Source organism: Gobius niger (genome assembly GCF_951799975.1).
Source record: "Gobius niger genome assembly, chromosome: 9".
NCBI lineage: Eukaryota > Metazoa > Chordata > Actinopteri > Gobiiformes > Gobiidae > Gobius > Gobius niger.
In genome coordinates, this window is record NC_136860.1 from 311,550 (window position 1) to 381,528 (window position 69,979).

Below are 69,979 nucleotides of genomic sequence, written 5' to 3' on the forward strand. Positions count from 1 at the left end.
ACTACAGTGTGAGAGCGAGCACCGCGACCAGCTACTGCAGTCAGTACTTTACTACTACTACATATACTACTACTACTACTACAGTGTGAGAGCGAGCACCGCGACCAGCTACTGTACTTTACCACTACTACAAAAACTACTACTACTATTACTACTAAAAAAACTACTACTATTACTACTACTACATCTTGAAAAATCAAACCATGTGAGAGTCAGATTCTGTCCTTTGTAACTGGGATGAATCCTTGTTTCCCGACAGTATTTACTCTGCAGAGTGTCTCTCCCTCAGAGATTGTCCCTGAGCCCCTCCCTACGGCCACTCCTTTGGGCAAAACGTGTGCTCAAGTAAATAAACAAAACTAAAGGTTTGAGTCTCTGTGTCTCAGGTTTGTGAACGCCCTCCTGGAGGAGCCAGAGGTGGAGGTGGAGGGGGCGGGACAAGGACCTGCAGGAAAGATCATCCACCAGCTGTTCATCAGTGCACAGAGGGTAAATATATACTTTATACTGCTGATACTAGTGTTTAAGTACTACTACTACACTAACGACAGCTGTTCATCAGTGCACAGAGGGTAAATATACTTTATACTACTGATACTAGTGTTTAAGTACTACTACTGCACTAACGACAGCTGTTCATCAGTGCACAGAGGGTAAATATACTTTATACTGCTGATACTAGTGTTTAAGTACTACTACTACACTAACGACAGCTGTTCATCAGTGCACAGAGGGTAAATATACTTTATACTGCTGATACTAGTGTTTAAGTACTACTACTACACTAACGACAGCTGTTCATCAGTGCACAGAGGGTAAATATACTTTATACTGCTGATACTAGTGTTTAAGTACTACTACTACACTAACGACAGCTGTTCATCAGTGCACAGAGGGTAAATATACTTTATACTGCTGATACTAGTGTTTAAGTACTACTACTGCACTAACGACAGCTGTTCATGAGTGCACAGAGGGTAAATATACTTTATACTGCTGATACTAGTGTTTAAGTACTACTACTACACTAACGACAGCTGTTCATCAGTGCACAGAGGGTAAATATACTTTATACTGCTGATACTAGTGTTTAAGTACTACTACTACACTAACGACAGCTGTTCATCAGTGCACAGAGGGTAAATATACTTTATACTGCTGATACTAGTGTTTAAGTACTACTACTACACTAACGACAGCTGTTCTCCAGTGCACAGAGGGTAAATATACTTTATACTGCTGATACTAGTGTTTAAGTACTACTACTACACTAACGACAGCTGTTCTCCAGTGCACAGAGGGTAAATATACTTTATACTGCTGATTCTAGTGTTTAAGTACTACTACTGCACTAACGACAGCTGTTCTCCAGTGCACAGAGGGTAAATATACTTTATACTGCTGATACTAGTGTTTAAGTACTACTACTGCACTAACGACAGCTGTTCATCAGTGCACAGAGGGTAAATATACTTTATACTGCTGATACTAGTGTTTAAGTACTACTACTACACTAACGACAGCTGTTCTCCAGTGCACAGAGGGTAAATATACTTTATACTGCTGATACTAGTGTTTAAGTACTACTACTACACTAACGACAGCTGTTCTCCAGTGCACAGAGGGTAAATATACTTTATACTGCTGATACTAGTGTTTAAGTACTACTACTACACTAACCACAGCTGTTCTCCAGTGCACAGAGGGTAAATATACTTTATACTGCTGATACTAGTGTTTAAGTACTACTACTACACTAACGACAGCTGTTCTCCAGTGCACAGAGGGTAAATATACTTTATACTGCTGATACTAGTGTTTAAGTACTACTACTGCACTAACGACAGCTGTTCATCAGTGCACAGAGGGTAAATATACTTTATACTGCTGATACTAGTGTTTAAGTACTACTACTACACTAACGACAGCTGTTCTCCAGTGCACAGAGGGTAAATATACTTTATACTGCTGATACTAGTGTTTAAGTACTACTACTACACTAACGACAGCTGTTCACCAGTGCACAGAGGGTAAATATACTTTATACTGCTGATACTAGTGTTTAAGTACTACTACTGCACTAACGACAGCTGTTCATCAGTGCACAGAGGGTAAATATACTTTATACTGCTGATACTAGTGTTTAAGTACTACTACTGCACTAACGACAGCTGTTCATCAGTGCACAGAGGGTAAATATACTTTATACTGCTGATACTAGTGTTTAAGTACTACTACTGCACTAACGACAGCTGTTCTCCAGTGCACAGAGGGTAAATATACTTTATACTGCTGATACTAGTGTTTAAGTACTACTACTACACTAACGACAGCTGTTCATCAGTGCACAGAGGGTAAATATACTTTATACTGCTGATACTAGTGTTTAAGTACTACTACTGCACTAACGACAGCTGTTCATCAGTGCACAGAGGGTAAATATACTTTATACTGCTGATACTAGTGTTTAAGTACTACTACTGCACTAACGACAGCTGTTCATCAGTGCACAGAGGGTAAATATACTTTATACTGCTGATACTAGTGTTTAAGTACTACTACTGCACTAACGACAGCTGTTCTCCAGTGCACAGAGGGTAAATATACTTTATACTGCTGATACTAGTGTTTAAGTACTACTACTACACTAACGACAGCTGTTCTCCAGTGCACAGAGGGTAAATATACTTTATACTGCTGATACTAGTGTTTAAGTACTACTACTACACTAACGACAGCTGTTCTCCAGTGCACAGAGGGTAAATATACTTTATACTGCTGATACTAGTGTTTAAGTACTACTACTACACTAACGACAGCTGTTCTCCAGTGCACAGAGGGTAAATATACTTTATACTGCTGATACTAGTGTTTAAGTACTACTACTACACTAACCACAGCTGTTCTCCAGTGCACAGAGGGTAAATATACTTTATACTGCTGATACTAGTGTTTAAGTACTACTACTGCACTAACGACAGCTGTTCACCAGTGCACAGAGGGTAAAATATACTTTATACTGCTGATACTAGTGTTTAAGTACTACTACTACACTAACGACAGCTGTTCTCCAGTGCACAGAGGGTAAATATACTTTATACTGCTGATACTAGTGTTTAAGTACTACTACTGCACTAACGACAGCTGTTCATCAGTGCACAGAGGGTAAATATACTTTATACTGCTGATACTAGTGTTTAAGTACTACTACTGCACTAACGACAGCTGTTCTCCAGTGCACAGAGGGTAAATATACTTTATACTGCTGATACTAGTGTTTAAGTACTACTACTACACTAACGACAGCTGTTCTCCAGTGCACAGAGGGTAAATATACTTTATACTGCTGATACTAGTGTTTAAGTACTACTACTACACTAACGACAGCTGTTCTCCAGTGCACAGAGGGTAAATATACTTTATACTGCTGATACTAGTGTTTAAGTACTACTACTACACTAACGACAGCTGTTCTCCAGTGCACAGAGGGTAAATATACTTTATACTGCTGATACTAGTGTTTAAGTACTACTACTACACTAACGACAGCTGTTCATCAGTGCACAGAGGGTAAATATACTTTATACTGCTGATACTAGTGTTTAAGTACTACTACTACACTAACGACAGCTGTTCTCCAGTGCACAGAGGGTAAATATACTTTATACTGCTGATACTAGTGTTTAAGTACTACTACTACACTAACGACAGCTGTTCATCAGTGCACAGAGGGTAAATATACTTTATACTGCTGATACTAGTGTTTAAGTACTACTACTACACTAACGACAGCTGTTCTCCAGTGTACAGAGGGTAAATATACTTTATACTGCTGATACTAGTGTTTAAGTACTACTACTACACTAACGACAGCTGTTCATCAGTGCACAGAGGGTAAATATACTTTATACTGCTGATACTAGTGTTTAAGTACTACTACTGCACTAACGACAGCTGTTCATCAGTGCACAGAGGGTAAATATATACTTTATACTGCTGATACTAGTGTTTAAGTACTACTACTACACTAACGACAGCTGTTCATCAGTGCACAGAGGGTAAATATACTTTATACTGCTGATACTAGTGTTTAAGTACTACTACTACACTAACGACAGCTGTTCTCCAGTGCACAGAGGGTAAATATACTTTATACTGCTGATACTAGTGTTTAAGTACTACTACTACACTAACGACAGCTGTTCTCCAGTGCACAGAGGGTAAAAATATACTTTATACTGCTGATACTAGTGTTTAAGTACTACTACTACACTAACGACAGCTGTTCATCAGTGCACAGAGGGTAAATATACTTTATACTGCTGATACTAGTGCTTAAGTACTACTACTACACTAACGACAGCTGTTCATGAGTGCACAGAGGGTAAATATACTTTATACTGCTGATACTAGTGCTTAAGTACTACTACTACACTAACGACAGCTGTTCATCAGTGCACAGAGGGTAAATATACTTTATACTGCTGATACTAGTGCTTAAGTACTACTACTACACTAACGACAGCTGTTCATGAGTGCACAGAGGGTAAATATACTTTATACTGCTGATACTAGTGTTTAAGTACTACTACTACACTAACGACAGCTGTTCATCAGTGCACAGAGGGTAAATATACTTTATACTGCTGATACTAGTGTTTAAGTACTACTACTACTACACTAACGACAGCTGTTCTCCAGTGCACAGAGGGTAAAAATACTTTATACTGCTGATACTAGTGTTTAAGTACTACTACTACACTAACGACAGCTGTTCTCCAGTGCACAGAGGGTAAATATACTTTATACTGCTGATACTAGTGTTTAAGTACTACTACTACACTAACGACAGCTGTTCTCCAGTGCACAGAGGGTAAATATACTTTATACTGCTGATACTAGTGTTTAAGTACTACTACTACACTAACGACAGCTGTTCATCAGTGCACAGAGGGTAAATATACTTTATACTGCTGATACTAGTGTTTAAGTACTACTACTGCACTAACGACAGCTGTTCACCAGTGCACAGAGGGTAAATATACTTTATACTGCTGATACTAGTGTTTAAGTACTACTACTGCACTAACGACAGCTGTTCACCAGTGCACAGAGGGTAAATATACTTTATACTGCTGATACTAGTGTTTAAGTACTACTACTACACTAACGACAGCTGTTCATCAGTGCACAGAGGGTAAATATACTTTATACTGCTGATACTAGTGTTTAAGTACTACTACTACACTAACGACAGCTGTTCATCAGTGCACAGAGGGTAAATATACTTTATACTGCTGATACTAGTGTTTAAGTACTACTACTACACTAACGACAGCTGTTCATCAGTGCACAGAGGGTAAATATACTTTATACTGCTGATACTAGTGTTTAAGTACTACTACTACACTAACGACAGCTGTTCATCAGTGCACAGAGGGTAAATATACTTTATACTGCTGATACTAGTGTTTAAGTACTACTACTACTACACTAACGACAGCTGTTCTCCAGTGCACAGAGGGTAAATATACTTTATACTGCTGATACTAGTGTTTAAGTACTACTACTGCACTAACGACAGCTGTTCATCAGTGCACAGAGGGTAAATATACTTTATACTGCTGATACTAGTGTTTAAGTACTACTACTACACTAACGACAGCTGTTCTCCAGTGCACAGAGGGTAAATATACTTTATACTGCTGATACTAGTGTTTAAGTACTACTACTACACTAACGACAGCTGTTCATCAGTGCACAGAGGGTAAATATACTTTATACTGCTGATACTAGTGTTTAAGTACTACTACTACACTAACGACAGCTGTTCATCAGTGCACAGAGGGTAAATATATACTTTATACTGCTGATACTAGTGTTTAAGTACTACTACTACACTAACGACAGCTGTTCATCAGTGCACTGAGGGTAAATATACTTTATACTGCTGATACTAGTGTTTAAGTACTACTACTACACTAACGACAGCTGTTCTCCAGTGCACAGAGGGTAAATATACTTTATACTGCTGATACTAGTGTTTAAGTACTACTACTGCACTAACGACAGCTGTTCACCAGTGCACAGAGGGTAAATATACTTTATACTGCTGATACTAGTGTTTAAGTACTACTACTGCACTAACGACAGCTGTTCATGAGTGCACAGAGGGTAAATATACTTTATACTGCTGATACTAGTGTTTAAGTACTACTACTACACTAACGACAGCTGTTCATCAGTGCACAGAGGGTAAATATACTTTATACTGCTGATACTAGTGTTTAAGTACTACTACTACACTAACGACAGCTGTTCATCAGTGCACAGAGGGTAAATATATACTTTATACTGCTGATACTAGTGTTTAAGTACTACTACTACACTAACGACAGCTGTTCATCAGTGCACAGAGGGTAAATATACTTTATACTGCTGATACTAGTGTTTAAGTACTACTACTACACTAACGACAGCTGTTCACCAGTGCACAGAGGGTAAATATACTTTATACTGCTGATACTAGTGTTTAAGTACTACTACTACACTAACGACAGCTGTTCTCCAGTGTACAGAGGGTAAATATACTTTATACTGCTGATACTAGTGTTTAAGTACTACTACTGCACTAACGACAGCTGTTCACCAGTGCACAGAGGGTAAATATACTTTATACTGCTGATACTAGTGTTTAAGTACTACTACTACACTAACGACAGCTGTTCATCAGTGCACAGAGGGTAAAAATATACTTTATACTGCTGATACTAGTGTTTAAGTACTACTACTGCACTAACGACAGCTGTTCTCCAGTGCACAGAGGGTAAATATACTTTATACTGCTGATACTAGTGTTTAAGTACTACTACTACACTAACCACAGCTGTTCATCAGTGCACAGAGGGTAAATATACTTTATACTGCTGATACTAGTGTTTAAGTACTACTACTGCACTAACGACAGCTGTTCATCAGTGCACAGAGGGTAAATATACTTTATACTGCTGATACTAGTGTTTAAGTACTACTACTGCACTAACGACAGCTGTTCTCCAGTGCACAGAGGGTAAATATACTTTATACTGCTGATACTAGTGTTTAAGTACTACTACTACACTAACGACAGCTGTTCATCAGTGCACAGAGGGTAAATATACTTTATACTGCTGATACTAGTGTTTAAGTACTACTACTACACTAACGACAGCTGTTCATCAGTGCACAGAGGGTAAATATACTTTATACTGCTGATACTAGTGTTTAAGTACTACTACTGCACTAACGACAGCTGTTCTCCAGTGCACAGAGGGTAAATATACTTTATACTGCTGATACTAGTGTTTAAGTACTACTACTACACTAACGACAGCTGTTCATCAGTGCACAGAGGGTAAATATACTTTATACTGCTGATACTAGTGTTTAAGTACTACTACTGCACTAACGACAGCTGTTCATCAGTGCACAGAGGGTAAATATATACTTTATACTGCTGATACTAGTGTTTAAGTACTACTACTACACTAACGACAGCTGTTCTCCAGTGCACAGAGGGTAAATATACTTTATACTGCTGATACTAGTGTTTAAGTACTACTACTACACTAACGACAGCTGTTCATCAGTGCACAGAGGGTAAATATACTTTATACTGCTGATACTAGTGTTTAAGTACTACTACTACACTAACGACAGCTGTTCTCCAGTGCACAGAGGGTAAATATACTTTATACTGCTGATACTAGTGTTTAAGTACTACTACTACACTAACGACAGCTGTTCATCAGTGCACAGAGGGTAAATATACTTTATACTGCTGATACTAGTGTTTAAGTACTACTACTACACTCACGACAGCTGTTCTCCAGTGCACAGAGGGTAAATATACTTTATACTGCTGATACTAGTGTTTAAGTACTACTACTACACTAACGACAGCTGTTCATCAGTGCACAGAGGGTAAATATACTTTATACTGCTGATACTAGTGTTTAAGTACTACTACTACACTAACCACAGCTGTTCATCAGTGCACAGAGGGTAAATATACTTTATACTGCTGATACTAGTGTTTAAGTACTACTACTACACTAACGACAGCTGTTCTCCAGTGCACAGAGGGTAAATATACTTTATACTGCTGATTCTAGTGTTTAAGTACTACTACTACACTAATGACAGCTGTTCTCCAGTGCACAGAGGGTAAATATACTTTATACTGCTGATACTAGTGTTTAAGTACTACTACTACACTAACGACAGCTGTTCTCCAGTGCACAGAGGGTAAATATACTTTATACTGCTGATACTAGTGTTTAAGTACTACTACTGCACTAACGACAGCTGTTCTCCAGTGCACAGAGGGTAAATATACTTTATACTGCTGATACTAGTGTTTAAGTACTACTACTGCACTAACCACAGCTGTTCATCAGTGCACAGAGGGTAAATATACTTTATACTGCTGATACTAGTGTTTAAGTACTACTACTACACTCACGACAGCTGTTCTCCAGTGCACAGAGGGTAAATATACTTTATACTGCTGATACTAGTGTTTAAGTACTACTACTACACTAACGACAGCTGTTCTCCAGTGCACAGAGGGTAAATATACTTTATACTGCTGATACTAGTGTTTAAGTACTACTACTACACTAACGACAGCTGTTCATCAGTGCACAGAGGGTAAATATACTTTATACTGCTGATACTAGTGTTTAAGTACTACTACTACACTAACGACAGCTGTTCTCCAGTGCACAGAGGGTAAATATACTTTATACTGCTGATACTAGTGTTTAAGTACTACTACTACACTAACGACAGCTGTTCTCCAGTGCACAGAGGGTAAATATACTTTATACTGCTGATACTAGTGTTTAAGTACTACTACTGCACTAACGACAGCTGTTCTCCAGTGCACAGAGGGTAAATATACTTTATACTGCTGATACTAGTGTTTAAGTACTACTACTGCACTAACGACAGCTGTTCTCCAGTGCACAGAGGGTAAATATACTTTATACTGCTGATACTAGTGTTTAAGTACTACTACTGCACTAACGACAGCTGTTCATCAGTGCACAGAGGGTAAATATACTTTATACTGCTGATACTAGTGTTTAAGTACTACTACTGCACTAACGACAGCTGTTCTCCAGTGCACAGACGGTAAATATACTTTATACTGCTGATACTAGTGTTTAAGTACTACTACTGCACTAACGACAGCTGTTCATCAGTGCACAGAGGGTAAATATACTTTATACTGCTGATACTAGTGTTTAAGTACTACTACTACACTAACGACAGCTGTTCTCCAGTGCACAGAGGGTAAATATACTTTATACTGCTGATACTAGTGTTTAAGTACTACTACTACACTAACGACAGCTGTTCTCCAGTGCACAGAGGGTAAATATACTTTATACTGCTGATACTAGTGTTTAAGTACTACTACTACACTAACGACAGCTGTTCATCAGTGCACAGAGGGTAAATATACTTTATACTGCTGATACTAGTGTTTAAGTACTACTACTACACTAACGACAGCTGTTCTCCAGTGCACAGAGGGTAAATATACTTTATACTGCTGATACTAGTGTTTAAGTACTACTACTGCACTAATGACAGCTGTTCATCAGTGCACAGAGGGTAAATATACTTTATACTGCTGATACTAGTGTTTAAGTACTACTACTACGCTCACGACAGCTGTTCTCCAGTGCACAGAGGGTAAATATACTTTATACTGCTGATACTAGTGTTTAAGTACTACTACTACACTAACGACAGCTGTTCATCAGTGCACAGAGGGTAAATATACTTTATACTGCTGATACTAGTGTTTAAGTACTACTACTACACTAACCACAGCTGTTCATCAGTGCACAGAGGGTAAATATACTTTATACTGCTGATACTAGTGTTTAAGTACTACTACTGCACTAACGACAGCTGTTCATCAGTGCACAGAGGGTAAATATACTTTATACTGCTGATACTAGTGTTTAAGTACTACTACTACACTAACGACAGCTGTTCTCCAGTGCACAGAGGGTAAATATACTTTATACTGCTGATACTAGTGTTTAAGTACTACTACTACACTAACGACAGCTGTTCATCAGTGCACAGAGGGTAAATATATACTTTATACTGCTGATACTAGTGTTTAAGTACTACTACTACACTAACGACAGCTGTTCATCAGTGCACAGAGGGTAAATATACTTTATACTGCTGATACTAGTGTTTAAGTACTACTACTACACTAACGACAGCTGTTCTCCAGTGCACAGAGGGTAAATATACTTTATACTGCTGATACTAGTGTTTAAGTACTACTACTACACTAACGACAGCTGTTCTCCAGTGCACAGAGGGTAAATATACTTTATACTGCTGATACTAGTGTTTAAGTACTACTACTACAGTAACCACAGCTGTTCTCCAGTGCACAGAGGGTAGAAATGCTGCTCCTCTCGACCCTCTGTGTTTAATGTTTCCTCTGTGTGTCCGATGTCGTGTTTTATTGTTTCGTTTGTTTTGTTTTGTTTTCGCTGCTGAAGTTGAGCGACTTCTCCCACGACGAGGTAAATATCACATTAAAGCCGAGGACTTCCTGCTGTTCGGCTTTACCCAAATCTAAAGCCTCTTGATAAAAGTGTCAAATGAAAAACACAACAACAAAAACGATAAACAGACGAAATCAGACTGAAGAGGGATGAGAAGGTAATCACTTTTGTAGGTCTTAGCTTTCAAATGAGGCGTTGCTCTGCTGCTCTCCAGGTCAGAAGCTTTTAGATTTGGGTAAAGCCAAACTGGAGAAAATGCACTTGGTTGAAGCAGGTTTAGAAGAGCCTCAGTTTGTGATAAGTTCTTGTGAGTTCAGACTCTGACCTCCTGCGTTGTGTCCACCAGGCGGCGCTGTCCCCTCTGGACCCGGACTCCGGACCCTCAGACCCGGACTCTCGGGCGGAGCAGGTCCCGGATTTCCCCGCTCCGGCCGGGCGTGAGCTGCTGCTGCGCACCTGTGTGCCCGCGCCCGCCGGGTACTCGCGCCCGCTGCCCCAGAGGCTCTTCTGTGTCCTCCTGAAGGAAGAGTTCAGGCTGGCGGCCGCCTTCTGCCACGACACCGCCTTCTTCTGAAACCAGACACGACACCGCCTTCTTCTGAAACCAGGCCCGACACCACCTTCTTCTGAAACCAGGCCCGACACCGCCTTCTTCTGAGACCAGGCCACGACACCACCTTCTTCAGAAACCAGGCCCGACACCACCTTCTTCTGATCCATCTGCACTAACCAGACCTGACATCACCTTCTTCTGAGACCAGGCCCGAGTGAGGATGGAGTAAAGCTGAGGAGCCTCACTCCGGTTTGTTTGAGTGTTTGTGGAAATTGGCCGCAGTCGAAACCTTCTGTTTAATTTAAAAGCCGTAATGTTTGGTGCATAGAAAGTGCTTCACGGCTCGACAGTTTAATTACATCCTGGTCGGTTCCTAGTATATATGTTTTATGATGATGTGCATGTGCTCTGTTTAAAACTGTCAATAAAGTGGTGTTCAACCTTCTCCGTCTTTACTTTATTTCCAAGGCCGGGTTTGTAGAATCGAGTCATGATCTTTATCACATCTGTGTCGAGATCTCCTTTTTATCAGACGGCTCTTGGAGACATCACAGGGACGTCACAGAAACGTCTCACAGGCTGAGGACAAGTTCTCTGTGAGCATCTGCAAAAGCCCCTCTCACCTGTGGGGTTCCCCAGGGCTCTGTTCTAGAACCAGCTTTGTTCTCCCAGTATATGCTGCCTTTCCTTTCCTTTCAAATATGACGTTTTTCTTTCAAAACTGAACTTATTATGTTCTGCAGTTCTGACCAGACCTTTGCTCTTGGTGTTCCCTTCAGCTCCCTTGTAAAAAATCTTGGAGTCATGATTGACAGCTCTTTTAAATTCGATAGACAAATCAGCTCTGGTTAAAACAAGCTTCTTTTAGCTTTGCCTGGACCCAAACTTTGGAACGAGCTTTAGAGTTCCATCAGCCTCATCTCTTTAAGAGTTCCATCAGCCTCATCTCTTTAACAGTTCCATCAGCCTCATCTCTTTAACAGTTCCATCAGCCTCATCTCTTTAAGAGTTCCATCAGCCTCATCTCTTTAAGAGTTCCATCAGCCTCATCTCTTTAACAGTTCCATCAGCCTCATCTCTTTAAGAGTTCCATCAGCCTCATCTCTTTAAGAGTTCCATCAGCCTCATCTCTTTAAGAGTTCCATCAGCCTCAACTCTTAAGGAGTTCCATCAGCCTCATCTCTTTAAGAGTTCCATCAGCCTCATCTCTTTAACAGTTCCATCAGCCTCATCTCTTTAACAGTTCCATCAGCCTCATCTCTTTAACAGTTCCATCAGCCTCATCTCTTTAAGAGTTCCATCAGCCTCATCTCTTTAAGAGTTCCATCAGCCTCATCTCTTTAACAGTTCCATCAGCCTCAACTCTTTGAGAGTTCCATCAGCCTCATCTCTTTAAGAGTTCCATCAGCCTCAACTCTTTGAGAGTTCCATCAGCCTCATCTCTTTGAGAGTTCCATCAGCCTCATCTCTTTGAGAGTTCCATCAGCCTCATCTCTTTGAGAGTTCCATCAGCCTCATCTCTTTAACAGTTCCATCAGCCTCAACTCTTTGAGAGTTCCATCAGCCTCATCTCTTTAACAGTTCCATCAGCCTCATCTCTTTAAGAGTTCCATCAGCCTCATCTCTTTAACAGTTCCATCAGCCTCATCTCTTCAAGAGTTCCATCAGCCTCATCTCTTTAACAGTTCCATCAGCCTCATCTCTTTAACAGTTCCATCAGCCTCATCTCTTCAAGAGTTCCATCAGCCTCATCTCTTTAACAGTTCCATCAGCCTCATCTCTTTAAGAGTTCCATCAGCCTCATCTCTTTAAGAGTTCCATCAGCCTCATCTCTTTAAGAGTTCCATCAGCCTCAACTCTTTGAGAGTTCCATCAGCCTCATCTCTTTGAGAGTTCCATCAGCCTCATCTCTTTAAGAGTTCCATCAGCCTCATCTCTTTAAGAGTTCCATCAGCCTCAACTCTTTGAGAGTTCCATCAGCCTCATCTCTTTGAGAGTTCCATCAGCCTCATCTCTTTAACAGTTCCATCAGCCTCATCTCTTTAACAGTTCCATCAGCCTCATCTCTTTAACAGTTCCATCAGCCTCATCTCTTTAAGAGTTCCATCAGCCTCATCTCTTTAAGAGTTCCATCAGCCTCATCTCTTTAAGAGTTCCATCAGCCTCATCTCTTTAAGAGTTCCATCAGCCTCAACTCTTTGAGAGTTCCATCAGCCTCATCTCTTTGAGAGTTCCATCAGCCTCATCTCTTTAACAGTTCCATCAGCCTCATCTCTTTAACAGTTCCATCAGCCTCATCTCTTTAACAGTTCCATCAGCCTCATCTCTTCAAGAGTTCCATCAGCCTCATCTCTTTAACAGTTCCATCAGCCTCATCTCTTTAAGAGTTCCATCAGCCTCATCTCTTTAACAGTTCCATCAGCCTCATCTCTTTAAGAGTTCCATCAGCCTCATCTCTTTAAGAGTTCCATCAGCCTCATCTCTTTAAGAGTTCCATCAGCCTCATCTCTTTAAGAGTTCCATCAGCCTCAACTCTTTGAGAGTTCCATCAGCCTCATCTCTTTGAGAGTTCCATCAGCCTCATCTCTTTAACAGTTCCATCAGCCTCATCTCTTTAACAGTTCCATCAGCCTCATCTCTTTAACAGTTCCATCAGCCTCATCTCTTCAAGAGTTCCATCAGCCTCATCTCTTTAAGAGTTCCATCAGCCTCATCTCTTTAAGAGTTCCATCAGCCTCATCTCTTTAACAGTTCCATCAGCCTCATCTCTTTAAGAGTTCCATCAGCCTCATCTCTTTAAGAGTTCCATCAGCCTCATCTCTTTAAGAGTTCCATCAGCCTCATCTCTTTAAGAGTTCCATCAGCCTCATCTCTTTAAGAGTTCCATCAGCCTCATCTCTTTAAGAGTTCCATCAGCCTCATCTCTTTAACAGTTCCATCAGCCTCATCTCTTTGAGAGTTCCATCAGCCTCATCTCTTTGAGAGTTCCATCAGCCTCATCTCTTTAACAGTTCCATCAGCCTCATCTCTTTAACAGTTCCATCAGCCTCATCTCTTTAACAGTTCCATCAGCCTCATCTCTTTAACAGTTCCATCAGCCTCATCTCTTTGAGAGTTCCATCAGCTTCATCTCTTTAAGAGTTCCATCAGCCTCATCTCTTTAAGAGTTCCATCAGCCTCATCTCTTTAAGAGTTCCATCAGCCTCATCTCTTTAAGAGTTCCATCAGCCTCATCTCTTTAAGAGTTCCATCAGCCTCATCTCTTTAAGAGTTCCATCAGCCTCATCTCTTTAACAGTTCCATCAGCCTCATCTCTTTAACAGTTCCATCAGCCTCATCTCTTTAAGAGTTCCATCAGCCTCATCTCTTTAACAGTTCCATCAGCCTCATCTCTTTGAGAGTTCCATCAGCCTCATCTCTTTAAGAGTTCCATCAGCCTCATCTCTTTAACAGTTCCATCAGCCTCATCTCTTTAACAGTTCCATCAGCCTCATCTCTTTGAGAGTTCCATCAGCTTCATCTCTTTAAGAGTTCCATCAGCCTCATCTCTTTAAGAGTTCCATCAGCCTCATCTCTTTAACAGTTCCATCAGCCTCATCTCTTTAACAGTTCCATCAGCCTCATCTCTTTGAGAGTTCCATCAGCTTCATCTCTTTAAGAGTTCCATCAGCCTCATCTCTTTAACAGTTCCATCAGCCTCATCTCTTTAACAGTTCCATCAGCCTCATCTCTTTAACAGTTCCATCAGCCTCATCTCTTTAACAGTTCCATCAGCCTCATCTCTTTAACAGTTCCATCAGCCTCATCTCTTTGAGAGTTCCATCAGCTTCATCTCTTTAAGAGTTCCATCAGCCTCATCTCTTTAAGAGTTCCATCAGCCTCATCTCTTTAAGAGTTCCATCAGCCTCATCTCTTTAAGAGTTCCATCAGCCTCATCTCTTTAAGAGTTCCATCAGCCTCATCTCTTTAAGAGTTCCATCAGCCTCATCTCTTTAAGAGTTCCATCAGCCTCATCTCTTTAACAGTTCCATCAGCCTCATCTCTTTAAGAGTTCCATCAGCCTCATCTCTTTAAGAGTTCCATCAGCCTCATCTCTTTAACAGTTCCATCAGCCTCATCTCTTTAAGAGTTCCATCAGCCTCATCTCTTTAACAGTTCCATCAGCTTCATCTCTTTAAGAGTTCCATCAGCCTCATCTCTTTAAGAGTTCCATCAGCCTCATCTCTTTAACAGTTCCATCAGCCTCATCTCTTTAACAGGTCCATCAGCCTCATCTCTTTAACAGGTCCATCAGCCTCATCTCTTTAAGAGTTCCATCAGCCTCATCTCTTTAAGAGTTCCATCAGCCTCATCTCTTTAACAGTTCCATCAGCCTCATCTCTTTAAGAGTTCCATCAGCCTCATCTCTTTAAGAGTTCCATCAGCCTCATCTCTTTAACAGTTCCATCAGCCTCATCTCTTTAAGAGTTCCATCAGCCTCATCTCTTTAAGAGTTCCATCAGCCTCATCTCTTTAACAGTTCCATCAGCCTCATCTCTTTAACAGGTCCATCAGCCTCATCTCTTTAAGAGTTCCATCAGCCTCATCTCTTTAAGAGTTCCATCAGCCTCATCTCTTTGAGAGTTCCATCAGCCTCATCTCTTTGAGAGTTCCATCAGCCTCATCTCTTTGAGAGTTCCATCAGCCTCATCTCTTTAACAGTTCCATCAGCCTCATCTCTTTAAGAGTTCCATCAGCCTCATCTCTTCAAGAGTTCCATCAGCCTCATCTCTTTAAGAGTTCCATCAGCCTCATCTCTTCAAGAGTTCCATCAGCCTCATCTCTTTAACAGTTCCATCAGCCTCATCTCTTTAAGAGTTCCATCAGCCTCATCTCTTTAAGAGTTCCATCAGCCTCATCTCTTTAAGAGTTCCATCAGCCTCATCTCTTTAAGAGTTCCATCAGCCTCATCTCTTTGAGAGTTCCATCAGCCTCATCTCTTTAAGAGTTCCATCAGCCTCATCTCTTTGAGAGTTCCATCAGCCTCATCTCTTTGAGAGTTCCATCAGCCTCATCTCTTTAACAGTTCCATCAGCCTCATCTCTTTGAGAGTTCCATCAGCCTCATCTCTTTAAGAGTTCCATCAGCCTCATCTCTTTGAGAGTTCCATCAGCCTCATCTCTTTAAGAGTTCCATCAGCCTCATCTCTTTGAGAGTTCCATCAGCCTCATCTCTTTGAGAGTTCCATCAGCTTCATCTCTTTAAGAGTTCCATCAGCCTCATCTCTTTAACAGTTCCATCAGCCTCATCTCTTCAAGAGTTCCATCAGCCTCATCTCTTTAAGAGTTCCATCAGCCTCATCTCTTTAAGAGTTCCATCAGCCTCATCTCTTTAAGAGTTCCATCAGCCTCATCTCTTTGAGAGTTCCATCAGCCTCATCTCTTTAAGAGTTCCATCAGCCTCATCTCTTTGAGAGTTCCATCAGCCTCATCTCTTTGAGAGTTCCATCAGCTTCATCTCTTTAAGAGTTCCATCAGCCTCATCTCTTTAACAGTTCCATCAGCCTCATCTCTTCAAGAGTTCCATCAGCCTCATCTCTTTAAGAGTTCCATCAGCCTCATCTCTTTAAGAGTTCCATCAGCCTCATCTCTTTAAGAGTTCCATCAGCCTCATCTCTTTGAGAGTTCCATCAGCCTCATCTCTTTAACAGTTCCATCAGCCTCATCTCTTTAACAGTTCCATCAGCCTCATCTCTTTAACAGTTCCATCAGCCTCATCTCTTTAAGAGTTCCATCAGCCTCATCTCTTTGAGAGTTCCTTCTGCCTTTATGTGCTTTTCTGTGCTTCTTACAACAGACCCACATAACCCAACATGAATCCCAACAGTTACAACTTAGACAATATGATCAAATATTTTCAGCCACATATTATAGCAAACAACGAGGAGTTTCCATTTAGTAAATAAAAACATCTAATTTAAGAAACATTCAGCCATTACTGACCCTGAAGGAAGGCTTGTCTTTGTAAATGCAACAATTAATGACACGTTGTTTACACTTGCCAGTATTTATGGACCAAACAATTATGACCCACTTTCTTTCATACTCTTTGCAGCACTGCTTGACAAAACAAATATCATCCTCACTGGAGACACAGTTATCAACTCCACACAAGACCTACACAACTCTGGTAACACAAGAGATACACATTCATCAGAAATACTCAATATGTGCAGGATTATAGTTGGAGAGTGAAGAACCCTGGTCATCTGGAATACACATACACCTCCCTCCATCATCAAACATCTTCAAGACTAGATTTATTTCTTATCAGCAACTCACTCACTCAGCAAATAACAGAAAACACAATACATCCAATAATAATAAGTGACCACGCCCCTGTCTCCCTCACAATATCTAACCACACCAGAATAAATATACCACACATATAACATATATATAATATATAACACATCTCTGCCAGAGGACACAGAGTTCAACACGCTCATACGCAGAGACTCTCCCCATCACGTCTATGGGAAACAGGCAAAGCTGTCGTCAGGGGCACAATCACATCCTACTCATCACACAAGAACAAAAGAGAAGGAACAGGAAAACAATCTGGAACTTAAAATTAAGCAATTAACAGATAAATACAACACAAATCCAGATGAACAAACACTACAGGAACTAAAACAAGCTAAAACTAAAATAAACAGCATCAAAAGCAAAAAGACAGACTTTATTATCCAACAATTAAAATATGAACAATTCGAGTATAACAACAAATCTACTGCAACATAAAAAAGAAAAGGCAACAATCGCAGCAATACAAAACAAACCCGGCGTTACTACATATAATCCACTAGAAATAAATGATATATTTCAAAACTATTACTCTGAATTATACTCCTCGGACTGCACTCCCAGCACCTCAGCAATAGAAGCCTTTCTCAACAAAACTGACCTTCCAACACTCCCATCTGATCAAGCACGCATGTTAGACGCACCACTTACAGCAAATGAAATGAATGAAATGAAATAAATCACCAGGACCAGACGCATTTCCAGCAGAATTGTATACACAATTTTGGGATATCTTATCACCGCTCCTACTGAAAGTAATTGCAGAAATCAAAACAACATCCACAATTCCACCATACATGAACACTGCCATCATTACCCTTATACCCAAACCAAACAAAGATTTAACACAGCCGTCTAACTACCGCCCACTCTCACTGATAAACACAGACCTCAAAAGAATAACTAAAACACTTGCAACCCGACTAGAGGCGGTTGCTCCATTACTTATTCACTCGGACCAAACTGGCTTCATAAAAAATTGATATTCTCCCGATAACCTCCGTAAACTCTTCAATTTAATAAACATAGCCCAAATGGGAAAAAGGAAATCCGTTATTCTCTCTTTAGACGCAGAAAAAGCATTTGACAAAGTTAACTGGTGATTCCTGTTCTACACACTCCGCAGATTTGGTTCTGGAGAGTCGTTCATCCACTGGATACAGACATTATACCTTACCTAGAGCCACGGGAACCACAAACGGAATCACTTCATCGAGTTTCACATTCATCAAGGAGCCGGACAGGGATGCCCACTCTCTCCATCTTTGTTTGCTTTATTCATTGAACCACTTGCAGCCACAATAAGGAACAGTAGTAACATCAAAGGAATACAAAATGAAACAAAAGAATATATGATTTAAGATGATTTATTACTGCACGTACAAAACCCACACACATCGCTACAAGAATCCTTCTCAGTTATTAACACTTTTTCTATCCTCTCCAATTATACAATAAACTGGTGAAAATCTGCATTACTTCCACTAACTCTAGAATCATGTGACTCTGTAACCCAGACCTCCTTCCCATCCCTACAATCAGGTAACATAAAGTACTTGGGTATTTGTATTTCTTCCAGGTTATCGGAGCTTTTCAATTTGAACTTCACCCCATTACTCGAAAAAATAGAAGATCGAAGCCTCAGGGGTTGGAAAGATCTTCCTCTAACACTAATTGGACGAATTGCAGCTATCAAAATGAAAAACCTACCTCAGATCACAAACCTATTTACAATGACTCCGATCACCCCCACGATAACTGGTTCAAATCACTCAATTCTATAACTACTCACTTTTACTGGAATAATAAAAACCTTGCATCTTCCTCTCAACATTACAAAACAGCACGGGGGGCGAGAAGCACCTCATTTTCTTAACTACTTTTTAGCAACTCAACTACAATACATGAACATCTGGAAAAAACACCACCACAAACCCTGGATACAGTTAGAACAGAGTCAATGTCAGAACACGCCCACAGCTGATCTGCCCTTTTTACCCCAATGACTTCTTCAAATCCATCACCACATCAACGACTCTGAAAACCTGGTGGAGAGGCATTAAAATCACAGATTCATCACAAGCCTCATGTAAATACAGCCCAATATGGCACAACCCCCACTTTCAGTATCATAATTCCCCCATTTATGTCCCACTCTGGCACCGAAAAGGAACATCTCATCTACACCACCTGTTTGAGAGCAACACATTTATTTCATTTCACACATTAATAAAGACATGTGGGGTTGGAAGAGAAGAATTTCTCCACTATCAACAAATCAAACATATAATTAAATCTAAAAATATCTCATTACAACAACCGTCCACTGTAATAGACACAATTATGAAAATTACAAAAAAATGACATCCAAACTTTATAAGATTATAACATCAAAACATCAGCTGACAATACCACTTTCTAAATGGGAAAATGACTTGGGTATATTACCAAACTCCAGCATCTGGCCAGACATATGCAGACACATGTTTCCATGACAACAAACCCTAACTGTCAATGAATACAATGGGCTATATGCACAGTGACCCCACGTGATTTCCGCCTGGACAGTCAGCCAGAGGCTGTCCTTCCTGTCTGTTATCTCTTCCCATTAAAAATTAACAGGTCCCACAGAAATGAAGCAATAGCTTAAGATTTGGTAAAGGACAGCGAGTAAAAGTTCAGATGTGACTGGAGCAGGTTAGAAAATATTACGTGAGACGTAACGACTTCACTGGAGGAAACCTCCGTGTTCATAACGGTGGATGTTTTTGTCTTGAAGCTAACACGGCTAACGCGGCTAACACAAAATAAAAAATAAAACTAGCGAGGCGTTTGGAACGAGCCTGCGCAAAAAAGAATCGTCCTGTTAGTTTAAATTATATTTACTTGTTTACATGTTATATTATCATTTTTCAACACTAGCCTTTAGCTCTAAGATAAAGCTCCGCCCCTTACGAGCGCAGGCGTTTCCTTTGGGTGCAGGATTCACAGCGAACATGATGTTTGTAACACGTTGCTGTGACTCCATCAGTAACTCGTTGTCCTTAACCAGATCCTGAGCTATCGCTATTTTTGTGTGGGAACCTGCTAATTGTGAACGTAAACGATCAGCGACAGGAAGTGCTGCGTCTGTGACTGTCCAGGAAGACGTCACGTGGGGAAACTGTGCATATAGCCTATAGGTAGCGTTCACGATTTAGAATGTGATGATGTCATAATGTCAGATGGAGGCCAGGGCCAATGTAACTCTATGGGAGAAATGCAGTTTTTGGAAGAAATCTCAAACGAAAATTGACAAATGTTTTTCCTCTTCAGTGTTTGATCGTGATCGGATTCACAAACCTGTGATATTATTTTTATGTCTGAAAGTCCTTTCTATTGGACAACATCATGGTCATGTTTTCACATATTGTCACCACTTTTTGACATTTTTTAAAGAAAATAATTGTACATTAGTTCATATGTGCCGACAGAGGAGACAATGAACTTTGTGACAGTTTTTGTTTCATGTGGATTCCTCCAGTAATGACTGAGATATGAGCCAAAAAACAAAGACATAAAAATATGCATTTTGTCAGTTACCGCCGTTACCATAGTTACCGTCAGTTGCTCCACCTTAATGTTAAACTATGGGCTCTTTAGAATGTTGTGATGTCACGTGAACGCTACCTATATAAAACCCTCCACAGATTCCATCTGACACAAAGCCCATTGCACAACATGGATCTAACTGACACGGACATTTGCACACGATTCAGGCAGCACCGATAATGATCTACATGCTACATGGGACTGCACTCCGTACACGTATGTTGGCGCTCAGTAACAGTGCAGGGTCCCATTGAACCATCACTGTGCCTTTTAGGAGACACCACACACCTAGCCCTACCGAGCAAGTATAACAACCCTCTCCTCGTCTCTCTAACGCTAAGAAAATAATCTTTCAAAACTGGAAATGCAAAAAAGCAACATGAACCTCTGGATTAACCTAGTCACAGATCATATGTCAATGGGAAAAACATGGCTCACAAACAAAAGCACATGTCGTTATTCAGTGAAACTCCGTTCACTGAACATCTACTCGTGTCCATAAACCTCCAACCTGCGTATACAGATTAGTTATACACACACAAACTATACACACACAAACTATACACACACAAACTATACACACACAAACTATACACACACAAACTATACACACACAAACTATACACACACAAACTATACACACACAAAGAGGGAAGGGAAAGAAAACAAAACAAAACAGAATGACCCACCACCCAATCATGTAGATGTCCCTTTGTCTGTTTCTGTTTCTTCTTCTCTTCTTAACTTGTATTATGTTACATGTATGTATGTGACTATATTTGTGTGCATACATGAGTATGTATATTTCCTCTTCATAAGTTATATATATAGTTACTCTAATTTTATCTGACCAACATTATTATCTTTCACTGTTACTATTTATCTACTGTTGTTTGTGAACTGTTGTGATTATTGTTGTCATTGCTACCATTATTATTTACCCTCTTATCCCCCCATGCTCCCCCTGTTTTTCTTCTTTTTCTCCTCCTCCGTCCTCGCCCTCTCAGTTAGCCCGCGGTGCCCGGCCCGCCTTTGCTGCGGGGTTTGGGCCCCTCCTGGGATTCCTCCTCATGGGCCGAGCACCAGGGGCCGACCACCAGACCACCAGGGGCCGACCACCAGAGGCCGACCACCAGGGGCCGAGCACCAGGGGCCGACCACCAGGGGCCGACCACCAGGGGCCGAGCACCAGGGGCCGACCACCAGAGGCCGAGCACCAGAGGCCGACCACCAGGGGCCGACCACTAACCACCCGCCTTCACACTCTTTAATGCACCACATAAGAACAGACACAAAGACAAAAACAAAGGGGAAACAAAACAAAAAGAGTAAGAGTTCCATCAGCCTCATCTCTTTGAGAGTTCCATCGGTAACGCTTTATAATAAGGGTACATGAATTCATCATGACTTCATCATTTAGTTCATTATGAACTCAGAGGTCATGATGATTCATGATGAAATACTCACAAATTCACATTGTTAATTCAGGCAATGAACTCATTAATGATAATGATTAATTCATCATGATCATGATGAAGAAACCAACCACACCCAGGACCAAACTTTGTATAAACTTACGTCTAAAATGTGCTCATGGTGAGGTCATGGTGAGGTCATGGTGAGTTCATCATGAGTTCATTCTGAATGAGCTGCTTAAAATGAAGCTTTAATAACTTAAAGATCCAGAACCTGTTTTAGGAGAGCAAGAGCACACAGAGAGCTTAAATCTACTGTTTTATTCATTTATGATGACACAATACAAAAGTGTAACAAAGCTTTAGTAAGTATTATGGTGTGTGTTTGCAGAGGCTCTCAGTCGCCCAGGAAGTGTTCACTTAGTGAAGCTCTGAATCGATGACAGGCTGAGCTGATTTGAGGATGTTTTAGGAGGGGCCTATTGGAGCCGTGTCTTGTTTGGTTTTACTTGTTACATTTTCTGACCACACGAGCTCAGAAGGTTCTGTGAAGAGAACGAAAAATCCTCAATTCAACAAACAGTCCAGTCGACGACTAAAAGCTTCAGGTGTTTAGGGCAGAAACCATTAGGTGTGTTTAAGATGCCGTAGCTTCTCGCCTAGATGATCGAGAGTCGCTGACGCAACGGGGGCGGAGAAAAAAGTCTGAAGCCCATCTGAAGATCGCTCCACATGCAGAACAACGAGAGCCTCAGGTCAGCAGAGTCTCCTTCAGAGATCGCTCATTTAAGTTTATCCTAAATTAAAGTCCTTCACCTCCTGCTCTGTTTCCTTTAGTCCAGAGACGTCATTCTTCACCAGAGGAAACTTTCCCATTTGTTTGTTCAAGTTTGTGAGATAAAAACGTCCTTTTAAATCCTGAGTTGTTCTGTAAAAGCATCTGATGCTACAGGAAACCACTGAAAAACGTTTGTAGCAATTTTTTGGGGGGGTTAGGTGTTTTTTATCATATATGCAGCCGCCCACATGACGTGTCACATGACGTGTCACATGACGTGTCACATGACGTGTCACATGACGTGTCACATGACGTGTCACATGACGTGTCACATGACGTGTCACATGACGTGTCACATGATGTTGTGTCTGCTGCTTCATTGGTCGAGAGTTAAAGAGTTCGTCATTAATGGTGAGTGAGTTTACAGCAGCTGTTCCTTCATTTTTGTAATTATACGCCATATTTATACATAAATATAATGACAATCAATGTGAAAGTATCTAAAAGTATTCAAAGTATTCAGAATGCAGTACTCGGAGCTGGTTGGACCTTCTCGTTTCCACAGAGGAACCAGAGCCGTGTGTTTAGGATTAACATGTTTTATTCTTACAGCAAACCTTCACATGAACTGTGGGAACATGAAATAATAAAGTGATAAATACAAACACAAGCGTCAAAAGGAAAACATCAGATAAACATGTGTATGATAGAAACATGATCACTGCCCCCTGCTGGTGGTCTGAGGGTACTACAGGCTGTGATGAGAATATTTACAACAAACTCCTTCTGGTTCAACAGAAAAAAACATTCACATCTGAAGATCTGATGTTTGTGACTCGTCCCAGCTCAGATAAACGACGGGAAGTAAAGGAAGCGTGATAGAAGGCGATGAAGAGGAGGCTCTACTCCCCGGTGAAGGTCGGGTTGGTCACGGTGGTGGTGGCGTTTTTAAACAGAGGGTTATCCGCCTGAAACGACAGGAACACAGGAGGGGATGAGATGGATGAGAGGAGGAGGAGGAGCTGAGGATGAAGAGAGGAGGAGGAGGAGCTGAGGATGAAGAGGAGGAGGAGCTGAGGATGAAGAGGAGGAGCTGAGGATGAAGAGGAGGAGGAGGAGCTGACGAAGAGGACTCTGACCTCGGCCCATCTGGATTTCTTCTTCTCGTTCTCGAACTTCTTGAACTCCTTCAGGTCGTTGAGGTGGATGAGGAGCTTCACGAGGAGCAGCAGGAGGAGCCCGACCAACGCCACGGCGGCCACGGCGGCGGCGACGATGGCCACGACCGAGGGAGGGCAGTCTGTACGAGGAATACTTCAATTACTGCAAATACTAGTACTGCAAATACTACTACTGCAGCTGCTACGATGGCCACGACCAAGGGAGGGCACTGTAGTGTGTGTAGTACCTCTCTCTGACAGGATGAGGGCGCTGTAGTGTGTGTAGTACCTCTCTCTGACAGGATGAGGGCGCTGTAGTGTGTGTAGTACCTCTCTCTGACAGGATGAGGGCGCAGTAGTGTGTGTAGTACCTCTCTCTGACAGGTAGAGGGAGTTGTAGTGTGTGTAGTACCTCTCTCTGACAGGATGAGGGCACAGTAGTGTGTGTAGTACCTCTCTCTGACAGGTAGAGGGCGCTGTAGTGTGTGTAGTACCTCTCTCTGACAGGATGAGGGCGCTGTAGTGTGTGTAGTATCTCTCTCTGACAGGTAGAGGGCGCTGTAGTGTGTGTAGTACCTCTCTCTGACAGGTAGAGGGTGCTGTAGTGTGTGTAGTACCTCTCTCTGACAGGTAGAGGGCGCTGTAGTGTGTGTAGTACCTCTCTCTGACAGGATGAGGGCGCTGTAGTGTGTGTAGTACCTCTCTCTGACAGGTAGAGGGCGCTGTAGTGTGTGTAGTACCTCTCTCTGACAGGATGAGGGTGCTGTAGTGTGTGTAGTACCTCTCTCTGACAGGATGAGGGCGCTGTAGTGTGTGTAGTACCTCTCTCTGACAGGTAGAGGGCGCTGTAGTGTGTGTAGTACCTCTCTCTGACAGGTAGAGGGCGCTGTAGTGTGTGTAGTACCTCTCTCTGACAGGTAGAGGGCGCTGTAGTGTGTGTAGTACCTCTCTCTGACAGGTAGAGGGCGCTGTAGTGTGTGTAGTACCTCTCTCTGACAGGTAGAGGGTGCTGTAGTGTGTGTAGTACCTCTCTCTGACAGGATGAGGGCGCTGTAGTGTGTGTAGTACCTCTCTCTGACAGGTAGAGGGCGCTGTAGTGTGTGTAGTACCTCTCTCTGACAGGTAGAGGGTGCTGTAGTGTGTGTAGTACCTCTCTCTGACAGGTAGAGGGCGCTGTAGTGTGTGTAGTACCTCTCTCTGACAGGTAGAGGGTGCTGTAGTGTGTGTAGTACCTCTCTCTGACAGGTAGAGGGTGCTGTAGTGTGTGTAGTACCTCTCTCTGACAGGATGAGGGCGCTGTAGTGTTTGTAGTACCTCTCTCTGACAGGTAGAGGGCGCTGTAGTGTGTGTAGTACCTCTCTCTGACAGGTAGAGGGCGCTGTAGTGTGTGTAGTACCTCTCTCTGACAGGATGAGGGTGCTGTAGTGTGTGTAGTACCTCTCTCTGACAGGATGAGGGCGCTGTAGTGTGTGTAGTACCTCTCTCTGACAGGATGAGGGCGCTGTAGTGTGTGTAGTACCTCTCTCTGACAGGTAGAGGGCGCTGTAGTGTGTGTAGTACCTCTCTCTGACAGGATGAGGGTGCTGTAGTGTGTGTAGTACCTCTCTCTGACAGGATGAGGGTGCTGTAGTGTTTGTAGTACCTCTCTCTGACAGGTAGAGGGCGCTGTAGTGTGTGTAGTACCTCTCTCTGACAGGATGAGGGCGCTGTAGTGTGTGTAGTACCTCTCTCTGACAGGTAGAGGGCGCTGTAGTGTGTGTAGTACCTCTCTCTGACAGGTAGAGGGTGCTGTAGTGTGTGTAGTACCTCTCTCTGACAGGTAGAGGGTGCTGTAGTGTGTGTAGTACCTCTCTCTGACAGGATGAGGGCGCTGTAGTGTGTGTAGTACCTCTCTCTGACAGGTAGAGGGCGCTGTAGTGTGTGTAGTACCTCTCTCTGGCAGGTAGAGGGCGCTGTAGTGTGTGTAGTACCTCTCTCTGACAGGATGAGGGTGCAGTAGTGTGTGTAGTGCCTCTCTCTGACAGGTAGAGGGCGCTGTAGTGTGTGTAGTACCTCTCTCTGACAGGTAGAGGGCGCTGTAGTGTGTGTAGTACCTCTCTCTGACAGGTAGAGGGCGCTGTAGTGTGTGTAGTACCTCTCTCTGGCAGGTAGAGGGCGCTGTAGTGTGTGTAGTACCTCTCTCTGACAGGATGAGGGTGCTGTAGTGTGTGTAGTACCTCTCTCTGACAGGATGAGGGTGCTGTAGTGTGTGTAGTACCTCTCTCTGACAGGTAGAGGGCGCTGTAGTGTGTGTAGTACCTCTCTCTGACAGGTAGAGGGCGCAGTAGTGTGTGTAGTACCTCTCTCTGACAGGATGAGGGTGCAGTAGTGTGTGTAGTACCTCTCTCTGACAGGTAGAGGGCGCTGTAGTGTGTGTAGTACCTCTCTCTGACAGGATGAGGGCGCTGTAGTGTGTGTAGTACCTCTCTCTGACAGGTAGAGGGCGCTGTAGTGTGTGTAGTACCTCTCTCTGACAGGATGAGGGCGCTGTAGTGTGTGTAGTACCTCTCTCTGGCAGGTAGAGGGCGCTGTAGTGTGTGTAGTACCTCTCTCTGACAGGATGAGGGCGCTGTAGTGTGTGTAGTACCTCTCTCTGGCAGGTAGAGGGCGCTGTAGTGTGTGTAGTACCTCTCTCTGACAGGATGAGGGTGCTGTAGTGTGTGTAGTACCTCTCTCTGACAGGTAGAGGGTGCTGTAGTGTGTGTAGTACCTCTCTCTGACAGGATGAGGGCGCTGTAGTGTGTGTAGTACCTCTCTCTGACAGGTAGAGGGCGCTGTAGTGTGTGTAGTACCTCTCTCTGACAGGATGAGGGCGCTGTAGTGTGTGTAGTACCTCTCTCTGACAGGTAGAGGGTGCTGTAGTGTGTGTAGTACCTCTCTCCGGCAGGTAGAGGACGCTGTAGTGTGTGTAGTACCTCTCTCTGACAGGATGAGGGTGCTGTAGTGTGTGTAGTACCTCTCTCTGGCAGGTAGACGGCGCTTTAGTGTGTGTAGTACCTCTCTCTGACAGGATGAGGGCGCAGTAGTGTGTGTAGTACCTCTCTCTGACAGGATGAGGGTGCTGTAGTGTGTGTAGTACCTCTCTCTGACAGGTAGAGGGTGCTGTAGTGTGTGTAGTACCTCTCTCTGACAGGTAGAGGGTGCTGTAGTGTGTGTAGTACCTCTCTCTGACAGGATGAGGGCGCAGTAGTGTGTGTAGTACCTCTCTCTGACAGGTAGAGGGTGCTGTAGTGTGTGTAGTACCTCTCTCTGACAGGATGAGGGCGCTGTAGTGTGTGTAGTACCTCTCTCTGACAGGTAGAGGGCGCTGTAGTGTGTGTAGTACCTCTCTCTGACAGGTAGAGGGCGCTGTAGTGTGTGTAGTACCTCTCTCTGACAGATAGAGGGCGCTCTAGTGTGTGTAGTACCTCTCTCTGGCAGGTAGAGGGTGCTGTAGTGTGTGTAGTACTTCTCTCTGACAGGTAGAGGGTGCTGTAGTGTGTGTAGTACTTCTCTCTGACAGGTAGAGGGCGCAGTAGTGTGTGTAGTACCTCTCTCTGACAGGATGAGGGTGCTGTAGTGTGTGTAGTACCTCTCTCTGACAGGATGAGGGCGCTGTAGTGTGTGTAGTACCTCTCTCTGACAGGTAGAGGGCGCTGTAGTGTGTGTAGTACCTCTCTCTGACTGTATGAGGGCGCTGTAGTGTGTGTAGTACCTCTCTCTGACAGGTAGAGGGCGCTGTAGTGTGTGTAGTACCTCTCTCTGACAGGTAGAGGGCGCTGTAGTGTGTGTAGTACCTCTCTCTGGCAGGTAGAGGGCGCAGTAGTGTGTGTAGTACCTCTCTCTGACAGGTAGAGGGTGCTGTAGTGTGTGTAGTACCTCTCTCTGACAGGATGAGGGTGCTGTAGTGTGTGTAGTACCTCTCTCTGACAGGTAGAGGGTGCTGTAGTGTGAGTAGTACCTCTCTCTGACAGGTAGAGGGCGCTGTAGTGTGTGTAGTACCTCTCTCTGACAGGTAGAGGGCGCTGTAGTGTGTGTAGTACCTCTCTCTGACAGGATGAGGGCGCTGTAGTGTGTGTAGTACCTCTCTCTGACAGGATGAGGGCGCAGTAGTGTGTGTAGTGCCTCTCTCTGACAGGTAGAGGGTGCTGTAGTGTGTGTAGTACCTCTCTCTGGCAGGTAGAGGGCGCTGTAGTGTGTGTAGTACCTCTCTCTGACAGGTAGAGGGCACTGTAGTGTGTGTAGTACCTCTCTCTGACAGGTAGAGGGCGCAGTAGTGTGTGTAGTGCCTCTCTCTGACAGGTAGAGGGTGCTGTAGTGTGTGTAGTACCTCTCTCTGACAGGATGAGGGCGCAGTAGTGTGTGTAGTACCTCTCTCTGGCAGGTAGAGGGCGCTGTAGTGTGTGTAGTACCTCTCTCTGACAGGTAGAGGGCGCTGTAGTGTGTGTAGTACCTCTCTCTGACAGGTAGAGGGCGCAGTAGTGTGTGTAGTACCTCTCTCTGACAGGTAGAGGGCGCTGTAGTGTGTGTAGTACCTCTCTCTGACAGGTAGAGGGCGCTGTAGTGTGTGTAGTACCTCTCTCTGACAGATAGAGGGTGCTGTAGTGTGTGTAGTACCTCTCTCTGACAGGATGAGGGCGCTGTAGTGTGTGTAGTACCTCTCTCTGACAGGTAGAGGGCGCTGTAGTGTGTGTAGTACCTCTCTCTGACAGGATGAGGGCACTGTAGTGTGTGTAGTACCTCTCTCTGACAGGTAGAGGGTGCTGTAGTGTGTGTAGTACCTCTCTCTGACAGGGTGAGGGCGCTGTAGTGTGTGTAGTACCTCTCTCTGACAGGTAGAGGGCGCTGTAGTGTGTGTAGTACCTCTCTCTGACAGGATGAGGGCGCTGTAGTGTGTGTAGTACCTCTCTCTGACAGGTAGAGGGCGCTGTAGTGTGTGTAGTACCTCTCTCTGACAGAATGAGGGCGCTGTAGTGTGTGTAGTACCTCTCTCTGACAGGATGAGGGTGCTGTAGTGTGTGTAGTACCTCTCTCTGACAGGTAGAGGGCGCAGTAGTGTGTGTAGTGCCTCTCTCTGGCAGGTAGAGGGCGCTGTAGTGTGTGTAGTACCTCTCTCTGACAGGTAGAGGGCGCTGTAGTGTGAGTAGTACCTCTCTCTGACAGGATGAGGGCGCAGTAGTGTGTGTAGTACCTCTCTCTGACAGGATGAGGGTGCTGTAGTGTGTGTAGTACCTCTCTCTGACAGGTAGAGGGCGCTGTAGTGTGAGTAGTACCTCTCTCTGACAGGTAGAGGGCGCTGTAGTGTGTGTAGTACCTCTCTCTGACAGGATGAGGGTGCTGTAGTGTGTGTAGTACCTCTCTCTGACAGGTAGAGGGTGCTGTAGTGTGTGTAGTACCTCTCTCTGACAGGTAGAGGGCGCTGTAGTGTGAGTAGTACCTCTCTCTGACAGGATGAGGGCGCAGTAGTGTGTGTAGTGCCTCTCTCTGACAGGTAGAGGGCGCTGTAGTGTGTGTAGTACCTCTCTCTGACAGGTAGAGGGCGCTGTAGTGTGTGTAGTACCTCTCTCTGACAGGTAGAGGGCGCTGTAGTGTGTGTAGTACCTCTCTCTGACAAGTAGAGGGTGCTGTAGTGTGTGTAGTACCTCTCTCTGACAGGTAGAGGGCGCTGTAGTGTGTGTAGTACCTCTCTCTGACAGGATGAGGGCGCTGTAGTGTGTGTAGTACCTCTCTCTGACAGGTAGAGGGCGCTGTAGTGTGTGTAGTACCTCTCTCTGGCAGGTAGAGGGCGCTGTAGTGTGTGTAGTACCTCTCTCTGACAGGTAGAGGGTGCTGTAGTGTGTGTAGTACCTCTCTCTGACAGGTAGAGGGTGCTGTAGTGTGTGTAGTACCTCTCTCTGACAGGATGAGGGTGCTGTAGTGTGTGTAGTACCTCTCTCTGACAGGTAGAGGGCGCTGTAGTGTGTGTAGTACCTCTCTCTGACAGGTAGAGGGCACTGTAGTGTGTGTAGTACCTCTCTCTGACAGGTAGAGGGCGCTGTAGTGTGTGTAGTACCTCTCTCTGACAGGATGAGGGCGCTGTAGTGTGTGTAGTACCTCTCTCTGACAGGTAGAGGGCGCTGTAGTGTGTGTAGTACCTCTCTCTGGCAGGTAGAGGGCGCTGTAGTGTGTGTAGTACCTCTCTCTGACAGGTAGAGGGCGCTGTAGTGTGTGTAGCACCTCTCTCTGACAGGTAGAGGGCGCTGTAGTGTGTGTAGTACCTCTCTCTGACAGGTAGAGGGCGCTGTAGTGTGTGTAGTACCTCTCTCTGACAGGTAGAGGGTGCTGTAGTGTGTGTAGTACCTCTCTCTGACAGGTAGAGGGCGCTTTAGTGTGTGTAATACCTCTCTCTGACAGGTAGAGGGTGCTGTAGTGTGTGTAGTACCTCTCTCTGACAGGTAGAGGGCGCTTTAGTGTGTGTAGTACCTCTCTCTGGCAGGTAGAGGGCGCTGTAGTGTGTGTAGTACCTCTCTCTGACAGGTAGAGGGCACTGTAGTGTGTGTAGTACCTCTCTCTGACAGGTAGAGGGCACTGTAGTGTGTGTAGTACCTCTCTCTGACAGGTAGAGGGCGCTGTAGTGTGTGTAGTACCTCTCTCTGGCAGGTAGAGGGCGCAGTAGTGTGTGTAGTACCTCTCTCTGACAGGTAGAGGGTGCTGTAGTGTGTGTAGTACCTCTCTCTGACAGGTAGAGGGTGCTGTAGTGTGTGTAGTACCTCTCTCTGACAGGATGAGGGTGCTGTAGTGTGTGTAGTACCTCTCTCTGACTGTATGAGGGCGCAGTAGTGTGTGTAGTACCTCTCTCTGACAGGTAGAGGGCGCTGTAGTGTGTGTAGTACCTCTCTCTGACAGGATGAGGGTGCTGTAGTGTGTGTAGTACCTCTCTCTGGCAGGTAGAGGGCGCTGTAGTGTGTGTAGTACCTCTCTCTGACAGGTAGAGGGCGCAGTAGTGTGTGTAGTACCTCTCTCTGACAGGTAGAGGGTGCTGTAGTGTGTGTAGTACCTCTCTCTGACAGGATGAGGGTGCTGTAGTGTGTGTAGTACCTCTCTCTGGCAGGTAGAGGGCGCTGTAGTGTGTGTAGTACCTCTCTCTGACAGGTAGAGGGCGCAGTAGTGTGTGTAGTACCTCTCTCTGACAGGATGAGGGTGCTGTAGTGTGTGTAGTACCTCTCTCTGGCAGGTAGAGGGCGCTGTAGTGTGTGTAGTACCTCTCTCTGGCAGGTAGAGGGCGCTGTAGTGTGTGTAGTACCTCTCTCTGGCAGGTAGAGGGCGCTGTAGTGTGTGTAGTACCTCTCTCTGACAGGTAGAGGGCACAGTAGTGTGTGTAGTACCTCTCTCCGGCAGGTAGAGGGCGTTGTAGCTGTCTCTGCCCACCCTCTGCGTGAGCTTGTATCGGACCCAGCAGCCCTCAGAGTCTTTGAGCTCGCAGTGCCGCCCTCCTCCGAGCTGCGCCACCTCCTGGGCAGATATGGAACTGCAGGACTCGGTGCAGTTCTTCTTAAACGGCCCGATCTCGAAGCCCAGGCACTCCACGCACGGTCTGAAGGAAACAGGACAGAGAAGCTGAAGGGCAGCTGCGCAGACCCGAGGGTTGCCCTGACAGGGGTCTGCGCAGCTGGGGCACTTCTCGCAGTAGGAGGTGGTACTCACAGTTTGCTCTGGCAGGGGTCTGCGCAGCTCGGGCACTTCTCGCAGTAGGAGGTGGTACTCACAGTTTGCTCTGGCAGGGGTCTGCGCAGCTGGGGCACTTCTCGCAGTAGGAGGTGGTACTCACAGTTTGCTCTGGCAGGGGTCTGCGCAGCTCGGGCACTTCTCGCAGTAGGAGGTGGTACTCACAGTTTGCTCTGGCAGGGGTCTGCGCAGCTCGGGCACTTCTCGCAGTAGGGGGTGGTACTCACAGTTTGCTCTGGCAGGGGTCTGCGCAGCTCGGGCACTTCTCGCAGTAGGAGGAGGTACTCACAGTTTGCCCTGGCAGGGGTCTGCGCAGCTGGGGCACTTCTCGCAGTAGGAGGTGGTACTCACAGTTTGCTCTGGCAGGGGTCTGCGCAGCTGGGGCACTTCTCGCAGTAGGAGGTGGTACTCACAGTTTGCTCTGGCAGGGGTCTGCGCAGCTCGGGCACTTCTCGCAGTAGGGGGTGGTACTCACAGTTTGCTCTGGCAGGGGTCTGCGCAGCTCGGGCACTTCTCGCAGTAGGGGGTGGTACTCACAGTTTGCCCTGGCAGGGGTCTGCGCAGCTGGGGCACTTCTCGCAGTAGGAGGTGGTACTCACAGTTTGCCCTGGCAGGGGTCTGCGCAGCTGGGGCACTTCTCGCAGTAGGAGGTGGTACTCACAGTTTGCTCTGGCAGGGGTCTGCGCAGCTCGGGCACTTCTCGCAGTAGGAGGTGGTACTCACAGTTTGCTCTGGCAGGGGTCTGCGCAGCTGGGGCACTTCTCGCAGTAGGAGGAGGTACTCACAGTTTGCTCTGGCAGGGGTCTGCGCAGCTGGGGCACTTCTCGCAGTAGGGGGTGGTACTCACAGTTTGCTCTGACAGGGGTCTGCGCAGCTCGGGCACTTCTCGCAGTAGGAGGAGGTACTCACAGTTTGCTCTGGCAGGGGTCTGCGCAGCTCGGGCACTTCTCGCAGTAGGAGGAGGTACTCACAGTTTGCTCTGGCAGGGGTCTGCGCAGCTGGGGCACTTCTCGCAGTAGGAGGTGGTACTCACAGTTTGCTCTGGCAGGGGTCTGCGCAGCTGGGGCACTTCTCGCAGTAGGGCAGCTGGTAGGAGGTACTCACAGTTTGCTCTGGCAGGGGTCTGCGCAGCTCGGGCACTTCTCGCAGTAGGGCAGCTGGTAGCCGCTGTCGCAGACGCACTTGTTGCAGCGACAGGACCCTCGTCCGTGACAGACCACCCCGTCCGTGGTGCAGCTCGTCTCAGATTTCTCGCACTCGCACGCGGCGCCATCGAAGCCGGCGCGGCACACGCAGGTGCCACACTTACACTCGCCGTTACCTGCAGGGGGCGGCAGAGAGAGTCACTGCAGGGGGCAGCAGAGAGAGTCACTGCAGGGGGCGGCACAGAGAGTCACTGCAGGGGGCAGCAGAGAGAGTCACTGCAGGGGGCAGCAGAGAGAGTCACTGCAGGGGGCAGCAGAGAGAGTCACTGCAGGGGGCAGCAGAGAGAGTCACTGCAGGGGGCAGCAGAGAGAGTCACTGCAGGGGGCAGCAGAGAGAGTCACTGCAGGGGGCAGCAGAGGGAGTCACTGCAGGGGCAGCAGAGAGAGTCACTGCAGGGGGCAGCAGAGAGAGTCACTGCAGGGGGCAGCAGAGAGAGTCACTGCAGGGGGCAGCAGAGGGAGTCACTGCAGGGGCAGCAGAGAGAGTCACTGCAGAGAGAGTCACTGCAGGGGCAGCAGAGAGAGTCACTGCAGGGGGCAGCAGAGAGAGTCACTGCAGGGGGCAGCAGAGAGAGTCACTGCAGGGGGCAGCAGAGAGAGTCACTGCAGGGGGCAGCAGAGGGAGTCACTGCAGGGGGCAGCAGAGAGAGTCACTGCAGGGGCAGCAGAGAGAGTCACTGCAGGGGCAGCAGAGAGAGTCACTGCAGGGGCAGCAGAGAGAGTCACTGCAGGGGCAGCAGAGAGAGTCACTGCAGAGAGAGTCACTGCAGGGGCAGCAGAGAGAGTCACTGCAGGGGGCAGCAGAGAGAGTCACTGCAGGGGCAGCAGAGAGAGTCACTGCAGGGGGCAGCAGAGAGAGTCACTGCAGGGGGCAGCAGAGAGAGTCACTGCAGGGGCAGCAGAGAGAGTCACTGCAGGGGGCAGCAGAGAGAGTCACTGCAGGGGCAGCAGAGAGAGTCACTGCAGGGGCAGCAGAGAGAGTCACTGCAGGGGCAGCAGAGAGAGTCACTGCAGGGGCAGCAGAGAGAGTCACTGCAGGGGGCAGCAGAGAGAGTCACTGCAGGGGCAGCAGAGAGAGTCACTGCAGGGGCAGCAGAGAGAGTCACTGCAGGGGCAGCAGAGAGAGTCACTGCAGGGGCAGCAGAGAGAGTCACTGCAGGGGCAGCAGAGAGAGAGTCACTGCAGGGGCGGCAGAGAGAGTCACTGCAGGGGCAGCAGAGAGAGTCACTGCAGGGGCAGCAGAGAGAGTCACTGCAGGGGCAGCAGAGAGAGTCACTGCAGGGGGCAGCAGAGAGAGTCACTGCAGGGGCAGCAGAGAGAGAGTCACTGCAGGGGCAGCAGAGAGAGTCACTGCAGGGGCGGCAGAGAGAGTCACTGCAGGGGGCAGCAGAGGGAGTCACTGCAGGGGGCAGCAGAGAGAGTCACTGCAGGGGCAGCAGAGAGAGTCACTGCAGGGGCAGCAGAGAGAGTCACTGCAGGGGCAGCAGAGAGAGTCACTGCAGGGGCAGCAGAGAGAGTCACTGCAGGGGGCGGCAGAGAGAGTCACTGCAGGGGGCGGCAGAGAGAGTCACTGCAGGGGCGGCAGAGAGAGTCACTGCAGGGGGCGGCAGAGAGAGTCACTGCAGGGGGCAGCAGAGAGAGTCACTGCAGTGGCAGCAGAGAGAGTCACTGCAGGGGCAGCAGAGAGAGTCACTGCAGGGGCAGCAGAGAGAGTCACTGCAGTGGCAGCAGAGAGAGTCACTGCAGGGGCAGCAGAGAGAGTCACTGCAGCAGAGAGAGTCACTGCAGAGAGAGTCACTGCAGGGGCAGCAGAGAGAGTCACTGCAGAGAGAGTCACTGCAGAGAGAGTCACTGCAGTGGCACAGTGGTTAACACATGTATTGTACTATAGAAGGTAACCACGGCTGCATCATATTCAGTGTATGAGGGAAAGTGTTTAAGAGCGACTCCCTTAAACCTCCCCATGTCCAGGACGTAAAGAACAAGAAGCTCTTTGTCCTGATCACTGGAGTATATTTGTACATCTGTACATTTGTACATGTGTACATTTGTATATTTGTATATTTGTCTTCTATGTTACTCTTTGTAGTGTCAGTAGTTGTTGCATTTCCAGTATTTGCAGTCCCCTCTGCAGGGCTTGTAGCCGTAGTGTTTGTTGTAATTGCAGTATTTGCTAGTAGTAGTAGTATTGTAGTAGTAGTATCTCAGCAGAGCTTGTCGCGGCTCTCGTCGTCGCAGTAGTAGTATTAGTAGTAGTATTATAGTACTGTAGTAGTACTGTAGTACTGTAGTAGTACTGACCTCCACACAGCTTGTTGTGGATGCAGTAGTATTGGTAGTACTTGTAGTATTGTTGTATTGTAGTACCAGTACCTCCACACATCTTGTTGGCGAAGCGGTCACAGCTCTCGTTGTCGCAGTAGTATTGTAGTAGTATTGCAGTAGTATTGTAGTATTGTAGTATTGCAGTAGTACTGTAGTAGTACTGTAGTATTGTAGTATTGCAGTAGTACTGTAGTAGTACTGTAGTAGTACTGTAGTACTGTAGTATTGTAGTAGTATTGCAGTAGTACTGTAGTAGTACTGTAGTATTGTAGTATTGCAGTAGTACTGTAGTAGTACTGTAGTAGTACTGTAGTACTGTAGTATTGTAGTAGTATTGCAGTAGTACTGTAGTAGTACTGTAGTAGTACTGTAGTACTGTAGTATTGTAGTAGTATTGCAGTAGTACTGTAGTAGTACTGTAGTAGTACTGTAGTACTGTAGTATTGTAGTAGTATTGTAGTAGTACTGTAGTATTGTAGTATTGCAGTAGTACTGTAGTAGTACTGTAGTAGTACTGTAGTACTGTAGTAGTAGTACTGTAGTATTGTAGTAGTACTGTAGTAGTACTGTAGTACTGTAGTATTGTAGTAGTATTGTAGTAGTACTGTAGTATTGTAGTATTGCAGTAGTACTGTAGTAGTACTGTAGTAGTACTGTAGTACTGTAGTAGTAGTACTGTAGTATTGTAGTAGTACTGTAGTACTGTAGTACTATAGTACTGTAGTACTGACCTCCACACAGCTTGTTGGCGAAGCGGTCACAGCTCTCGTCGTCGCAGTAGTATTGTAGTAGTATTGTAGTAGTATTGTAGTAGTCTTGTAGTAGTATTGTAGTAGTCTTGTAGTAGTATTGTAGTAGTACTGTAGTACTGTAGTACTATAGTACTGTAGTACTGACCTCCACACAGCTTGTTGGCGAAGCGGTCACAGCTCTCGTCGTCGCAGTAGTATTGTAGTAGTATTGTAGTAGTATTGTAGTAGTATTGTAGTAGTCTTGTAGTAGTATTGTAGTAGTCTTGTAGTAGTATTGTAGTAGTACTGTAGTACTGTAGTACTATAGTACTGTAGTACTGACCTCCACACAGCTTGTTGGCGAAGCGGTCACAGCTCTCGTCGTCGCAGTAGTATTGTAGTAGTATAGTAGTAGTATTGTAGTAGTATTGCAGTAGTACTGTAATAGTACTGTAGTACTGTATTAGTAGTACTAGTACCTCCACACAGCTTGTTGGCGAAGCGGTCACAGCTCTCGTCGTCGCAGTAGTATTGTAGTAGTATTGTAGTAGTATTGTAGTAGTCTTGTAGTAGTATTGTAGTAGTCTTGTAGTAGTATTGTAGTAGTACTGTAGTACTGTAGTACTATAGTACTGTAGTACTGACCTCCACACAGCTTGTTGGCGAAGCGGTCACAGCTCTCGTCGTCGCAGTAGTATTGTAGTAGTATTGTAGTAGTATTGTAGTAGTATTGTAGTAGTCTTGTAGTAGTATTGTAGTAGTCTTGTAGTAGTATTGTAGTAGTACTGTAGTACTGTAGTACTATAGTACTGTAGTACTGACCTCCACACAGCTTGTTGGCGAAGCGGTCACAGCTCTCGTCGTCGCAGTAGTATTGTAGTAGTATAGTAGTAGTATTGTAGTAGTATTGCAGTAGTACTGTAATAGTACTGTAGTACTGTATTAGTAGTACTAGTACCTCCACACAGCTTGTTGGCGAAGCGGTCACAGCTCTCGTCGTCGCACTCACAGAAGGCTCCGTGGTAACTCTTGCCGGACGGTTTGGCGTGGCAGCGGCACCGCCCACACTCGCAGTCGCCCCGCCCCTCGCACGCCGTGCCGTTGTCACGGCGACAGGAGGCGGTTTGAACGCGCTGGTCCGACGAGCAGTTACAGAACTGACCCAGGAAGCCCTCGGCGCAGCTGCAAGAACAGGAGAAAGAACCTCTTAAAGAACCGCTGAAAGAACCTCTGAAAGAACCTCTGAAAGAACCTCTGAAAGAACCGCTGAAAGAACCGCTGAAAGAACCGCTGAAAGAACCACTGAAAGAACCACTGAAAGAACCTCTGAAAGAACCACTGAAAGGGACTATGAAGTGAGGTCCTGGTGCTTGAGCACAGATCTGATCAGGTCCTGATAGCAATAGTTCTTGCTCCTTTCGTGTCCTGCAGACCTGTGATCTTCTTCCTCGAGGACCAGGCAGATCCCACTGGCTGCTTTTAATGTTCAGCAGAAGTTTCAATTTGAAATCTCTACATTTCACATTTTCCCTGTTCACTACAGCGTCTTTCACCCTAGAACTCTACTGCAGATCCATGTGTGAGATGTTCCTGATCTGAGCTTATCTGATGGCCTGGGTCTGTGTCTTGGACATCTCTGATGGCCTGGGTGTTTCTCCTACAGCCTCATGTTTCCATAGTGATGAAGGTCGGGGAGGGTTAGTGTATTTGTTTATTTCTTTGCTCCTGTGTCTCTGAGGAACACACAGTTATTTAGATTTAGTTTCTCTCCTGAAGGACCAGAGAAGTCCACAGAAGTCTCACAGATCCTGAAGGACTGAGCTTCACCAGAGACGCCTCACACATCCTGGAGCGGCTGGTCCTCATGAGGCTTTTCTCTCATGTTACTGACACAGTTTCATATGACAGACTCACGTGTGTCATGTATGTTATGTTTGACATGACAGCTTCATATGACAGACTCACGTGTGTCATGTATGTTATGTTTGACATGACAGCTTCATATGACAGACTCACGTGTGTCACGTATGTTATGACAGACTCACGTGTGTCATGTATGTTATGACAGACTCACGTGTGTCATGTATGTTTATGGGGTGGATTATCTGGGTAAATCTGGATGTTCTGGATCTGAACCACAGGGTTCTCGGGTGAAGCGTCTGCAGTAAGTCTAGTCTCTCTCAGCTTGTGTCTCCTGGTGTGGACAGCGCCCCCTACCTGCAGATGCCGCAGTGCACCTTGTGTCTCCCCGTGTGGACAGCGCCCCCTACCTGCAGATGCCGCAGTGCACCTGTCCCTGCCCGCTGCAGTGGGGGTGCGGCGCCCCCTGGTTTGGGTCTGCGCAGTCGCACTGACAGTCTCCCTCCACAGAGATCTTCAGAGAGTCTTTAATGCCCAGAGGACTGATGCTGAAGGAGAGCGGCTGCAGACACGAGTGGGCCTCCACCGTCACGTCGAAGGAGATCTGAGGAGAGAGGAGGAGCATGAGGAGGAGAGAGGAGGAGCAACATGAGGAGGAGAGAGGAGAGGAGGAGCATCATGAGGAGGAGAGAGGACTGATGCTGAAGGAGAGCGGCTGCAGACACGAGTGGGCCTCCACCGTCACGTCGAAGAAGATCTGAGGAGAGAGGAGGAGGAGCATGAGGAGGAGAGGAGGAGCAACATGAGGAGGAGAGAGGAGAGGAGGAGCATCATGAAGAGGAGAGAGGACTGATGCTGAAGGAGAGCGGCTGCAGACACGAGTGGGCCTCCACCGTCACGTCGAAGGAGATCTGAGGAGAGAGGAGGAGCATGAGGAGGAGAGAGGAGCATCATGAGGAGGAGCATGAGGAGGAGAGGAGGAGCGTCATGAGAAGGAGAGAGGAGAAGAGGTAGTATTAGCATTATTAGTATTAGTACTGGTAGTATTGTTACCTCGGTTCCATGGCCCACGTTGTTGCACACCCCGGTGTTCTCTCCTCTAGTATTGGTAGTGTTGGTAGTATTGTGTTATGGAAATTATGGAAATCCAACCGTATATTATATATTATTATATGTTTATTATATGCTTTATTGTAATCACATTACGTATGTGTTATGAGCGACTGACAAGTACGCACTGTACCCTGTTTACAGCTAAGAGACAGTGTTTACAGCTAAGGGACACCTGCTCGGACACCTGCGTGGCCGGGGTAGTACATCTTATCTCGAATTGGAGACAGGGTGTCTGTGTCCTTGCTGTGGCGACGTTTGTCTGATACATCTTCGTCAGCGTTTTTGAATGTCTTAGGTCAATCTGAACCATTACACCATTGGGGACATTCCACAATCGTATGATCATTGTTTGTCTTTGTGTATAAATACTGTGAGCTCTGAACTGCGCTTGAGAGCATCTTGTATCTCGGTACTTGATGTGTCTCCATGTGCACATGTCCAATAAATCGGCACGCTTGACTCACGACAACTTCTCTCTGGTTTTCATTTAATATGGTCTCAATATTTACCATAACAATTGGCGTTGTCTGCAAAACTTTTGTACTAGTATTGGTAGTAGTAGTATTGGTAGTAGTAGTACTGGTAGTACTGGTATTGGTACTGGTAGTATTGGTAGCACTGGTACCTCGGTTCCCTGGCCCACGTTGTTGCACACCCCGGTGTTCTCTCCTCTAGTATTGGCAGTATTGTTAGTATTGGTAGTACTAGTATTGGTAGTACTAGTATTGGTAGTAGTAGTATTGGTAGTAGTAGTCCTGGTAGTACTGGTAGTATTGGTAGTACTGGTAGTATGTTTACCTCGGTTCCCTGGCCCACGTTGTTGCACACCCCGGTGTTCTCTCCTCTAGTATTGGTAGTATTGGTAGTACTAGTACTGGTAGTATTGGTAGTACTGGTACCTCGGTTCCCTGGCCCACGTTGTTGCACACCCCGGTGTTCTCTCCTCTAGTATTGGCAGTATTGTTAGTATTGGTAGTACTAGTATTGGTAGTACTAGTATTGGTAGTAGTAGTATTGGTAGTAGTAGTCCTGGTAGTACTGGTAGTATTGGTAGTACTGGTAGTATTGTTACCTCGGTTCCCTGGCCCACGTTGTTGCACACCCCGGTGTTCTCTCCTCTAGTATTGGTAGTATTGGTAGTACTAGTACTGGTTGTATTGGTAGTACTGGTACCTCGGTTCCCTGGCCCACGTTGTTGCACACCCCGGTGTTCTCTCCTCTAGTATTGGCAGTATTGTTAGTATTGGTAGTACTAGTATTGGTAGTACTAGTATTGGTAGTAGTAGTATTGGTAGTAGTAGTCCTGGTAGTACTGGTAGTATTGGTAGTACTGGTAGTATTGTTACCTCGGTTCCCTGGCCCACGTTGTTGCACACCCCGGTGTTCTCTCCTCTAGTATTGGTAGTATTGGTAGTACTAGTACTGGTAGTATTGGTAGTACTGGTACCTCGGTTCCCTGGCCCACGTTGTTGCACACCCCGGTGTTCTCTCCTCTAGTATTGGTAGTATTGGTAGTACTAGTACTGGTAGTATTGGTAGTACTGGTACCTCGGTTCCCTGGCCCACGTTGTTGCACACCCCGGTGTTCTCTCCTCTAGTATTGGTAGTATTGGTAGTATGGGTAGTATTGGTAGTACTGGTAGTATTGGTAGTACTAGTATTGGTACTGGTAGTATTGGTAGTACTAGTATTGGTATTGGTAGTACTGGTACCTCGGTTCCCTGGCCCACGTTGTTGCACACCCCAGTGTTCTCTCCTCTAGTATTGGTAGTATTGGTAGTACTAGTATTGGTAGTATTGGTAGTACTAGTATTGGTACTAGTAGTACTGGTAGCACTGGTACCTCGGTTCCCTGGCCCACGTTGTTGCACACCCCGGTGTTCTCTCCTCTCGGTCCTGGTTGCTCACAGTTTGGGGAGAAGGTCACTCTCAGGTCTTCAGGGACAGGGCTGTGGGTCAGAGTCACTTTGGACGACAGTCTCTGCACAAACACAGAGTGGTTTCAGAAGGTCTGACGTCTGTGGAGAACGTCCTGAGATCACAGTGTTTTAAACTCACATCGTAGGCGTCGGTGATGAGTTTGACCACGTTATCGGAGTTCTGCGACAGAGTTCCCACCTCAGATTTAGGAATCATCTTCGACAGGTCCTACAGGAACAGAGCAAACGGGTCAGGACTCAGGGGAACCTTCCTGACCTCATCCTGGTCAGGAGAACGTCCCGGAGCAGAGTGATGGTCTGTACCTGGTAGATCTGTTTGACGTTCTGAGTCACGGCGAAGATGGGCTGGATGTTGTGCTTCTCCAGCTGCAGAGCCAGCTGCCCCACAGACGGGTAGTCCTGGACAGAGGAACCTTCTCATGTAAGCATCGAGTGTTATGTCTCCACCTAAAGTGGTCCTGGTTTACACTGGGGTCATGTGACTAAAGCAGAAGAGTCCTTACTACACCCACATACACTCTACATGTTTTATGTCCAGGTGAGCTTTTGTTTACTGTGACTTTGCTCCTGGAGGGTCAGAAGGACCAGCTCAGAATGAAGAAAGGACATGAAAGAAGAAATACTAATACTAAAGTTATTCTGGAATAAACACAGTTCATGTGTCAAACACGACCTCATGGATCTGCATTCACACTGAAAGAGTCAAGAGGAATTCTGAAAGTCTTCTTCAGATCTTACAGTTGAAGCTGTTTTACATCTCTGCAAATACCAGAATGTTTAGGACTGACTGTATCATGAGACCGTACCATGATGTTATGGACCATGATGCTATGGACCATACCATGATGTTTTAGACTGTGGATGTGATAAACTGTACCATGATGTTATGGACCGTACCATGATGTTATGGACCATACCATGATGTTATGGACCACATCATGGCAGGTGATAAACTGTACCATGATGTTATGGACCATGATGTTATGGACCGTACCATGATGCTATGGACCGTACCATGATGTTATGGACCGTACCATGATGCTATGGACCGTACCATGATGCTATGGACCGTACCATGATGTTATGGACCGTACCATGATGCTATGGACCGTACCATGATGTTATGGACCGTACCATGATGTTGGACCGTACCATGATGCTATGGACTGTACCATGATGTTATGGACTGTACCATGATGTTATGGACCGTACCATGATGTTGGACCGTACCATGATGTTATGGACCATGATGTTATGGACCGCACCATGATGTTATGGACCGTACCATGATGTTGGACCGTACCATGATGTTATGGACCATGATGTTATGGACCGTACCATGATGTTATGGACCGTACCATGATGTTATGGACCGTACCATGATGTTATGGACCGTACCATGATGTTATGGACCGTACCATGATGTTATGGACCATGATGTTATGGACCGTACCATGATGTTTTAGACTGTGGATGTGATAAGCTGTACCATGATGCTGCTCTGTGTGTACAGGTTGTTCTGGAGGTGGCAGGTCTCGTCGTTGGGCTCCAGTATCCCGGCCAGTCGTCCGTCGCCCGCCGTGTGGAAGCCGGCGTCTGTGGTGAGAACCAGAAGCCTCGTACTGCTGTTTCTCCACCCGATCTGCCCCTGAGGTCAGAGGATCAGAGAGTCAGATCTGCTCCTGAGGTCAGAGGGTCAGAGAGTCAGATCTGCTCCTGAGGTCAGAGGGTCAGAGAGTCAGATCTGCTCCTGAGGTCAGAGGGTCAGAGAGTCAGAGAGTCAGATCTGCTCCTGAGGTCAGAGGGTCAGAGAGTCAGAGCTGCTCCTGAGGTCAGAGGGTCAGAGAGTCAGAGCTGCCCCTGAGGTCAGAGGGTCAGAGAGTCAGATCTGCTCCTGAGGTCAGAGGGTCAGAGAGTCAGATCTGCCCCTGAGGTCAGAGGGTCAGAGAGTCAGAGCTGCCCCTGAGGTCAGAGGGTCAGAGAGTCAGATCTGCTCCTGAGGTCAGAGGGTCAGAGAGTCAGATCTGCTCCTGAGGTCAGAGGGTCAGAGAGTCAGAGCTGCTCCTGAGGTCAGAGAGGTTGGTCCAGGGACAGGATTAAAGGAAGTGACTTTGTTGTTCCAGCACAAAGATTTTTTTGCCCAATTTCTCCCTCATTCGTGTCCTAACCCTCAGACCGTGTCCTCACCCTCAGACCGTGTCCTTACCCTCAGACCGTGTCCTAACCCTCAGACCGTGTCCTAACCCTCAGACCGTGTCCTCACCCTCAGACCGTGTCCTCACCCTCAGACCGTGTCCTAACCCTCAGACCGTGTCCTTACCCTCAGACCGTGTCCTAACCCTCAGACCGTGTCTTACCCTCAGACCGTGTCCTCACCCTCAGACCGTGTCCTCACCCTCAGACCGTGTCCTCACCCTCAGACCGTGTCCTCACCCTCAGACCATGTCCTCACCCTCAGACCGTGTCCTAACCCTCAGACCGTGTCCTCACCCTCAGACCGTGTCCTTACCCTCAGACCGTGTCCTTACCCTCAGACCGTGTCTTTACCCTCAGACCGTGTCCTTACCCTCAGACCGTGTCTTTACCCTCAGACCGTGTCCTAACCCTCAGACCGTGTCCTCACCCTCAGACCGTGTCCTTACCCTCAGACCGTGTCCTAACCCTCAGACCGTGTCCTTACCCTCAGACCGTGTCCTTACCCTAAGACCGTGTCCTTACCCTCAGACCGTGTCCTTACCCTCAGACCGTGTCCTTACCCTCAGACCGTGTCCTAACCCTCAGACCGTGTCCTCACCCTCAGACCGTGTCCTTACCCTCAGACCGTGTCCTAACCCTCAGACCGTGTCCTAACCCTCAGACCGTGTCCTAACCCTCAGACCGTGTCCTAACCCTCAGACCGTGTCCTTACCCTCAGACCGTGTCCTTACCCTCAGACCGTGTCCTAACCCTCAGACCGTGTCCTAACCCTCAGACCGTGTCCTAACCCTCAGACCTTGTCCTCACCCTCAGACCGTGTCCTCACCCTCAGACCGTGTCTTTACCCTCAGACCGTGTCCTCACCCTCAGACCGTGTCCTCACCCTCAGACCGTGTCCTAACCCTCAGACCGTGTCCTAACCCTCAGACCGTGTCCTCACCCTCAGACCGTGTCCTTACCCTCAGACCGTGTCCTCACCCTCAGACCGTGTCCTTACCCTCAGACCGTGTCTTTACCCTCAGACCGTGTCCTAACCCTCAGACCGTGTCTTTACCCTCAGACCGTGTCCTAACCCTCAGACCGTGTCTTTACCCTCAGACCGTGTCCTCACCCTCAGACCGTGTCCTAACCCTCAGACCGTGTCCTAACCCTCAGACCGTGTCCTTACCCTCAGACCGTGTCCTTACCCTCAGACCGTGTCCTCACCCTCAGACCGTGTCCTCACCCTCATACCGTGTCCTTAACCTCAGACCGTGTCCTCACCCTCAGACCGTGTCCTCACCCTCAGACCGTGTCCTAACCCTCAGACCGTGTCTTTACCCTCATACCGTGTCCTAACCCTCAGACCGTGTCCTCACTCTCAGACCGTGTCCTCACCCTCAGACCGTGTCCTAACCCTCAGACCGTGTCCTAACCCTCAGACCGTGTCCTAACCCTCAGACCGTGTCCTAACCCTCAGACCGTGTCCTTACCCTCAGACCGTGTCCTCACCCTCAGACCGTGTCCTCACCCTCAGACCGTGTCCTAACCCTCAGACCGTGTCCTAACCCTCAGACCGTGTCCTCACCCTCAGACCGTGTCCTCACCCTCAGACCGTGTCCTTACCCTCAGACCGTGTCCTCACCCTCAGACCGTGTCCTCACCCTCAGACCGTGTCCTTATCCTCAGACCGTGTCCTCACCCTCAGACCGTGTCCTCACCCTCAGACCGTGTCCTAACCCTCAGACCGTGTCCTAACCCTCAGACCGTGTCCTAACCCTCAGACCGTGTCCTCACTCTCAGACCGTGTCCTTACCCTCAGACCGTGTCCTCACCCTCAGACCGTGACCTCACCCTCAGACCGTGTCCTTACCCTCAGACCGTGTCCTTACCCTCAGACCGTGTCCTCACCCTCAGACCGTGTCCTTACCCTCAGACCGTGTCCTCACCCTCAGACCGTGTCCTCACCCTCAGACCGTGTCCTAACCCTCAGACCGTGTCCTCACCCTCAGACCGTGTCCTAACCCTCAGACCGTGTCCTTACCCTCAGACCGTGTCCTCACCCTCAGACCGTGTCCTCACCCTCAGACCGTGTCCTAACCCTCAGACCGTGTCCTAACCCTCAGACCGTGTCCTAACCCTCAGACCGTGTCCTTACCCTCAGACCGTGTCCTTACCCTCAGACCGTGTCCTAACCCTCAGACCGTGTCCTTACCCTCAGACCGTGTCCTCACCCTCAGACCATGTCCTCACCCTCAGACCGTGTCCTAACCCTCAGACCTTGTCCTAACTCTCAGACCGTGTCCTAACCCTCAGACCGTGTCCTTACCCTCAGACCGTGTCTTACCCTCAGACCGTGTCCTTACCCTCAGACCGTGTCCTAACCCTCAGACCGTGTCCTTACCCTCAGACCGTGTCCTCACCCTCAGACCGTGTCCTAACCCTCAGACCGTGTCCTTAACCTCAGACCGTGTCCTCACCCTCAGACCGTGTCCTCACCCTCAGACCGTGTCCTTACCCTCAGACCGTGTCCTCACCCTCAGACCGTGTCCTAACCCTCAGACCGTGTCCTTACCCTCAGACCGTGTCCTTACCCTCAGACCGTGTCCTCACCCTCAGACCGTGTCCTCACCCTCAGACCGTGTCCTAACCCTCAGACCGTGTCCTCACCCTCAGACCGTGTCCTTACCCTCAGACCGTGTCCTTATTCTCAGACCGTGTCCTCACCCTCAGACCGTGTCCTTACCCTCAGACCGTGTCCTTACCCTCAGACCGTGTCCTAACCCTCAGACCGTGTCCTCACCCTCAGACCGTGTCCTAACCCTCAGACCGTGTCCTTACCCTCAGACCGTGTCCTAACCCTCAGACCGTGTCCTCACCCTCAGACCGTGTCCTAACCCTCAGACCGTGTCCTTACCCTCAGACTGTGTCCTCACCCTCAGACCGTGTCCTAACCCTCAGACCGTGTTCTTAACCTCAGATCGTGTCCTTACCCTCAGACCGTGTCCTTACTCTCAGACCGTGTCCTTACCCTCAGACCGTGTCCTAACCCTCAGACCGTGTCCTAACCCTCAGACCGTGTCCTCACCCTCAGACCGTGTCCTTACTCTCAGACCGTGTCCTCACCCTCAGACCGTGTCCTAACCCTCAGACCGTGTTCTTAACCTCAGATCGTGTCCTTACCCTCAGACCGTGTCCTCACCCTCAGACCGTGTCCTTATTCTCAGACCGTGTCCTCACCCTCAGACCGTGTCCTTACCCTCAGACCGTGTCCTAACCCTCAGACCGTGTCCTTATTCTCAGACCGTGTCCTCACCCTCAGACCGTGTCCTTACCCTCAGACCGTGTCCTAACCCTCAGACCGTGTCCTTATTCTCAGACCGTGTCCTAACCCTCAGACCGTGTCCTAACCCTCAGACCGTGTCCTTACCCTCAGACCGTGTCCTCACCCTCAGACCGTGTCCTCACCCTCAGACCGTGTCCTCACCCTCAGACCGTGTCCTCACCCTCAGACCGTGTCCTCACCCTCAGACCGTGTCCTTCCCTCAGACCGTGTCCTCACCCTCAGACCGTGTCCTCACCCTCAGACCGTGTCCTTACCCTCAGACCGTGTCCTTACCCTCAGACCGTGTCCTTACCCTCAGACCGTGTCCTCACCCTCAGACCGTGTCCTAACTCTCAGACCGTGTCCTTACCCTCAGACCGTGTCCTAACCCTCAAACCGTGTCCTAACCCTCAGACCGTGTCCTCACCCTCAGACCGTGTCCTAACCCTCAGACCGTGTCCTAACCCTCAGACCTTGTCCTCACCCTCAGACCGTGTCCTAACCCTCAAACCGTGTCCTAACCCTCAGACCGTGTCCTAACCCTCAGACCTTGTCCTAACCCTCAGACCGTGTCCTTACCCTCAGACCGTGTCCTCACCCTCAGACCGTGTCCTTACCCTCAGACCGTGTCCTCACCCTCAGACCGTGTCCTCACCCTCAGACCGTGTCTAACCCTCAGACCGTGTCCTCACCCTCAGACCGTGTCTAACCCTCAGACCGTGTCCTCACCCTCAGACCGTGTCTAACCCTCAGACCGTGTCCTCACCCTCAGACCGTGTCCTTACCCTCAGACCGTGTCCTAACCCTCAGACCGTGTCCTCACCCTCAGACCGTGTCCTCACCCTCAGACCGTGTCTAACCCTCAGACCGTGTCCTAACCCTCAGACCGTGTCCTAACCCTCAGACCGTGTCCTCACCCTCAGACCGTGTCCTTACCCTCAGACCGTGTCCTTATCCTCAGACCGTGTCCTCACCCTCAGACCGTGTCCTAACCCTCAGACCGTGTCCTTATCCTCAGACCGTGTCCTCACCCTCAGACCGTGTCCTTACCCTCAGACCGTGTCCTTATCCTCAGACCGTGTCCTAACCCTCAGACCGTGTCCTAACCCTCAGACCGTGTCCTCACCCTCAGACCGTGTCTTAACCCTCAGACCGTGTCCTCACCCTCAGACCGTGTCCTTACCCTCAGACCGTGTCCTAACCCTCAGACCGTGTCCTTATCCTCAGACCGTGTCCTCACCCTCAGACCGTGTCCTCACCCTCAGACCGTGTCCTTACCCTCAGACCGTGTCCTCACCCTCAGACCGTGTCCTCACCCTCAGACCGTGTCCTCACCCTCAGACCGTGTCCTTACCCTCAGACCGTGTCCTTACCCTCAGACCATGTCCTCACCCTCAGACCGTGTCCTAACCCTCAGACCGTGTCCTTACCCTCAGACCGTGTCCTAACCCTCAGACCGTGTCCTCACCCTCAGACCGTGTCCTCACCCTCAGACCGTGTCCTCACCCTCAGACCGTGTCCTTACCCTCAGACCGTGTCCTTACCCTCAGACCATGTCCTCACCCTCAGACCGTGTCCTAACCCTCAGACCGTGTCCTTACCCTCAGACCGTGTCCTAACCCTCAGACCGTGTCCTTACCCTCAGACCGTGTCCTCACCCTCAGACCGTGTCCTAACCCTCAGACCGTGTCCTTACCCTCAGACCGTGTCCTCACCCTCAGACCGTGTCCTAACCCTCAGACCGTGTCCTTACCCTCAGACCGTGTCCTCACCCTCAGACCGTGTCCTCACCCTCAGACCGTGTCCTCACCCTCAGACCTAGTCCTCACCCTCAGATCGTGTCCTCACCCTCAGACCGTGTCCTTACCCTCAGACCGTGTCCTTACCCTCAGACCGTGTCCTCACCCTCAGACCGTGTCCTTACCCTCAGACCGTGTCCTTACCCTCAGACCGTGTCCTAACCCTCAGACCGTGTCCTTACCCTCAGACCGTGTCCTAACCCTCAGACCGTGTCCTTACCCTCAGACCGTGTCCTTAACCTCAGACCGTGTCCTCACCCTCAGACCGTGTCCTCACCCTCAGACCGTGTCCTCACCCTCAGACCGTGTCCTCACCCTCAGACCGTGTCCTCACCCTCAGACCGTGTCCTTAACCTCAGACCGTGTCCTCACCCTCAGACCGTGTCTTACCCCGCAGACGGTGGCCTGCATCATGGCGTCCAGGCTGCCCTCCGGAGAGTCCAGGTTCCCGGAGATGGCCTGTTTCTGGACCTCGTCTCTGAATTGGGTCTTGCTGGACGTGAGGCTGAGCACGTGGCGGTATCCGAACGCCGCCTGACACGCCACGCGGTCGTTGTCGCACGGCTTCAGCAGTTTCTCCGGGTTCGTGTTGGTGAACGGCAGGACAGTTTTATCCACAAACGCTCCGAAGCCTGGACAGAGAGACACAAGATCACACCCTACACCGGCCCGGGACAGAGGCACTCACCGGGAATCAGGTGAAGGTAAAGAAGCGTGAAACTAGTGGGCGTGTCAGTGGGCGTGTCAGTGGGCGTGTCAGTGGGCGTGTCAGTGGCCGTGTCAGTGGGTGTGTCAGTGGGTGTGTCAGTGGGAGTGTCAGCGGGCGTGTCAGTGGGCGTGTCAGTGGGCGTGTGTTGCAGTCACCAATGCGTCCGTGCCGGGTGATCTTATTCAGGGCGTCGAACAGCTGGTTGCCCAGGTTCTTGACGCTCTGGAGGTCATCGTTCATGGAGAAGGACAGGTCCATGAGGTAATACAGGTCCACGGGGTAACCCTCCGCACGCCGGAACTTCACGCGGAACGTCTCCGGGGAATCTGAGGACAGGACGGAGACATTACTGACCATCAGAGACATCACAGACCATCAGAGACAATCACTGACCATCAGAGACATTACTGACCATCAGAGACATTACAGACCATCAGAGACATCACAGACCATCAGAGACATCACTGACCATCAGAGACATCACTGACCATCAGAGACATCACTGACCATCAGAGACATCACAGACCATCAGAGACAATCACTGACCATCAGAAACATTACTGACCATCAGAGACATCACTGACCATCAGAGACATCACAGACCATCAGAGACATCACTGACCATCTGAGACATCACAGACCATCAGAGACAATCACTGACCATCAGAGACATCACTGACCATCAGAGACATCACAGACCATCAGAGACAATCACTGACCATCAGAAACATTACTGACCATCAGAGACATCACTGACCATCAGAGACATCACAGACCATCAGAGACATCACTGACCATCTGAGACATTATTGACCATCAGAGACATCACTGACCATCAGAGACATTACTGACCATCAGAGACATCACTGACCATCAGAGACATCACTGACCATCAGAGACATCACTGACCATCAGAGACATCACTGACCATCAGAGACATCACAGACCATCAGAAACATCACTGACCATCAGAAACATCACTGACCATCAGAGACATCACTGACCATCAGAGACATCACAGACCATCAGAAACATCACTGACCATCAGAAACATCATTGACCATCAGAGACATCACTGACCATCAGAGACATTACTGACCATCAGAGACATCACTGACCATCAGAGACATCACAGACCATCAGAAACATCACTGACCATCAGAGACATCACTGACCATCAGAGACATCACTGACCATCAGAGACATCACAGACCATCAGAAACATCACTGACCATCAGAAACATCACTGACCATCAGAGACATCACTGACCATCAGAGACATCACAGACCATCAGAAACATCACTGACCATCAGAAACATCATTGACCATCAGAGACATCACTGACCATCAGAGACATCACTGACCATCAGAAACATCACAGACCATCAGAGACATCATTGACCATCAGAAACATCACTGACCATCAGAGACATCACAGACCATCAGAGACATTACTGACCATCAGAAACATCACAGACCATCAGAGACATCACTGACCATCAGAAACATCACAGACCATCAGAGACATCACTGACCATCAGAGACATTACTGACCATCAGAGACATCACTGACCATCAGAGACATCACTGACCATCAGAGACATTATTGACCATCAGAGACATCACTGACCATCAGAGACATTATTGACCATCAGAAACATCACTGACCATCAGAGACATCACTGACCATCAGAGACATCACTGACCATCTGAGACATTACTGACCATCAGAGACATCACTGACCATCAGAGACATTACAGACCATCAGAGACATTACTGACCATCAGAGACATCACTGACCATCAGAGACATCACTGACCATCAGAGACATCACTGACCATCTGAGACATTACTGACCATCAGAGACATCACTGACCATCAGAGACATTACAGACCATCAGAGACATTACTGACCATCAGAGACATCACTGACCATCAGAGACATCACTGACCATCAGAGACATCACTGACCATCAGAGACATCACTGACCATCAGAGACATCACTGACCATCAGAGACAATCACTGACCATCAGAGACATCACTGACCATCAGAGACATCACTGACCATCAGAAACATTACTGACCATCAGAAACATTACTGACCATCAGAGACATCACTGACCATCAGAGACATTACTGACCATCAGAGACATCACTGACCATCAGAGACATCACTGACCATCAGAGACATTACTGACCATCAGCTACAATCACAGACCATCAGAGACATCACTGACCATCAGAGACATCACTGACCATCAGAGACATTACTGACCATCAGCTACAATCACAGACCATCAGAGACATTACTGACCATCAGAGACATCACTGACCATCAGAGACATCACTGACCATCAGAGACATTACTGACCATCAGAGACAATCACTGACCATCAGAGACATCACTGACCATCAGAGACATCACTGACCATCAGAAACATTACTGACCATCAGAAACATCACTGACCATCAGAGACATCACTGACCATCAGAGACATCACTGACCATCAGAGACATCACTGACCATCAGAGACATCACTGACCATCAGACACATCACTGACCATCAGAGACATCACTGACCATCAGAGACAATCACTGACCATCAGAGACATCACTGACCATCAGAGACATCACTGACCATCAGAAACATTACTGACCATCAGAGACATCACTGACCATCAGAAACATTACTGACCATCAGAGACATCACTGACCATCAGAAACATCACTGACCATCAGAGACATCACTGACCATCAGAAACATTACTGACCATCAGAAACATTACTGACCATCAGAGACATCACTGACCATCAGAGACAATCACTGACCATCAGAAACATCACTGACCATCAGAGACATCACTGACCATCAGAGACATCACTGACCATCAGAAACATTACTGACCATCAGAAACATCACTGACCATCAGAAACATCACTGACCATCAGAGACATCACTGACCATCAGAGACATCACTGACCATCAGAGACAATCACTGACCATCAGAGACATCACTGACCATCAGAAACATCACTGACCATCAGAGACATCACTGACCATCAGGGACATCACTGACCATCAGAGACATTACTGACCATCAGACATCACTGACCATCAGAGACATCACTGACCATCAGAGACATCACTGACCATCAGAAACATCACTGACCATCAGAAACATCACTGACCATCAGAGACATCACTGACCATCAGAGACATCACTGACCATCAGAAACATCACTGACCATCAGAAACATCACTGACCATCAGAGACATCACTGACCATCAGAGACATTACTGACCATCAGAGACATCACTGACCATCAGAAACATCACTGACCATCAGAGACATCACTGACCATCAGAGACAATCACTGACCATCAGAGACATCACTGACCATCAGAAACATTACTGACCATCAGAAACATCACTGACCATCAGAGACATCACTGACCATCAGAGACATCACTGACCATCTGAGACATCACTGACCATCAGAAACATTACTGACCATCAGAAACATCACTGACCATCAGAAACATCACTGACCATCAGAGACATCACTGACCATCAGAAACATTACTGACCATCAGAGACATTACTGACCATCAGAGACATTACTGACCATCAGAGACATTACTGACCATCAGAGACATTACTGACCATCAGAGACATTATTGACCATCAGAAACATTACTGACCATCAGAGACATCACTGACCATCAGAGACATTACTGACCATCAGAGACATTACTGACCATCAGAGACATCACTGACCATCAGAGACATCACAGACCATCAGAGACATTATTGACCATCAGAAACATTACTGACCATCTGAGACATTACTGACCATCAGAAACATCACTGACCATCTGAGACATTACTGACCATCAGAAACATCACTGACCATCTGAGACATCACTGACCATCAGAGACATCACAGACCATCTGAGACATTACTGACCATCAGAGACATTACTGACCATCTGAGACATTACTGACCATCAGAAACATCACTGACCATCTGAGACATCACTGACCATCAGAGACATCACTGACCATCAGAGACATCACAGACCATCAGAGACATCACTGACCATCAGAAACATTACTGACCATCAGAGACATTACTGACCATCAGAGACATTACTGACCATCAGAGACATTACTGACCATCAGAGACATTATTGACCATCAGAAACATTACTGACCATCAGAGACATCACTGACCATCAGAGACATTACTGACCATCAGAGACATTATTGACCATCAGAAACATTACTGACCATCAGAGACATCACTGACCATCAGAGACATCACAGACCATCAGAGACATCACTGACCATCAGAGACATCACTGACCATCAGAAACAATCACAGACCATCAGAGACATCACAGACCATCAGAGACATCACTGACCATCAGAAACATCACTGACCATCTGAGACATCACTGACCATCTGAGACATTACTGACCATCAGAGACATTACTGACCATCTGAGACATTACTGACCATCAGAAACATCACTGACCATCTGAGACATCACTGACCATCAGAGACATCACTGACCATCAGAGACATCACAGACCATCTGAGACATTACTGACCATCAGAGACATCACTGACCATCAGAGACATCACTGACCATCAGAGACATCACTGACCATCAGAGACAATCACTGACCATCAGAGACATCACAGACCATCAGAGACATTATTGACCATCAGAGACATCACTGACCATCAGAGACAATCACTGACCATCAGAGACATTACTGACCATCTGAGACATCACTGACCATCAGAGACATCACAGACCATCAGAGACATCACTGACCATCAGAAACATCACTGACCATCAGAGACATCACTGACCATCTGAGACATCACTGACCATCAGAGACATCACTGACCATCTGAGACATCACTGACCATCAGAAACATCACTGACCATCAGAGACATCACTGACCATCAGAAACATCACTGACCATCAGAGACATCACTGACCATCAGAGACATCACAGACCATCTGAGACATTACTGACCATCAGAGACATCACTGACCATCAGAGACATCACTGACCATCAGAGACATCACTGACCATCAGAGACAATCACTGACCATCAGAGACATCACAGACCATCAGAGACATTATTGACCATCAGAGACATCACTGACCATCAGAGACATTACTGACCATCTGAGACATCACTGACCATCAGAGACATCACAGACCATCAGAGACATCACTGACCATCAGAAACATCACTGACCATCAGAGACATCACTGACCATCTGAGACATCACTGACCATCAGAGACATCACTGACCATCTGAGACATCACTGACCATCAGAAACATCACTGACCATCAGAGACATCACTGACCATCAGAAACATCACTGACCATCAGAAACATCACTGACCATCAGAGACATCACTGACCATCTGAGACAATCACAGACTCAGAGTTTACCTTTGCGCAGTTTGAGTCTGATCTCCTGAGGCCTCAGCTGGACGGGATCCTGGCCTGTCTGGGTGAGCGGGTCGTCTCGGATGGTCTACAGAGACAAACAGGACAGAGGAGTCGACAAGTGTGGGGGACAGAGGAGGAGACAGAGGAGGAGACAGGTGTGGGGGACAGAGGAGTCGACAAGTGTGGGGGACAGAGGGGACAAGTGTGGGGGACAGAGGAGTGGACAGGTGTGGGGGACAGAGGAGGAGACAGGTGTGGGGGACAGAGGAGGGGACAGGTGTGGGGGACAGAGGAGGAGACAGAGGAGGGGACAGAGGAGGGGACAGAGGAGGGGACAGAGGAGGGGACAGGTGTGGAGGACAGGTGTGGGGGACAGGTGTGGGGGACAGGAGGAGACAGAGGAGGGGACAGAGGAGGGGACAGGTGTGGGGGACAGAGGAGGGGACAGAGGAGGGGACAGGTGTGGGGGACAGAGGAGGGGACAGAGGAGGGGACAGGTGTGGGGGACAGGAGGAGACAGAGGAGGAGACAGGTGTGGGGGACAGAGGAGGGGACAGAGGAGGGGACAAGTGTGGGGGACAGAGGAGGGGACAGAGGAGGGGACAGGTGTGGGGGACAGAGGAGGGGACAGAGGAGGGGACAGGTGTGGGGGACAGGAGGAGACAGAGGAGGAGACAGGTGTGGGGGACAGAGGAGGGGACAAGTGTGGGGGACAGAGGAGGGGACAGAGGAGGGGACAGGTGTGGGGGACAGAGGAGGGGACAAGTGTGGGGGACAGAGGAGGGGACAGAGGAGGGGACAGGTGTGGGGGACAGAGGGGACAGGTGTGGGGGACAGGAGGAGACAGAGGAGGAGACAGGTGTGGGGGACAGAGGAGGGGACAAGTGTGGGGGACAGAGGAGGGGACAGAGGAGGGGACAGGTGTGGGGGACAGAGGGGACAGGTGTGGGGGACAGAGGAGGGGACAGAGGAGGGGACAGGTGTGGGGGACAGAGGAGGGGACAGGTGTGGGGGACAGAGGAGGGGACAGGTGTGGGGGACAGAGGAGGGGACAAGTGTGGGGGACAGAGGAGGGGACAAGTGTGGGGGACAGAGGAGGGGACAGAGGAGGGGACAGGTGTGGGGGACAGAGGGGACAGGTGTGGGGGACAGAGGAGGGGACAGGTGTGGGGGACAGAGGAGGGGACAGAGGAGGGGACAGGTGTGGGGGACAGAGGAGGGGACAGAGGAGGGGACAGGTGTGGGGGACAGAGGAGGGGACAGAGGAGGGGACAGGTGTGGGGGACAGAGGGGACAGGTGTGGGGGACAGGAGGAGACAGAGGAGGGGACAGGTGTGGGGGACAGAGGAGTGGACAGGTGTGGGGGACAGAGGAGGGGACAGAGGAGGGGACAGGTGTGGGGGACAGAGGAGGGGACAGAGGAGGGGACAAGTGTGGGGGACAGAGGAGGGGACAGAGGAGGGGACAGGTGTGGGGGACAGAGGAGGGGACAGAGGAGGGGACAAGTGTGGGGGACAGAGGAGGGGACAAGTGTGGGGGACAGAGGAGGGGACAGAGGAGGGGACAGGTGTGGGGGACAGAGGAGGGGACAAGTGTGGGGGACAGAGGAGGGGACAGAGGAGGGGACAGGTGTGGGGGACAGAGGGGACAGGTGTGGGGGACAGAGGAGGGGACAGGTGTGGGGGACAGAGGAGGGGACAGAGGAGGGGACAGGTGTGGGGGACAGAGGAGGGGACAGGTGTGGGGGACAGAGGAGGGGACAGAGGAGAGGACAGGTGTGGGGGACAGGAGGAGACAGAGGAGGAGACAGGTGTGGGGGACAGAGGAGGGGACAAGTGTGGGGGACAGAGGAGGGGACAGAGGAGGGGACAGGTGTGGGGGACAGAGGGGACAGGTGTGGGGGACAGAGGAGGGGACAGAGGAGGGGACAGGTGTGGGGGACAGAGGAGGGGACAGGTGTGGGGGACAGAGGAGGGGACAGGTGTGGGGGACAGATTGGGAGATGGAGGACATTTGGACCTCTTTGTGGTTGTTGATGGTGATGACGTTCTCCTCACTGCAGCCTCGTTCCATGAGCTTACGTCGAGTGTCGCAGCGAACTGCCTCCTGCTCCCCAGTTTTGGTGAAATCCTGCGGGACAAGGACATTCAGGGACACTCAGGGACACTCAGGGACACTCAGGGACACTCAGGGAAAAAAGGCCAAAACGGGACGGGTACAAAAAGTAAATATCAAGCATGGACGTGACTGACCAGCTGTTTGCACCACACGCAGAACGGTCCGGAGCGGATGCAGTCGTCACAGCCGTCGATCTGGGCTTTCGCACAAACCTGCTCCTCCTCCGGGACGGCCCACGCTCCTGACGGGACACAATCATCATCATCAGAATCTCCATCACCCATCCATCATCATCATCATCATCATCATCTCTGAGGACGCATGAACCGAACCGGCCGAGAACGTCACGGTGAAGTTTCCTTCCTTTATGACTCATTTCATCCACTCAGATATTCAAAGATTACTGTCTCATCATCATCATCATCATCATCATCATCATCATCATCATCATCATCATCATCATCATCATCACCATCATCATCATCATCATCATCATCATCATCATCATCATCATCATCATCATCATCATCATCATCATCATCATCAGAATCATCATCATCATCATCATCATCATCATCATCATCATCATCATCATCATCATCATCATCATCATCATCATCATCATCACCCATGTTCTGTGCTCATATAAGGACATGACATTACCGCCTTAAAGCTGATTTGACAGGTTTATTTTCCACTGAAACAACACATGGATGTTTCTGGAATAAACTAAAACCAGAACTGGCTTAAACCGGTCTCAAAATCAAAAGCAGTTTTTCCCGTTCATTTCTTTTCCTATTGTTCCCATTCCCCTCCTTTATTCCCCTTTGACGTTAGAGATGAACCAGATCCTGTTTTCTGGTTCTAGACTCATCAGTGTCAGAAACCAAAGATCTGATACAAAATAAAACCTCACAGTGAAAATAATCAGTTAAAAAAATGAACGCACGGAATATATTTGTTTTTCCTTTTCGTGTCAAAAAGGAACTCATCTCTTAAAGTGAAGGCTCTGAAATACGACTCTGTATTTAGCTGAGACTAATGAGAATAATGAGCAGATGAAACGCTGCCGGTTCAGAGGAGGATGTGACTTTATTTCCTCTTCTCTCACTGACACAGATCAGTCCTTATAAAGTCACACAGAGCCTTAGATGATTCATCAGATCTAAAAGGTCCTGTTCTTATTCTGAACCTGAAGACTCCCTTTAGGGTCACAGACTCTCCTGACCGCTCGCCTCAGGGTTCATGTCGTCCACTCAAATATTTAACCTTCATTTTAGTCAAAGTGACATTTTTGTGACTAAAATTGGACTAAAACTAAATTAAAAGTCTTTCATGAGACTAAAACTGTGACTAAAATGTCCTGAGATTTTTGGTCGACTAAAATAAAACAATAAAAATGAAAATCATCCAGACTTCTATAACAGTCATGTAAATCCTCCATGAAGCAGAGGAACTGACTAAATATGATGATAAATAAACAAATATGTTCAAATTTAACCCTGGTCAGATGTAAACACTTTATCAGGAAGTTCTTCTAAATGATCTGTCGTTATAACTTCTTCTTTCTTTGTAGGAATAAGTTTGGACACAAAACTGAAAGAAAAATGAATGCAACATTTGGAGAAACTGTTTTTAAAAAGTTAGAAAAATGTTGCTTTGAGACAAGTAACAAAACAGAACTCAGTTTATTCACCCCCTCTTAACTGAGTGCATCTCCAGTTCAGCTTTACCCAAATCTAAAAGCTTCCTGGAAAATGTCTCAAAAACGCGATGGAAAAAGAACATGAGAAAAGTGACGACAACATGGCAACAACGTGAGGAAAAAGATCAGTTTTGTAGTTCTTAGCTTTCAAACAAGGCGTGACACTCTAGGCCTATAGGCTGTGAACTCCAATCGAGAAGCTTTTAGATTTGAGTAAAGCAGAACTGGAGAAAATGTGCTCTGTAACTAAACATTCGTCTTCTTTATACAAGTCTAATGATCATTTTGGTGGTCCTCACTTCCTTTAAGGACTGTTTGAGGGTCTGGGTGTAATACATTATGTCTATGAGTGTCCTCACTAAGATAGCAGTACAATCGTGTGTGTGTGTGTGTGTGTGTGTGTGTGTGTGTTGTGTGTGTGTGTGTGTGGGGTACTGACCTGAGCCCAGGAGCAGCAGCAGCAGCAGCTCAGGCCCCATCTCCTCCTCCTGCAGCAGACAGTTTCAGATCTTACACCCCAGGACAGACGAAGGTTAAACTCCAGGACAGTCGAAGGCTAAACCCCAGGACAGACGAAGGTTAAACCCCAGGACAGACGAAGGTTAAACCCCGGGACAGACGAAGGCTAAAGCACTCACACAGAAGTCTTCACTTTGGGGAAGTTTCTTAGACAGAAGTGTGATAATCTGAGGGGGCGGGGCTAACGGGCACGTCCTCTTCCTGTGCCTTTGAGCAAGAGCCTCGTCTTCACACGCCCAAGTCCTATTTTTAGGTTTTCGGTACAAACTTAAATACGGGAAGTCGGTTTTGTGAAAGTGTGACGCTGTAGATTGAGAGGTTAGGACGGCGTCATGAGTCATGTGACCTGAGGGGGCGACGGTGGCGCCGGTGGGGGCGCCGGTGGCGCCGGTGGGGGCGCCGGTGGCGCCGGTGGGGCGACGGTGGCGCCGGTGGTCGAGCGGGTCGTCTCATGATCAGAAGGTTCGAATCCCAGCTCCCGTATAAGACTTAGAGAAGACGCTGGGCTTTGGGTTAGTTTTTGGATCGTTCTGATTCCTTCAATGACAGATGTGCATTTCACATCTGGCACAGAAAAGGTTTCAATGTTTAGCTTCTTAATTAGCCCCCACATGTGGCCTTGTCTCAGGTTAGACCAGGGGGGCCCAAAGTGGGGCCCGCGGAACAAATAAGAGTGACCTGCTTTTGCACCGCATCTGGTCAATAATAACTCTCTCCCATTCATTCTCTATGGTAGATATGGATGCAGTACACGTTTTGGCCACCAGTGTCATATTGGGGGCGCTGTTTCACTCCTTATATGCATATGACACATTAAACGACATTTTCACAGATACGTAGTTAACACAATTGCATTCAAGATTCATGTTAAAATTTCCCTAAATCTGGCAAAAAACGACCTTTTTATTCCGAAAAAAACCCACACTTCCGCATTAGCCATGGAGACCGGAAGTGATGTAGAACAAGACTGACAATCGTTCACGGTCGCTGGAATGCATTGAAGTCAATGGGATCATTTGTCCAAATAAACTGTAAACTGTGTCTCATACAAACATTTAGTGAAACACGACGATATCACCACAACCTGAGGACCCACGACAAGAACTAATGTGGAGCTCTGACATTTAAAAAGGTCTGGATGCAATGAACGGAGACCAGCGCAGTAGCCATTACCAAAGCTAACCACAGTAGCCATTACCAAAGCTAACCACAGTAGCCATTACCAAAGCTAACCACAGTAGCCATTACCAAAGCTAACAACAGTAGCCATTACCAAAGCTAACCACAGTAGCCATTACCAAAGCTAAGCACAGTAGCCATTACCAAAGCTAACCACAGTAACCATTACCAAAGCTAACCACAGTAACCATTACCAAAGCTAACCACAGTAGCCATTACCAAAGCTAACCACAGTAGCCATTACCAAAGCTAACTACAGTAAACATTGCCAAAGCTAACTACAGCAGCCATTACCAAAGCTAACTACAGCAGCCATTACCAAAGCTAACTACAGCAGCCATTGCCAAAGCTAACTACAGCAGCCATTACCAAAGCTAACCACAGTAGCCATTACCAAAGCTAACCACAGTAAACATTGCCAAAGCTAACCACAGTAGCCATTACCAAAGCTAACCGCAGTAGCCATTACCAAAGCTAACCACAGTAAACATTGCCAAAGCTAACCACAGTAAACATTACCAAAGCTAACCACAGTAGCCATTACCAAAGCTAACCGCAGTAGCCATTACCAAAGCTAACCACAGTAAACATTGCCAAAGCTAACCACAGCAGCCATTGCCAAAGCTAACCACAGTAGCCATTACCAAAGCTAACCACAGTAGCCATTACCAAAGCTAACTACAGTAACCATTACCAAAGCTAACCACAGTAAACATTGCCAAAGCTAACTACAGCAGCCATTACCAAAGCTAACTACAGCAGCCATTGCCAAAGCTAACTACAGCAGCCATTACCAAAGCTAACCACAGTAGCCATTACCAAAGCTAACCACAGTAAACATTGCCAAAGCTAACCACAGTAGCCATTACCAAAGCTAACCGCAGTAGCCATTACCAAAGCTAACCACAGTAAACATTGCCAAAGCTAACCACAGTAAACATTACCAAAGCTAACCACAGTAGCCATTACCAAAGCTAACCGTAGTAGCCATTACCAAAGCTAACCACAGTAAACATTGCCAAAGCTAACCACAGCAGCCATTACCAAAGCTAACAACAGTAGCCATTACCAAAGCTAACCACAGTAGCCATTACCAAAGCTAACCACAGTAAACATTACCAAAGCTAACCACAGTAAACATTACCAAAGCTAACCACAGTAGCCATTACCAAAGCTAACCACAGTAGCCATTACCAAAGCTAACCACAGTAGCCATTACCAAAGCTAACCACAGTAGCCATTACCAAAGCTAACCACAGTAGCCATTACCAAAGCTAACCACAGTAGCCATTACCAAAGCTAACCACAGTAGCCATTACCAAAGCTAACCACAGTAAACATTGCCAAAGCTAACCACAGTAGCCATTACCAAAGCTAACCACAGTAAACATTACCAAAGCTAACCACAGTAAACATTACCAAAGCTAACCACAGTAAACATTGCCAAAGCTAACCACAGCAGCCATTACCAAAGCTAACCACAGTAAACATTACCAAAGCTAACCACAGTAAACATTACCAAAGCTAACCACAGTAAACATTACCAAAGCTAACAACAGTAGCCATTACCAAAGCTAACCACAGTAAACATTGCCAAAGCTAACCACAGTAGCCATTACCAAAGCTAACCACAGTAGCCATTACCAAAGCTAACCACAGCAGCCATTACCAAAGCTAACAACAGTAACCATTACCAAAGCTAACCACAGCAGCCATTACCAAAGCTAACCACAGTAAACATTGCCAAAGCTAACCACAGTAGCCATTACCAAAGCTAACCACAGTAGCCATTACCAAAGCTAAGCACAGTAGCCATTACCAAAGCTAACCACAGTAACCATTACCAAAGCTAACCACAGTAACCATTACCAAAGCTAACCACAGTAGCCATTACCAAAGCTAACCACAGTAGCCATTACCAAAGCTAACTACAGTAACCATTACCAAAGCTAACCACAGTAAACATTGCCAAAGCTAACTACAGCAGCCATTACCAAAGCTAACTACAGCAGCCATTACCAAAGCTAACTACAGCAGCCATTGCCAAAGCTAACTACAGCAGCCATTACCAAAGCTAACCACAGTAGCCATTACCAAAGCTAACCACAGTAAACATTGCCAAAGCTAACCACAGTAGCCATTACCAAAGCTAACCGCAGTAGCCATTACCAAAGCTAACCACAGTAAACATTGCCAAAGCTAACCACAGCAGCCATTGCCAAAGCTAACCACAGTAGCCATTACCAAAGCTAACCACAGTAGCCATTACCAAAGCTAACCACAGTAAACATTGCCAAAGCTAACCACAGTAGCCATTACCAAAGCTAACCGCAGTAGCCATTACCAAAGCTAACCACAGTAAACATTGCCAAAGCTAACCACAGTAAACATTACCAAAGCTAACCACAGTAAACATTGCCAAAGCTAACCACAATAAACATTGCCAAAGCTAACCACAGCAGCCATTACCAAAGCTAACCACAGTAGTCATTACCAAAGCTAATCACAGTAGCCATTACCAAAGCTAACCACAGTAGCCATTACCAAAGCTAACCACAGTAATCATTACCAAAGCTAACCACAGTAGCCATTACCAAAGCTAATCACAGTAGCCATTACCAAAGCTAACCACAGTAGCCATTACCAAAGCTAATCACAGTAGCCATTACCAAAGCTAACCACAGTAACCATTACCAAAGCTAACCACAGTAACCATTACCAAAGCTAACCACAGTAGCCATTACCAAAGCTAACCACAGTAGCCATTACCAAAGCTAACTACAGTAACCATTACCAAAGCTAACCACAGTAAACATTGCCAAAGCTAACTACAGCAGCCATTACCAAAGCTAACTACAGCAGCCATTACCAAAGCTAACTACAGCAGCCATTGCCAAAGCTAACTACAGCAGCCATTACCAAAGCTAACCACAGTAGCCATTACCAAAGCTAACCACAGTAGCCATTACCAAAGCTAACCACAGTAGCCATTACCAAAGCTAACCACAGCAGCCATTACCAAAGCTAACCACAGTAAACATTGCCAAAGCTAACCACAGTAGCCATTACCAAAGCTAACCACAGTAAACATTACCAAAGCTAACCACAGTAAACATTACCAAAGCTAACCACAGTAGCCATTACCAAAGCTAACCACAGTAAACATTACCAAAGCTAACCACAGTAAAAATTACCAAAGCTAACCGCAGTAAACATTACCAAAGCTAACCACAGTAAAAATTACCATAGCTAACCACAGTAAACATTACCAAAGCTAACCACAGTAGCCATTACCAAAGCTAACCACAGTAGCCATTACCAAAGCTAACCACAGTAAACATTACCAAAGCTAACCACAGTAAACATTGCCAAAGCTAACCACAGTAAAAATTACCAAAGCTAACCACAGTAGCCATTACCAAAGCTAACCACAGTAAACATTACCAAAGCTAACCACAGTAAACATTGCCAAAGCTAACCACAGTAAACATTACCAAAGCTAACCACAGTAAACATTGCCAAAGCTAACCACAGCAGCCATTGCCAAAGCTAACCACAGTAACCATTGGTCGTGACCATAATTCTCTCTCTCTGAACCATCGCACACTGGAGACAGAGCAGCTCATGGTTTTACAAACCCCACGTCCTGCAACATGACGTAAACTTCTTAGACAAATCGCTCAGTGAACGCCAGCCCTAACAAGCTAACAAGCTAACAAACTAACAAGCTAAGAGGCTAACCTCCACATGTAGCCATCCACGTCTATGTTGTGTAACGTGTAAATAAACTATGCACTGGCTGAGGCTTGTAAAATGTTCACTGGTGCTGTTATGCCAAACATGCCATTTCCCCGTGAGGAGCCTCCAGCTCCAGGCCAGAGGAGCCTCCAGCTCCAGGCCAGAGGAGCCTCCAGCTCCAGGCCAGAGGAGCCTCCAGCTCCAGGCCAGAGGAGCCTCCAGCTCCAGGCCAGAGGAGCCTCCAGCTCCAGGCCAGAGGAGCCTCCAGCTCCAGGCCAGAGGAGCCTCCAGCTCCAGGCCAGAGGAGCCTCCAGCTCCAGGCCAGAGGAGCCTCCAGCTCCAGGCCAGAGGAGCCTCCAGCTCCAGGCCAGAGGAGCCTCAGCTCCAGGCCAGAGGAGCCTCCAGCTCCAGGCCAGAGGAGCCTCCAGCTCCAGGCCAGAGGAGCCTCAGCTCCAGGCTGAGTGAGCCTCCAGCTCCAGGCCAGAGGAGCCTCCAGCTCCAGGCTGAGTGAGCCTCCAGCTCCAGGCCAGAGGAGCCTCCAGCTCCAGGCCAGAGGAGCCTCCAGCTCCAGGCTGAGTGAGCCTCCAGCTCCAGGCCAGAGGAGCCTCCAGCTCCAGGCTGAGTGAGCCTCCAGCTCCAGGCCAGAGGAGCCTCCAGCTCCAGGCCAGAGGAGCCTCCAGCTCCAGGCTGAGTGAGCCTCCAGCTCCAGGCCAGAGGAGCCTCCAGCTCCAGGCCAGAGGAGCCTCCAGCTCCAGGCCAGAGGAGCCTCCAGCTCCAGGCTGAGTGAGCCTCCAGCTCCAGGCTGAGTGAGCCTCCAGCTCCACTGACGCTGAGGTGAAAGTTATGCCGCTTTATATTACGACAAGTGAACTTTTACTGCTTTTACTTCGTAGCTAGCGGCAGCGGCTAATGCATCTGCACAACAAAGATACGCCGACACAGCGCGCAGCCGTGTGAAACGTAAAGCTAACGGATAGCTACATGTACTCTGAGGCTAAATCCTAAATTGACCGGGCAGGTGAGGAGAGGGCTGACCTCTCCAGGTGGACTGTGGTCAGTGAGGAGAGGGCTGACCTCTCCAGGTGGACTGTGGTCAGTGAGGAGAGGGCTGACCTCTCCAGGTGTGGTCAGTGAGGAGAGGGCTGACCTCTCCAGGTGGACTGTGTGGTCAGTGAGGAGAGGGCTGACCTCTCCAGGTGTGGTCAGTGAGGAGAGGGCTGACCTCTCCAGGTGTGGTCAGTGAGGAGAGGGCTGACCTCTCCAGGTGGACTGTGGTCAGTGAGGAGAGGGCTGACCTCTCCAGGTGGACTGTGCCAAACCATGTGTAAGCTTTTAGTCGCTACTGTAGCCAGAAAAAAACAGACACCATTTTACTTAGTCTGGTATAGGGTGGCTTATTCTGCAGTGTATACTATATTTCTATAAATAGTCAATAAATGTTTAAAATCTATATTTATAAATGGAAAATGTAATAATATTTTGTCCTTTTTTAATATAATTAAATAGAAGACAGTATCTTCTGATGAACAGAGCCTGATTTGGAATCCACATTATGTACAAATCCTTTACTCCGTGAAACTGAAGGGGAGGAGACGAGACGCTGAGTTCTCCCTTTAGTCGAGTTCGGCCTTTTTCAAGTTTGAAGGAACTTCTTTTTTTTTCTTTTTTCTTTTTCTGAATGTCGCCCAAACTTTTATTTATGTGACACAAATTTTGAAGATTGAAATATCAAAAGTGTTTCAGTAATCGAGCCTCATTTTGCTTTACTTATTATTATTTATATATTATATGGGTTTCTGAATGAAAAGTCTAAACAGGTCCAGAGGTCCAGAGGTCCAGAGGACCAGAGGACCAGAGGCCCAGAGGTCCAGAGGACCAGAGGTCCAGAGGTCCAGAGGTCCAGAGGACCAGAGGTCCAGAGGTCCAGAGGTCCAGAGGTCCAGAGGTCCAGAGGTCCAGAGGACCAGAGGACCAGAGGTCCAGATGACCGGAGGTCCAGATGACCGGCGGACCGGAGGACCGGAGGACCGGAGGACCGGAGGACCGGAGGACCAGAGGACCAGAGGACCAGAGGTCCGGATGACCAGAGGACCAGAGGACCAGAGGTCCGGATGACCAGAGGACCAGAGGACCAGAGGTCCGGATGACCAGAGGTCCGGAGGACCGGAGGTCCGGAGGACCGGAGGACCAGAGGACCGGATGACCAGAGGTCCGGATGACCAGAGGACCAGAGGACCAGAGGTCCGGATGACCAGAGGTCCGGAGGACCGGAGGACCAGAGGACCAGAGGACCAGAGGACCAGAGGTCCGGATGACCAGAGGACCAGAGGACCAGAGGACCAGAGGACCAGAGGACCAGAGGACCAGAGGTCCGGATGACCAGAGGACCAGAGGACCAGAGGTCCGGATGACCGGAGGTCCGGAGGACCGGAGGACCAGAGGACCGGATGACCAGAGGTCCGGATGACCAGAGGACCAGAGGACCAGAGGACCAGAGGTCCGGATGACCAGAGGACCAGAGGACCGGAGGTCCAGATGACCGGAGGCCCGGAGGCCCGGAGGACCGGAGGACCAGAGGACCACAGGTCCACAGGTTCAGAGGAGGTCGTGGACGTCGTGGACGTCGTGGACGTCGTGGACGTTGTGGATGTCGTGGACGTCGTGGCCTCAGATCCGCTCCTCCTGGTGGTGTCAGAGTTTGCAGATACTTCTCTAATTTATTTGTGAAACCCTGTTTATCTGAAGACTCCCTGTGACATCATCCTCACACCCTGAGTTCAGACGAGGCGCAGCTTCCTCTTTTCGACACGACCGTATAAGGAGAGGCGTCGGCGTTGCAGAAACAGGAAGTGGATTCAGAGGTTTGTGGGCGGAGCTTTCCTCTCTCAGGCTGAACCCGAGGGCGTGGCTTTAGGGCAGTATGGGAGGGGCACCGTTTATACAGTTTGATGAGTTTTGTAGGTCTTAGCTTTCAAATGAGGCCAATATTAAACTCCAGGCCAGAAGTGTTTAGATTTGGGCAAAGCTGAACTGGTGAACTCGGTTAAGGCCATAATATTTTTTGTAACTAAGTCTGGCCCTTCATGGACAGAGCGAAACATCTGGAAGTGTTTCCTGGTGGTTTTTGAGTCAAACATCTGGTCTGATCAAACAGATGTTAATGAACGACGGTAGAAATGTGATCCAAACAGCAGCACGTGCCAACACCCCCTCACCCCCTCACCCCCTCACCCCTCACCCCCTCACCCCCTCACCCCCCCTCACCCCCCCAGTGCATGTACTTTTACTTCAGTACTTTCCCCAGTGCATGTACTTTTACTTCAGTACTTCACCTAGTGCATGTACTTTTACTTCAGTACTTTCCCCAGTGCATGTACTTTTACTTCAGTACTTCACCTAGTGCATGTACTTTTACTGCAGTACTTCACCCAGTGCATGTACTTTTACTGCAGTAATCCTCTGAGTCACTACTCCAGTAAAACACAAAACCTTCCCCCAAACAAATGGACACATCAGTACTGTACAAATACAAATACTGCACAAATATAAATACTGCACAAATACCAATACTGCACAAATATAAATACTGCACAAATACAATACTGCACAAATACAAATACTGCACAAAAGTCTGAAACCTGTGGAGCAGGAAACGTTTCTTCATCAAAGCTCAGCTCAAAACTAAGCGGACGATGAAAAACGTACGTAAACACGCAATACTTACAATACTAACAATATTTACAGTATTTACAATACTGACAGTATTTACGGTATTTACAATATTCACAATATTTACAATCTTTACAATACTGACAGTATTTACGGTATTTACAATATTCACAATATTTACAATATTTACAATATTTACCCAAACGTTGCCGTTGTTTTGTGGAGCTTTAGGAGAAAGACGAGGCTGCGACTCACCAGAAACAGGAAGTTCTGACAGGAAACGCTCACGGAAGTCACTACCACAGTACTAGTACTGCAAATACTGCTACTATTACTGCAGTACTAGTACTGCAAATACTGCTACTATTACTGCAATGTGTACTGTCTGTCTGTCGACCCGCCTCTGGGCTTCAGTTTCAGCTCTGGCGTCTGATATTAGTCTCTTTAAAGGTGCAGTGTGTAACTTTTTACTCTTGATATTAGTGTCTCAGTGGTGTTAAAGGTGCAGTGTGTAACTTTTTACTCTTGATGTTAGTGCCTCAGTGACGTTAAAGGTGCAGTGTGGACCTTTGCTTTCCCTCACAGTGGCCTCTATGACGCGACAATTGTTTTTCGGGGTCTGTACCAGAAACTGGCTAAAAACCCAAAAGAATTGATCCTGTAGCGTCACCTTTAACGTCACTGAGGCACTAAACTGTAGAACATGCACAGATATAAGAGTAAAATGTTACACAGTGCACCTTTAAAAGATGAATTTGTCCTTTATTTATTTTATTCAACCCAGAAAGTCCCTCTGAGATCAGGGATCTCATTCCCAGGGCAGTCCTGGCCCCAGAGGGGAACCTATTGTGCATATATACATAGACTAGAGAAGTGTGGTCGGATGGTGACTCAGAGAGGGAAGGTCGTCCACACAGAAGGTCTCACTCCCAGAAGGAACAATAGCAGACATTGAGGACAGTTACAAGTACCTCGGAATCCCACAAGCAAATGGCAACCTCGAACCTCGGCCAAATACCTCCAACGAGTAAGGCAGGTCCTAAGAAGCAGCTCAATGGCAAGAACAAGTCCCTACGCCCTGCCAGTAATCAGACCCTGCGGGAATAATAAGCTGCCAAAGGATGAGACACAGACCACAGATGTTAAGACGTGAAAGCTCCTAACCATGCACGGAGGGTCCACCCCAAATCCAGCACCCTGAGACTGTACGCTCGCCGTAAGGAAGGAGGGTTCACCCCAAATCCAGCACCCTGAGACTGTACGCTCGCCGTAAGGAAGGAGGGTTCACCCCAAATCCAGCACTCTGAGACTGTACGCTCGCCGTAAGGAAGGAGGGTCCACCCCAAATCCAGCACCCTGAGACTGTACGCTCGCCGTAAGGAAGGAGGGTTCACCCCAAATCCAGCACTCTGAGACTGTACGCTCGCCGTAAGGAAGGAGGGTTCACCCCAAATCCAGCACCCTGAGACTGTACGCTCGCCGTAAGGAAGGAGGGTCCACCCCAAATCCAGCACCCTGAGACTGTACGCTCGCCGTAAGGAAGGAGGGTCCACCCCAAATCCAGCACCCTGAGGCTGTACGCTCGCCGTAAGGAAGGAGGGTTCACCCCAAATCCAGCACCCTGAGACTGTACGCTCGCCGTAAGGAAGGAGGGTCCACCCCAAATCCAGCACCCTGAGACTGTACGCTCGCCGTAAGGAAGGAGGGTTCACCCCAAATCCAGCACCCTGAGACTGTACGCTCGCCGTAAGGAAGGAGGGTCCACCCCAAATCCAGCACCCTGAGACTGTACGCTCGCCGTAAGGAAGGAGGGTCCACCCCAAATCCAGCACCCTGAGACTGTACGCTCGCCGTAAGGAAGGAGGGTTCACCCCAAATCCAGCACCCTGAGACTGTACGCTCGCCGTAAGGAAGGAGGCCGAGGACTAGTGAGTGTGAGAGCCACTATCCAGGATGAAACATCCAAGATCCATAAGTACATCAAGGACAAGGCTCCGACAGATGACGTGCTCAGTGAATGTCTCAGACAATGGGGAACAGAAGATGAGGTGCTGGAGGTCCCGTCATGGGAGGACAAGCCCCTACACGGCAGGTACCACCCAAACATAACTGAAGCCCCTACACGGCAGGTACCACCCAAACATAACTGAAGAGGCCCCTACACGGCAGGTACCACCCAAACATAACTGAAGAGGTCCTCCTAAAGGACAGCACAGAGGCTCATCATGG

The 69,979-nt window shown here is 47.6% G+C and overlaps 2 protein-coding genes across 3 annotated transcripts in view; one reads left to right on the forward strand and one right to left on the reverse strand.

Moving 5' to 3' along the window:
• Positions 1-11,347, forward strand: part of rab3gap1 (RAB3 GTPase activating protein subunit 1) — a 49,821-nt gene extending 38,474 nt beyond the window's left edge. Inside the window, exons 23-25 of one of the 2 annotated variants that reach the window (XM_079562441.1) lie at positions 387-489; positions 10,581-10,604; positions 10,933-11,347. In XM_079562441.1, coding sequence (XP_079418567.1) covers positions 387-489; positions 10,581-10,604; positions 10,933-11,160 — 355 coding nt within the window. In that variant the 3' untranslated portion in view covers positions 11,161-11,347. The remainder of the gene's footprint in view (positions 1-386; positions 490-10,580; positions 10,605-10,932) is intronic. The other variant, XM_079562442.1, reaches the window with a different exon arrangement.
• Positions 11,348-24,086: 12,739 nt separating this feature from the next.
• itgb2 (integrin, beta 2) lies at positions 24,087-59,270 on the reverse strand. The gene is made up of 16 exons (XM_079562443.1): positions 59,085-59,270; positions 57,075-57,181; positions 56,842-56,952; positions 54,823-54,907; positions 49,487-49,657; positions 49,013-49,254; positions 42,813-42,971; positions 41,627-41,722; positions 41,442-41,531; positions 41,227-41,364; positions 38,681-38,874; positions 37,369-37,592; positions 33,254-33,470; positions 31,810-32,018; positions 24,407-24,567; positions 24,087-24,235 (listed from the first exon to the last, which is right to left on the reverse strand). The coding sequence occupies exons 1-16, from the start codon at positions 59,122-59,124 to the stop codon at positions 24,170-24,172; spliced, it is 2,310 nt and encodes a 769-aa protein (XP_079418569.1). The 5' UTR covers positions 59,125-59,270; the 3' UTR covers positions 24,087-24,169.
• Between the last annotated feature and the right edge of the window lie 10,709 nt (positions 59,271-69,979).

Coding starts and splice junctions, on each gene's coding strand:
- itgb2 (XM_079562443.1), bottom strand. CDS start 59,124: ATGGGGCCTGAGCTGCTGCTGCTGCTGCTCCTGGGCTCAG. Junction 37,593..38,680: donor GTGCACTGCGGCATCTGCAG/GTAGGGGGCGCT, acceptor CTGTTCTTGCAG/CTGCGCCGAGGGCTTCCTGG. Junction 24,236..24,406: donor AGAAATCCAGATGGGCCGAG/GTCAGAGTCCTC, acceptor CTGTCGTTTCAG/GCGGATAACCCTCTGTTTAA.